At 44.0% G+C, this 72,089-nt stretch overlaps 2 protein-coding genes across 4 annotated transcripts; both read right to left on the bottom strand.

Annotated features, from left to right (window-relative positions):
- Positions 1-8,738: 8,738 nt before the first annotated feature.
- Positions 8,739-12,200, bottom strand: LOC115528573 (protein SREK1IP1). The gene has a single exon (XM_030336782.2). It carries the CDS (start codon positions 12,119-12,121, stop codon positions 11,654-11,656), a length of 468 nt encoding a protein of 155 aa, XP_030192642.1. The 5' UTR covers positions 12,122-12,200; the 3' UTR covers positions 8,739-11,653.
- Positions 12,201-26,938: 14,738 nt separating this feature from the next.
- LOC115528296 (cytochrome b5) lies at positions 26,939-65,208 on the bottom strand. Of its 3 annotated transcripts, none has more exons than XM_030336301.1 (5): positions 64,971-65,208; positions 36,222-36,350; positions 33,855-33,884; positions 29,038-29,072; positions 26,939-27,312 (listed from the first exon to the last, which is right to left on the bottom strand). In XM_030336301.1, the coding sequence occupies exons 1-5, from the start codon at positions 65,097-65,099 to the stop codon at positions 27,231-27,233; spliced, it is 405 nt and encodes a 134-aa protein (XP_030192161.1). In that variant the 5' UTR covers positions 65,100-65,208; the 3' UTR covers positions 26,939-27,230. The 3 variants fall into 3 exon arrangements, with proteins under 3 accessions (XP_030192161.1, XP_030192160.1, XP_030192162.1); XM_030336300.1 differs by lacking the exon at positions 64,971-65,208 and adding an exon at positions 60,378-60,467; XM_030336302.1 differs by lacking the exons at positions 26,939-27,312; positions 29,038-29,072; positions 64,971-65,208 and adding exons at positions 32,651-32,888; positions 60,378-60,798.
- Positions 65,209-72,089: the final 6,881 nt, after the last annotated feature.

Here is a 72,089-nt window from a genome sequence, read left to right as displayed (position 1 = left end):
CCAAACTCAAGGTGTGAGACGTGCAGGGGTGGATCCCTCCTGCCTCTTCCAGCTTGTGGTGGCTGCTGGCAGTCCTTGCCGTCCTTGGCTTCTGGCTGGGTCACTTGTACCTCATCCCTCATCAGCACGAGGCATTCTCCACGTGTGTCCCCGTCTTCACACAGCCATCTGCTCATGACGACATGCTGAATTACGGGTCCACCCTTCTCCACTTGACCTCATCGTAACTCATTACATATGCAGCCGCCCTATTTCCAAATAATCCCATCCTCAGGTGCCAGGGGTTTGGATTCCTTCATGTCTCTTGGGGGGAGACGTAATTCAACCCTCGACATCGTCTTCCACGTATGAATTCAGTATAACTGAAGCATACATACGTAGCTCCAAATAAAGTACAGACTATCAACCTCCCCTCAACTTAAGGTAACACGTCTGCCTTGGGGAGCTTGGGTGGGTCAGTCGGTTAAGCATCCGACTCTTGATCATGGCTCAGGTAATCTCACATTTCGGTTCCTGAGTTCGAGACCCACGTCCAGCCCTGTGCTGACAGCGCAGAACCTGTTTAGGATTCTCTCTCTCTCTCTCTCTCTCTCTCCCCCCCTCTCTCTGCCCCTCCCCCACTCGCTCTAAATAAATAAATAAATAATAAATAAATAAATAATAAATAAATAAATAAATAAATAAAATGTCTGCTTTATCCAGACTGATCCAGGAAATTCTACAGGCCACCATTATCTTGAGGTCATATCTGATGCCACTAGTCTAGAAAGTAGCACATGGACCTTCAATTGTCTGTACAGGATAAACGTATGAGCTCCTCTCAGCTGGGCTGGATTGGCAGTTGTGAGGAAGCACAAGATGCTGGCACCAGATGGGAGAAACAGTTCAGAGATCAGGGCCAAGACCCCAGGGCACAGACTCATGGACTCAGAGACTCAGACTTGTGGACCCACTGCACGGGCCTGCACTGCTGAGCGGTCTTCTCGAGTGTGGCCGGGTTTCTGCCTCCGCTGTGGGTGACGGAGCTCAGCTGCCAGGGCGGTGGAGAGGGTAAGGTTTGATGATGGGGTGCTGCTCAGAGAGTGGTAGCTATTGACGCCCTCCCCCAAATTCTGTAGGTTTGTAAAAAGTTAGGGGTCACATCAGAAATATGAGAAAAGATGCAATCATTCTTTGGAAGAAAGTAACTCATATTCATATTATGAGACATGGCATTTACAGGTTCTTGACCTATCAGAGCCCCCACCAACCCACTTAAAACCAGTATTTTGTAATGCTATCCTTATCTGACGACTCCTAGGTGATACAACTTACACATATTTTCAGAAAGAATGATCATAATGACCTATGTCTAACATAAAGAAAAAAATAAAGTGAAAGCCATTCGTAATGAATAATATTTATTTCAACATGTAAATGCTTGGGTTCAGTTATGACAGAAGACAAAGGTCCCCATACATTTACACACTACCCCGAAAGTACCATCCCCACGGAGAAGCACTGGGGCCACGGACTGGACCACAGAGATCCCCAGACCCAAGGGGACGCATTCATGGGGTGCAGAAGGCTTTGGCAAAACTTAGCCGACTCAGAAAGCTAGCTCCTCCCAGCACGTGCACCACAAGATGCAGAGAACACTGGCCAGCTAGAAGAAAAGAAAAGGAAGGGGGAAAGAGCGAACTCACTGGGAAAGTACCGCTACAAGAAAGAGAACATGACAGAGAAACAGGGAGCCACTCGTCTCTGGAGGTGGCTCAGACCCTGCTGGTTTCCAGGTTCAGTCTCATCCCTGAGAACCTTATGCCGTCCTACCTTTTCTCTAAGATGTCCTAACTCAACTTCCGTGCCTGAAAATCAACACAGTCCTAATACTGCAGTGAAAAGGAAGTTTGGATGAGGTGTATTTTTGTTAAGCTAAAGAAGTCTACTCCTTTGCTGGCATGAGAAGTGATGTTAACGGGAAAGTGAGAACTAGGTGGTGAGGAGGTGTAATTTTTAGTGTTTCCTCACTCACGAACTCAATAGAGCTTTAGGCAGAAATAGAGAACACCGCATCATGGCAAATGCCCCTTCCTCCCCAGTTAAGGACTGAAAATCTTAGTCAACCACTAGTGACCTTAGGGGTGGAACCCCTTGACACCCCCCTACGCGTGCACCGGGGAGAAAGCACCCCGGTAAGCCCAGCTTGATTCTGCGCATTAGCCTCGCGTCAACTTTTGGCCAAACTCTGCTCCTGGCAAGGTGCTGAGTCATTGGCATGGGTACTGCCAGTCAGGTCATGTTTTCAACTTAGAAGGGACAGCAGAGCCTGGTAAAACCACCTGTTGCCCAAGCCGCCTGTGATGATCAGCTTTGTCAACACAGGCATGTGGAACTCTGTTCTGTGTTCCGCTCTGTCCAGTCCAGCAGCTCTCTGATTTGTAGGGCGCGCACGGCAGCTGTGTTCTTCACCACAGCAAGGTCTGTCTTACTTGCTTCTCCCTTCTGCCAGTCTTGCTCTCGCTCACCGAGGTTTGTGAGGACAGACAGAGCCCAAGGAGCTCCACAGATGATGTCCAGGCCAGCCAAGCTTCAGGCAGCACTCCCCGCATGGGCGGCCACCAGATTGTTGTCACGATGCCATTTTTTCATGTCATTCTGGATCCAGTGGTCGTTTCATTGTCGCATTCCTACCCTCCCCCCACCCCCAAGCGGTTAAGCGGCCGACTTCGGCTCAGGTCATGATCTCGCGGTCCATGGGTTCGAGCCCCGCGTCGGGCTCTGTGCTGACAGCTCAGAGCCTGGAGCCTGTTTCAGATTCTGTGTCTCCCTCTCTCTGACCCTCCCCCATTCATGCTCTGTCTCTCTCTCTCTCAAAAATAAATAAACATTAAAAAAAATTAAAAAAAAAAGATCACGAATTAAGGAGTGCCTGGGTGGCTCAGTCGGTTAAGCATCTGACTCCACCTCAGGTCATGATCTCGTGGTTCATGGGTTCCAGCCCTGCACTGGGCTCTGTGCTGACGGCTCGGAGCCTGGAGCCTGCGTCGGATTCTGTCTCTCTCTCTCTCTCTGCCCCTCCCCCCCACTCCTGCTCTGTCTCTGTCTCTCAAAACTGAATAAATGTTTCAAAAAAATTTAAGTTAATTAAAAAATGGGTCCTGGGCCACATTTGCCCTAAAATTCTGCTCCAGTATGAGGTTTCCTGACTATTGGGGGTTGAATTTTTCCTCCCAAATTCATATGTGGGAAGTCCTGAACCCCAGCGCCTCAGAGCAGAGCCTTATTTGGAAACAGGGTCATTGCAGATGTAATGCGTCAAGAGGAAGTCACACTGGAGTGGGGTGGACCCTAATCCAATATGACTGGGGTCCTTACAAAATGTGAAGACAGAGACACAGAAGGGGAACAAAGGCAAAGATTGGTGGCACAGAGCAGCAGCCAAGGGACACCACAGATGGCCAGCAAAGCACCAGAAGCCAGGAGACAGGCCTGAAGCACATTCTCCCTCCCAGCCTCAGGTGAAGCCAGTCCTGCTGACTCCTTGATCTTGGCCTTCCAGCTCCAGAACGGAGACAAATTCCTACCTAAGCTGCCCACCTGTGGTATTTTGTTAAGACAGCCCTAGCACACGAACACATTTATTGACATTGATTTTTGAATGTAAATACTGGCCATCTAACAAATTAGAACCAATTATTCGTATGTAATATGTAAAATCCATAAGGAGAGTCATTTCTCATCACCATAGTTAACTGTTTTTACTTTAAAGGAATAGAAATGCTTTGTCTCTCAGAAACTGCACCTATGGGCCCAGCTCATCCAAACCGGACTCTTTCTCAGGAATATCCCTGGCATTCCCAGTGGGCCCATCTGGTGTGTTTTGAGCAGAAATGATGAAGACATGGCCAGTAGAAGTCGTACTGGAAGTCACACGGACCTCCAACTCTGAACCGGTCAAACCAATGGAACAGAATATTTGCCAACTAACTGGTGTCCAAATCAAACAGGTACAATGTCAGGTGCTTCCCTCCCACTCCTCCTCAGTTCTTGGCCTCTTCCATAAAAGTTGACTATAAGGTGGGTCAGCCTTGAATCTGCCCCAGAATAACCTGCCTCTGAACTTCTGGTTTGTAGCAGAGGTTTTGTTATCTACTAGTTGTTGGATTATTGTATGTTTTATTGTACTTGTGACTCATGGTGATTAGGAAATTCGCTTCCACTTTGCCCTTCTTGCTTGCATGATCTTAGAAAAGGTTTCCAGAAAGACCTTCCTGGCATGTTTCCTCAAAGGAGAGCGCAATTATTTCCTGAAAAGTAAAAGCTGAAAGGTTTATGTCTCCTGAAATTATATAATTATAATTCAATGGTATCATATGCAAAACTGTAATATAAATCCTATTTATCAGTTAATTGTTTGGCTATACTTAAGACCCACTCTTAATGGCAGGCATACATACAAGATATGAAATATCATCTTCGTTCTTTTCTCCTGCCCACACAAGAGTTAAAGGCAGCTAGAACAGTGCAAGGCAGGGCACTGGTTCAGACTTTAGCCTCTAAGGGGAAGTGGTTACAATGAGAATACTTTCCTCATCCAAATATCGAACACTGCCACAATTCTGGGGACTCAAATCCCCATATCAGAAGGGCAAATGACAAGAGATGCTTGGAATCTGATTCTCACTATTCAAATCTCATGCATGGGGCACCTAGGTGGCTCAGTCAGTTGAGCATCCGACTTGATTCGGCTCAGGTCATGACCCCAGGGTCATGGGGTCAAGGCCCGCATCAGGCTCCATGCTGAGCCTGGAGTCTGCTTGAGATTCTCTCCCTTCCTCCCTCTCTCCCTCTGCCCTTCTCCCCTGCTCATGCTCTCTCTCTAAAATAAAATAAATAAACTAATTAATTAAAATAAATCTCATGAAATTCTTCATTTCAACCCCTTAGAAAGGTGTATGGATTGTAATAGCTGCTTGAACTTCAGCCCTGGCAGCGGACGTGATGACCTCACTGGGTGTACCATTGGTTGAGCTGTCCTGCATACACTTGGGCTCAATAAGGAGTGTGTCCTCCTCTCTCTGGGGACAGGGTTTGAAAATGACAAATCGGGCAGACCGTGTTTCACGAATAAACAAAGCTCAGTTAAATCTCCCTGCCTTAAGAGAAGAACTGGGCCTTTGATTTGACAGGTTTGGGCAATGTGTGTCTCCAGATCGCAGTGCTGAACTTCTCTGATGGCTGGGAAACCAGGACATGCCGGACGCATTTCCTTTGGTGAGCTTGGAAAAGCCAGCTCTGCCTTCTTTGGCTTATGAAGCAAGTATTGTCCCTCCTGGGGACCAGCTCCTATCCCAGTAGGGGCCACCAGGGTGGTGGTGAGATGGGGGAGGGGGGGCAAAGGGCCCCTCCCCAAGCACATCCCCAAATGCCCAGGAGCTCCTGGGGCTCTGTCCCCCATTCCGCACAATAAAGGAGCAGTTAGACACATTTTGTAGAGGACAAGCTCACATACCATCTGACTTAGGGTTTGTCTTCTCCCAAATAAGGAAATGCCCATTACCTGATGAAACATAATGACTATATGCTAATTAATTATGGCTTCTCATTAAGCCTGCAGTTCATCAGAGCAACATCAACATTAGCAGGAAACTCTCTGTTCTACAGAGGACACAGTCTAACCTAGAAACTCTTCCTTCAGCTGTCAAAGGGGCTTGGGTCTGACTTAACCCCACCTCACACAAATCCCTCCAGCTATTCCTGGACATTCACTCAAAGTTAAAAAACTCAAGCATCTTTGTGCACCTTGAGAACCCCTTGTTTTGGGCCATGCTAATGTTTGAGGGACCATCCACGACAGAGACAGCAGATGCCCCCCAAAGAAATGTGTCCACCCCCCACCTCCTGAATGTGGATGGTCCCCACATGAAGGGGGATCCCGAGTGCTAACCTGAGCTGTGATTTGCTCTGAATGGTAACTCTTCCAGGCTGGGACTGACAGATGTGAGGTTCAGTGAAGCCAAGAGTGCCCACACCTGTCTCCTGTGGGCTCGCCACCACAGGTGCAAACCTTTGCATCACTGGCACCACCCAGGCACCAGCAGCAGCAGCACAGAGAGGGTTTTGAGCAATCAGCTTAGTGGGGAGCCTCCCCTTCCTTAGGCCACAGTTCTAAGCTCCATACATGTCTTTTGAGTAGCAAGTGATAAAAAAAACTCAGCTAAAACTAACTTAGAAAATCAAGGGGATTTATGAATTTCAACTCTCAGGTTGACTCAAAAGAAACTGCCATTCTTGTAGGTCAACATTTGTCAAATTACCAGCAGTATTATATGCTTCCAAGCTTTATAAAAAGCCCCATGATCGATCATGGTAGCTTCAGAAAAGGCATGATCCAGCAGCTTAGCAAGAGCCTCCAAGGGCACAGATTTTCCATTCTTTCCAGTCTGCCTTCTACAGGGATAGGCTTGTCTGAGACCTCATGAGTCCTCACCCCAGCAGGACCCAAGGTACCTCACAGTGTCAAAAGGGCTGCCACACTCCAAACACACAACATCTTTACACCCTATCATCCAGGAGGGGAGAAATGGTCTCTTTGGAAGCACACACAGAAGGAAGGAGTCCACCTTCCCACAAACACCTTCCCACTTGATTCTCACAGAGTGAAATATTTTTTCACTATGGCCAGGAGATAGGAATTTTTTTTTAGCTCAAGCTAATCCGGGCTCATCCTGGGGTTAGGAATAAGGTCAATCCCACCCATATCACAGAGCTGAGAGTAAGGGAGGCTGGTCTCCTGCCAGTCAAATTTGGGTGCTGTGACCAGATGGGAATGGACACTTGGTGGCAGAGGACATGTCCAGGGCAGGTGGCTAGCACTTTGGTGAGCGTGACCAGAACAGGCCCTTATGCTGAGTAAGCACCCCAGGGCGTCAGCAGCCGCCTCAGGGGAGAAAGGCTGTGGGGTCAGACGAACTTCCTTCCTGCCAATGGAGGCATACGGGGCCTCAAGCAGATGTCTGAGCGGACCCTGGACAGTGGCGTTTGTTCCTCGCTGGGGACACCAAGCCCCCCACATGCATGGTCCAGCAGGCATCTTGCCACTGCCCAGGCACCTCTCCTCCCCTACCTTCCCCTCACACAAGACTCGTGGATTCCACTTTCCCTTTCTCCTCTTTCCGGCTCCTCGGGTACATTCTGGCTTCCTTGGTCCTTTCAGCCCAGGGACCTGTGGTCCCCAGTCAGCCCCTTCTGCCAAGCCCTCCAGCCCCTGCCCACCGCTAACCTAGGGGAAGTTTCCAGTCTCAACCCGAGCACATGAGTTCAGAGCACAGACTTCAGAGCCAGCCCGATGGGAGTCGAGCCCCAGCTGTCATTGTTGGTGACCTTGGATGGGTTCTCTGTGCCTCTCTCTGCGTCTGTTGTTTCATCTTTAACACGGAGATTATAGCACGTTCCCACCTCCTGTCTGTGAGGAGGATTAGATGAGGTCATAAATGTAACACCCATCAAAGCGTGCCTGGTGCCCACAAACCCCGCCAGTGCTCCTGAGGCAGCACCTGCTGCTATCCGTGACCGCCCCTCCCCCCCCCCCACCCAGGGACACTGCTCCCTGTGGCTCCGAGCCCTGCACGCCCCTGGCCTCACCCCTACCTCAATCCTCAGCCTCCCTCCCAGGTTTCCCCGTCCAGGGGGCTGATGCCTCCACGCCTGTGTCTCCAACCCGGATGGCAGGGCATCGCCACCTCCCAGATGCCCAAGCCAGCCTCCAGGAACTTCTCCCACTTGCTCCATGCCTTGACTGGCTTTTCTTCCAGGGCTTTCTACAAAAACTGACCTATGGAAGCTTCTCAGTAGGCTGAATGGATGGATGGAAGGTCTCTGGTTAGGGGAGTCAGACTGAGAATATGGAGTCACAAGGTGATGCTTGAGGTCGTAACAACTGGCTTCCTCCAAGTGGCGTCAGTAGGGGAGAGCAGATGGCACAGGACGGAGCCTGAGGGACAAGCGCGGGAGGGCTGCTCTTCCAAGGGCCCCTGAGGGACACTGCCGAGGCCAGGGCTTCAAAATCTTCGGGGTGGGGCCTGAGACCCTCCACCGTGTAATAAACTCTCGGACACTGTTGGTCTGAGGACACACGTTGAGTAGCCAGGGTGCAGGCCTCGCCAGTTTCCTTTGAAAGTGATTTCACGAATATTTTACTACAATAAAAACCGAAAGAGTTCCTAATGGATTACATTCAGCAGTGACGCAGCCGTGTGTTTTTTGATAGAGACAGATCTCTGCTATTTATTGTGACGTGAAACCCAATCTCTCCATGTGATTGCACTTTTCTAAAGGAATACGAGACTTTTGGGAGGATATATATTGAAATGCTAATTGTAGTTATTTTTAAGTGGCCACCACTGTAAATTTTCTTTTCATAGATTACTGATTTTATATGTCTCGTTTCCTTTTTTCTATAAATATGTGTAAAATAAGAACTCTATAGTAATTTAAAAATTGCCACTTTGAAAAGTCTTAATATAGAAAAACATATTTATAAATACATGTATTATTTCTAGGCCTAGGCACCTGCTCTTGGGCACCCATAGTCTATAATCTGAAAATAGATCCCTCAAAATGCAAATCAGATCACGGCTGCGACGCCAGGCTGGCCTCCTGGTTCTTCTTCAGATATGCCAGGCACACGGCTGCCGGAGGGCCTTTGCACTTGCTGTCCTGCTCAGAAAATGCTTTCTTTTTTTTTTTTTTTTTTGTTTTTGTTTTATTCCTCATTTATTGATGTTTTGGCCTCAGAGAACCAAAGATGTGAACAGATGTACATTAGGGGCAAGAACTAGGGATACCTCTGAGAGATTTTCGTCAAAAGAGGATATGGAGAAAAGAAACAGGGAATTTTGTGGGGAGTGGATCCATCAGCCCAAAAGCAATAGCCTGAGTATTTAGACAATCAGGTTACAGATACAAATCTAAACATAAAATCTATATGCATCTGATCAAAAAGACATACACTGGTTGCTAAGAATGTAAACCAAATATCAATTACCTGCTTAAAGAAGTTGAATGTGTTTAACAGGTATATTAATAAATTCAACCTTTACCAATACAGAATGCTACCTGCCTACCTACAGCAATTTCTAAAATGAATAATATTACTTGAATTATACTAACATATTGATAATCATCTACATTAAGGACTGGAAGGGTTCTCAGAGATAATTGGGTATAATATATTACAGATCAAATACACCAAGGCCCAGAGAAGCTAAATAATTTAGTTGAAAGTCACGAAGGTAGTTAGAAAGGCCAGGACTTTTTGGATTTTTACTATTAAGTTCAGTTTTCCTTCTGCTACGTACATACTGCCTCATAGAAAATCTCACTAATTTTCTCCTAAAATTTATTAGTGAGATTTATATCCAATCCCAACAAGATCACTTTACAAGAAAACCAGTAAAAAGAAATAAATTTTATTCAGATGACAGGTTTTATAAACTATTCTCATACTATGGGGAATTTACTCAAGAATAATTCCAAGAATGTATCTAGGGGAGAAAATTACTGAGCAATAAAATTTTTTAATTTGCACACTGTATTAGTTAATGGTGCTGAATTTTATGTAACTCTTTTGGACCATTATCAATTGTGTTCCCATTCAGAAAACAAATCTAATGAGCCAATTTATAATCTCTACGATTAAGAGAAATAAAACTCACAAATAACTTTAGATTACTTTTGTTTCACTATAATTATTAGCATTTTTAACCATGTTAAAATGGGATGAGGCCATCCTTGTGCATGCAGCATTTTCCTATCATTTTTAAGTTTTTTATTTTTTTTCATTATGATAATGAAAGAACCGTATTTTCAGAAAATACAGCTAAAAAAATAATGAAAATACAGCAAAGGCCAAACAAACAGTTAAAAATGTAATAACTTAATAACTCTATGTTTCTCTCTCAACACCTGACTAAACTATTTAAACAAAAGAGTTTCTTTCTGAAGAGGCCATATGATGAAATTAGGTGATGGAAAAGCTAGAAGAGTGAAAGCTTCCTCAGCTATAAAGCTAGAAGAGGGATGTGGGTGTAGCTTCCCTAGATCTCAGCATGGTAAGCAGATATTACCAAGAGCTGTGAGCTCCCCCAGTGTGAGTGAGGTCATGTGAGCAAGGGGAGCTGGATGAAGAAAGAATCAGTACATTTTTCCAGCTTGTGAGGTTACATGTACTTACCTGGTTTCACCATAATGAATTTGCCTGACGCCATGTCTGTAGGTTAGTAATCTGAAAATTTATAACTGCACCACAGTGAGTACATGCAATCTTTGGTGCTGTGTCATGATAAGTGATTGATGTTTGATGCTGCTAAGTGCTTAACTCACTGGGCATAAGGGATATCCAAATATCAAGCAAAGTAAGTAACACTGATCATTGTGAAATTAAGTGTAAGAAACATTTATATCTACTGATATATGCTTGAAAATGCTTACTCATATAAAATTTTCATTGTTATATAAAGGCTTTCATGATGCAACTCCCTGGCTCTTATATTTTAAAAAGTACAGAATAAAATTCTTAACCCTAAATTTTTGTTACTGCTCTTAAGGTCTAAGAATGAAGTAAAAGAGAGAAACACCCCAAACTGGTCATTTTTGAAACCATAAATTCAGTGTGAAACCTGCTTCAAAACTACAAATTATTTTAGACAAATAAATATATATGTTCACATTTATAAAAAATTTCCACATTACTCATAGAAACAAGCTTCATAAAATTTACATACAGAATACAATAAAAATCAGTTCTAATAATGATTTAGCTGTCATCCTCCTAATTAAAAAGTTCTGTGTTTGAGGTATCACTTTAAGAGATGCCAATATGGCACATTTGTAAAACAACCCAGGAGTCTATCCTAAATATTCTACCCAACACAGCATCATCTCTGCAAGACTCTGAGAGGCTGGACTACGCTTGTCTTTTTAAAAGAGGAAGAGAATTTTAATTGTTACAATAACAGAGGAGGCAGGTACTAGACACTCTGCATTTCATGTAACAGTAAAACTTCCTTATAAGTATTTTCATTATCTTCTTGCCAACACCATTCGCTTAAAATGTCCTAGTTAAGACCAGTGAAGCAGCTTCATTTCCTATGACATCCAAAAAAGTTTCAAGATTTAAAAATGACAGTGAAAAACTTCACTATTTTTATACATTACCATAGGAAATAAAGCTATTAAATTTTTCAGAGTCAAGAGCAAAACATTATCCCCTACCTCATTTTATCACTGGAAGGTGGACACTTGATTGAGCAATACTCATTAACTGCTAGGTAGATTACCTGTGTTGACTGGAGTAAAGCCATTTACAATCAACTTATAAAGTAACAACACTAGTCAGACACAGTCATGAATACCAAAAATGATGTGTTTTGTATGTATAAATATCTATATTTGGGGTGTGGCTATCAAGTAGTAAGACTGATTCAATACTTTAGAGTCAGCACATTAAAAATCTATTGCCAGAAGACAATGGTCCCATATACGAAAAAAATGTCTATATGGAAAAGGCTGTGATTTATTGCAAAGCATGATTATATAGCAAATTCCAAGGAAGGTCAAATAATTTCTAAAACCAAATTTTAAAATTTAATGGCTTAGGCTGAAGATTCAGTTACTTTTTGCAGATCTCAGAAGGATTAGGGGTGGAAGAATGCTTTTCCTTTTTTCTCTTCTTTTTTTCCTTTTTGTGGTGTTTCCCCCTTTTTGACTTATTCTTTTTTTCTTTTTTCTTTTCTTTCTTCTGATATTTTTGTTTCTTTTGTTTTGAAGTGTCCTCTTCAGTGGAACTGGATGAATAAGACCTTTTTCTTTTTTTTTTCAACTTGATTTTCTCTTTGCTTTTTGCTTTTTTCTTCTCCTCTTCTTCATTTACTCTTTTTTCTTGTAATGCCTGCAATTTATTCAGTTCTTCATTCTCTTCATCACTCTCTTCACTACTTGTGCTGCTCACATCCAAAACTATGTCCCTTTTGGGGTCTACTCGGAGAAAATTGCGGCATTCAAATGTCAGATGACCAGGATAGCCACATTTTTTACAGCCTGCCCGGACACTGTCCTTGTTGCAACCTGGGACTGCCATTGCGCTGGTAAGAGGGGTCGCAGGAGCCGTAGGCTTTCGACAGTACGCTCGCCTCCCTGCCGCGAGGACCACAAACGGCGAGGGCGGCCTCTTCCTCCCACCGGCGCCGCCGGACTTCCCTGCCAGTCGGGGAAGGCCTCTGGCGATAGCGGAACCAAGTAACGATGATCCGGAAAATGCTTTCTAACAGACACCTGCATGACTCATTCCCTCACTTCACGCACATCCGCACCCAGATGTCTCCAACTCACAGCAGATTTCCCGATCCCCTTAGAATCACACCCCTCTTCCCTCCACACTGCCTACCCCACTTGATCCTTTTCAGAACACTGTTCACTGACTGGTGCTCCACACAGGTCTCTTATTTTCCCGTGGGTGCAACTTCCTGAGCGTGGAGACTGTGGCTTCGTGTTCAGGGCTGTGTCTCCAGGCCAAGAGGGCTCCTGGCTCAAAGCAGGCACTCAATGCACAGTTGGAGGATAAATTCTAGGGACAGTTGTGACCTGAAAAGGGATGACTTTTCCTTCGTTCTTACACTTACAGCTACACTTGATCTTCAGGGAAGAACAGGCCCCCTAAGAATTTAAGGACAGTTACTAATACCTTTCTGAGAAAAATATGCATATGAGCCAAACATTTCATGTAATTTCTGGGCTTCTAATGACCTCCTGGAGCTACTTTCTAATCTGGGATCTGCTGCCCAAGCTATAGGTGTCACTCATTTAAGCCCAATTTGCTACTCAGCTGTAGAGAAAGTTACCAGAAAGATCTTTCTTTGGGGTTTCTCCTACTGGGAGAGAGGTCACGACTGCTGTCAGAGAGAGCCCAAACACCAGCACAAATTGTAGGTTTCCATTTACAATCTGAAAAGCTTGAGACGGGTGAGAACAAATCAGTCGAGTCAGCAGAATAAATTATAGCAGCTCTACGGTCCATCTCCACCTGGTCTAATCACCGGATTAGCTGTCTCTCTCCATGTCCCCTGAAATATATCACACCCAATGCCCACGACACACTGATATGCTCAATTAAGAGCCGGCCTTCCTGAGTGCCTACACGCCTCCCTCTAACTAGCAGGGTGTTTCTCGGCTGTATCTGTTTCTAGTCTATTTATATTAGTGTATCTGTATCTGCAATCACACTATTTAATTCAATACAAAGTAACTTGAAAAAAAATACAGTAAAAAAAGAAGAGATGTTCCTATAAAGACTGCAAAGACTAAGTTGAATGCATTGGAAAGCTTTTTTTTTTTTTTAATGTTTATTTATTTTTGAGGGCGGAGGGGCAGAGAGAGAGGGAGACACAGAATCCGAGGCAGGCTCCAGGTTCTGAACTGTCAGCACAGAGCCCTATGAGGGTCTCGAACTCACCAACTGCAAGGTCATGACCTGAGCCAAAGTCGGAGGCTTAACCCACTCAGCCACCCACGTGCCCCTTTGACTGAGGGATTGTTAAAAGGGCTGGTTAGGGGTGGACAAGACACTATAAAGATCAGGTAGAAAATTCTAAAACTAAGGAATGCTATGGTACCACAAGAGTGATGGAAGCTGCCTTGGCAAGGTAAGGGAAATTTAAATGATGCATTATTGATACAATTAGTAGACCCACACTCAAAGAAAAGCTCTTGACAAATAAATAAACCACTTGAATAAACTTAAAATAAGTTAAAATAAAATGATTTTCCACTTTACCTGACTTTGAGTAATCAACCACCCAAATGTAGTTAAAGGGGCTTCAACTATGTTCTAACAATAGGGAGGTGGCCAACCTGAAATCCTTCAGAAACCCTATAAGCATAATGGAATTAATTTCTATAAAGATGCAATGCATCGGAACAGTTTTGTTCTTCCCCTGGCCTGACTCCACAAACTGACAAAGAATAGGTCTTCAGGAACACTTGAGGAGAGCGAGTAGGACACTGAAGAGGGCCCTAGATGAGAGCCACAGGCTAAGCATTTGCTCTGGTGACAAGAGCTTCCAGAGGACACGGAGGAAAGGGCTGTGGAATACAGTTTGAACTTGAAAAATGCAGGAACCAGGCAAGAATGGGCATAGTGCTCAGCAGGGATGATTCTGAAAAATAATTAACAGTGACAAGCACTGGAGACAAGAGCAAAGATCTAGTCCATGATTTCCCTGAAAGGATTTTGTTTTCCCTAATTTATGAAGACTTCAACCAAAAACACAGAGTTGTTTTAAATCCTAGCCACTGAATTATTCAGTATGTCCTTCGAGTTATTCAGTGTCTGGGGATAAACCAGTGACCAGGCTCACACCCAGAGGAAAGAGAAACAGTAGTAAGTCTTGAATGCTGAAATAATCAGTTCTCCGAGGAGGAGAGCGTCACTCGAAGCCCTGCAAACCAACAGGTTTTAGTTAAAAGGAAGGCTTTTAGGTACTGGGTTTGCCATCAAGTAAACTTTACCAGCCTGGAAGAGTCCACAGACTCAGGTCTGGGGCAGGTTTGCTGAAGTCATGAGATACTGCAGCTGGCAGCGATAAGTGTACTTTAGCATAAGCTAATCAAATTCAGGTCCAGGAGCACTGAACTTCCCTGACCCTTGGGTACACAGGCAGCCTTGCCCTCGCTCCTGTTTGCGACTGATAACCTTCCGCCCTCCCTCGTCCTCCATCTTTTGGACAGGCTCCAAGATCTAGGCCCTCTGTTGGGTTTCACCAGCCAACAGGATCCGTCCAGCAAGTTAAGGATATCAGAGCTTTGTCGGCTGACATCTTTCTCTGCCCCGTGCCACGCTGAGAAACTACTGGAGTCTAAATGCACCTGTGCTCCAATAGACAACATTCAGCCTTCTGGCTGCAGTTCTGAAAAATCACTACCTTTAAAGGCTGAGGAGGAGTTGGTCAAGTGCCTTCTGCACTGCCTTGGACTTGGTGACATTGCCAAGGCTTTGGGGCAAGAGTGGTTATCAAAGTAGTGTCTTTGTAAGAATCATCTGATGGCGACGGGGACAAGAGATGAGAAAGAGAGAGGGGGATGGGGTAGCAGCCAAGGGACTTCACTCATTAACTCAGTCATTCAGTCAACACCTCCTTTGTTCCAGGAATTGGAAGAGGCTCTAAGGACACAGCATGGAACAAAATAATAGCATGTGATAGCAAGGCCAGACCCATGTGGGAGAAGCCAGAGAGCACTTACAGCAACAAATCGGAAGGGCTGAAGGCCGAAACTAAGGTGGTGACATGTGAGGTAGAGAAGGGAAATGCGTTATTCGAACATATCAATCACGCCAGCTATTTCTTACTATCAATTGCAAAAGTCAAGCATTTTTTCTTATTTATTTATTTTGGAAGACAGAGAGAGCACATGCACATCAGTGGAGGGGCAGAGAGGGAGAGAGAGAATCCTAAGCGGGCTCCATGCAGAGCCCAACGCAGGGCTTGAACTCAGAAACCGTGAGATCATGACCCGAGCCAAAACCAAGAGTCGGTCGCTTAACTGACTGAGCTACGCAGGTGCCCCCCAAAGTCAAACATTTTCATTCAAACTGTGTAACAGGACAAAATATAATGAGCCCCTCCTGTAGGTTCACATCCCATAGGTCACAGGAGGCCACTTTTAACAGATGGCTGGTTTTAGGAAGCAACACTGAGGGGGAGCAGGATGTGACTTCCCATTTAGGACATGACCTGGATAGATGCTTCTGAGATAACAAACGAGAGGACAACTACTTCTTAAGAGAATGAGTCTACTGGGATCATGGTGAATTTCTTACATAACAGCTTTACTGAAATGTAATTCCCATACCATATAGTTCACCCATTTAAACTGGATTACAACTCCACGGTTTTTTAGGGCATTCATGGATACATACCATCACCGCAATCAACTTTAGGACATTTTCATCGCCCCAAAGAGAAACGCTGCACAAAGTGGCTGCCTCTCCCCGTTTCCCCCTAACCCTCTTCCCCAGACCTAGGCAACCACGTTCTGTCTCTATGGATTTGTAACACTGCCTATAAATGGGATTGTACAATATGTGGTCTTTTGTGACTGGCTTCTTTCACTTACCATCCTGTTTTCAAGGGTCAGCCATGTTGTAATGTATGTCACACTTTTGGTGGTTAAACAATATTCCATTGCATGGATACAACACACCTTGTTTATCCATTCATTTGGTAATGGATGTCTGGGTTTTTTCCACTTTTTGGCTATTATAAATATTGCTATGAACATTCATGCACAAGTTTTTGAGCGCCTGTTTTCAATTTTCTTAAGCACATATCTATCCATGGAATTGTTGGGTCAAGTGTAATTCCATGTTTAACTTTTTAAGGACCCGCCATGCTGTTTTCCATAGTAGCTACACCATCTTGCATTCCCACCAGGAGTACAGCTTCTCTACGTCTTTGTAAACAATTATCATCTGACTTTTTGACCTCAGCCTTCCTAGTGGATGTGAACTGGTCTCTAATTGTGATTTTGATTTGCATTTCCCTGACCACCAGTGATACTGAACATCAACTCATGTGCTCGATGGACATTTGTATACCTTCTTTGGAGAATGTATATAATCACATCTTTTACCCATTTTTCAATTGAGTTATACTCTATTGAGCTGTAAGAGTTCTTTAAGGATCCCTTATTAAATTTATCATTTGCAAGTATTTTTTCCCATTCTGTGTCACTGTTCACTTACTCGATGGTGTCCTTTGAAGTACTAAAGTGGTTAATTTTGGTGAAGATCAATTTACCTATTCTTTTGTAGCTTGGGTTTTTGGAAACCACTGCCTAATCCAAAATGAAACATTTAGGTCTATGTTTTCTTCCATTACGGATCTCTGACTGTGTTCTTGAACCGGTGAACTAAGAAATGAATGGGAAGGTAATGCTACTTTCCTTTGAAACAATATTAATTTTTTCTGACAATTCTCACCTGAGATCTTCCTAAAGAGCTACTGACATGACAAGCACTATCATGAACCGAAATGCAGTTCAGAGAAGTATTAGGATGATGAAACAAGAGCCTTCAAAATTACTGAGTGTTCACCACAGGACAAACATCACTCAAAATTAGGTGAATGTCATATTCTTTCTCCTAGAACTTCTAACTGTTCAGTTATTTCCAGAATTCTCCATGGCTCCAAGAACATGAAAATAAACCAGATTTCCTCACCTAAAAGCAACAGTGTATGATTCGCATGGTTCCTTACGTTACTTGGTCTGGAAGGAAAACGTTTGCAATCACACACTTTGGTTTCTCTGGGGGGGGCCTCAGCTGTGGGCACAAGCACACTTGTTTCATTTGCTTCTTTAAGGAGAACAGTGCTGATGGGGTGCACAGCACCCTCACCCCAGGATGTACGAGTGCTTCTAGCAAACTTCAGCCTGGTCCTAGAGACTCCCAATACCACCAGATGCAGAGGCCACCCATGGAATTGGGAAGACCAACTGCCCTTGATTGTCAGTTCTACTTCTAAACCTCACGTAGACTTGGGTTCATTCCAAATTTCATGACTGAGCAGATTCTTTGGGCCATCAGCCTCAGCAGGAAAAAGGACGTGGCCAGGAAGACACCTGGCCAAGGCAAGAGTAGAGAGAAGCAGGCAAAGAAGCAGTGCCTGGTTCTCCATTTGTAGACTTTCCTGGACAGATGCATCATCCCCACCCACGAGCAGGGATCTGTTTTTGATCTCGATGGAAATACTCACATTTGACAAAACATAAGACTCACTTATGTTTCAGAATTTATGTAATGATTTCATCGCTCTCAAATTCTTAAACATTTGTCCATTACAGAATATGCCTCCTGGTAGAACCCTCTCCTCTTCATCCATCACGATGGAAATACCTAGTATCCCTACCTACAGTTCCGGGGACTGACATCCATGTTTCCTGTGTGAAACGCCATCCTCGCTTGTTGCCCCTCCCCCAGGGTGTCCCTGCTAAACACTGAGGGACTGAACACAGCTGATACAGAAGCCTAGCCTTGTCTGCCCCCATGTCTTCACTCCTCCCAGGAAGACCGCAGGGCTTGCTGAGGGCAAGGACCATCTCGCTGCCCCTTCAGCTTATAGGAAAGCTTGTGTTGCAAATGTTGACAGCACAGGAGTGGACCCTGATCACTCCAGGGGGGCCCTGTGCTATCCCAAGTCCCAGAGCTCCCCACGCTGACGTGGGGCCAGACCAAACTGTACCTCCAGATAAGGTAACAGTGAACACAGTGTCGTCACAGAGGAGCAGAAAGAGAAGTTTAGAGCCTGGGTCGGTTGGCCCAGCCTCACAGATTCTGTACATGGACACGATGTGGCTGTTGGCCGTGAACATCACAATTACGATTTGTTTCGCTCAGGTTGCATACAGTAAATGCCTCATCCTAATTTGAAGTGATCATTTCTCTAAGAGATCCAGACAGGGGAAGTGCAAACATTCACTGCGCGTGTGCACCAGGGAGAGGAGCGCAAACGTGGTCATTTCATCGCGATCCTCACAATATCAGAGGGTCTGCTCACATCCGTGGGGCAGGGGAAGTAGGTCTGAGTGTTTTCATGTTACAAATTCTAACATCTGCCAATGGCCTAAAAGGCTAGGTTTGAATTAGGATTTTCAGAGTCCTCAAAATTCTATGGCAGAAGGTGGCAGCCCCAGGAGAACCAGATCCAGCCCTGGTTATGCGCCTGCCACGTCCACATTCACAGGCCCAAGAAGAATGATGGTCACCCCAGAGATAAATCCAGCCGGGGCACAAGCCGTTACCACAAAGGTGGCACCGATAATGGATTCAGTCACAAAGATCGTCACATTTGCCCATTCAAACCAGGGGGCGTTTCAGCACAGCTGCAAAGCATATCTCCTAGCCTGAAATGAAGAGTCGTTCTAAATTCCTTGCAAAGATGGACACTGCTGGTGAGATCTTTTCCTGACTGGAGGCAGATCAGATGAGATAATCATAAGAACGTGGGATGCATGGGTATCTGGCGAGTAGAGTTACAACCGGAGAAAGGCAAAAACAAGGCACTGGATGTTCTGGCCATAAAAGTCAGAGTCTGTGACTTCTAAGGCAGCAGGGGTGGGGTGGGGGGTGGGGGGCAACTGTAGTTTATGGAGGCATTGGGAACAGAAGAGAGACTGGTCCAGGGAAGACCAGGGGTCTCCAGCATCACGACAGATCAGAGTTTTTGATGACAAATCCAGCGGTCTGAAAGGTCACCTTCCCCACTCCCACCCCCGCCGTGGCAACGGCCTGAGGGACACAGATGGTGGGTATTACCTTTCCAAGCCAATGCCAGAGTGAAGGAAAGAAAGGGGAGAGGCCTTCACGTTTAGGTGAAGTATGAAGTCTCGATCTGGCATCTGGTGTGGAAGCAGCCCACGTCAATGTCAACTATTTCTTCTGTCAATTTGACTTTGTGGTCTCTGGATTCACATAGGACCAGGGGTCTGGTGGAGCCTTCTTCAGCTGTGACATACTCACCCAAGTATCACACTCGGTCATTTGGCAGCAGTGACGGTGACCAAAGAGTCCTTAGGGGGTCCTCTCCATCCGTCTCATTTTTGTAAAAGCAACAGAACAAAACAGTAACTGTGCGTACATGACAAGACTGTAAGATCCCCATTGTTAAATCTGATGAGAGTTCACTTAAAAGGGAAATGTAGTTATTCTGTGATATACAACGTTTTAAGATAATAACTGAAATGATGACTGACAACATAGCAGGACATACCAGATTTCTAGGAATCTTACACAATTTTCTAGAATACGTACAACATACGCCTACAGAACACAAAGAACACCCAGTATTACTTTTTGACAGAACTACTTCCTATGTAACTAACATATCAAATAAGACTAATTCGTGTAACACCTCTCTAAGAATGTATGGAGAAAGAACAAATCTTCGGAGATGCTACAGGGACTCTAGAAAATCCCGAAGTTATCTCCAGGTCAAAAAGACATCAATTACAATTTGGCTTGGGGGAAGGTTGTTGAAAGTATCAAAAGGCCTTAAAACACTTGGTCAAAAAGGAAACGCTGCTTAGTTGCCCATTTAATCATAATGACAAAGACTGCAGGCCAATACGGAAAGTTAAACATTTGTGTACAAAAACCTTAGCTCTTTGAACAGACAAGATTCAGTTCTCTTTAGTAATCAAAGACCTGATAAACACATCAAGAAACACAGGAAATTATTTTGATAAAATATAATCTTTTGTTTTCTAGGCAGATTACTTAAAAAGATAAAAAAAACTCTTTTACACCTCTTACCAAGAGTAGACCAAAAGTCTAAGCAAACTTTGTCCTTTTAACAGAAAGAACACCAAACATTAATTTTGCAGATTAATTTTGATATTAAACCCATTTATTTAAAAACTTAAATCTATTCGAATCTTAGTCAGCTTGACCACACATAAAATTTTTCTGCAAAGATTCCTTTTCCACAAGCTTCTACAACTTTTTAAACACCCCTTCAGATGTTGTCCTGTTTTTCCTCTCCCATTCCGAAATAACCAGCCTCACTTTAGGAAAAAATCATGCTCTTTTGCCTCAAAAAAATAATTCATCTTTATTCCTTGTACCTTCTCTTACCAAAAACACACATCTTACTTTCCTTGCATACAGAAATGTGTCCCTTGTTACTTCTAGTACCTTACATATGTTAAAAATTTTAATGCTTAATATATTTTAATTTCTAAATGATTTTTTACAAGTTTATTATTGGAGACAGTATGTGTGTGAGCATGGGGGAGGGGCAGAAAGAGAGAGAGAGAGAGAGAGAGAGAGAGAGAGAGAGAGAGAGAATTCCAAGCAGGCTCCACCCTGTCAACGCAGAGCCAGATGAGGGGCTTGATCTCACGAACTGTTGAGATCATGACCTGAGCCAAGATCAAGAGTCAGACGCTTATGTGACTGAGCCACCCAGGCGTCCCTAAAATGCCTTAATTTCTGATGAAAATAATAAGTTGACAATTGTGAGCTGTTTTTTACTTTAGCATTCTACGGCTTGGCAAATGTATAAATACATTTTATATTTTCTAGAAACGCATGCTTTCTCCATGTGGCACAAAACACGTTCACTCATAGCCTCAAATAGCTTTAACTGCTCTGTAAAAATAAGTCAGAAAGTAGATAAACCTATCCATCTTCAGTAATTAACGTTTTGGTATTTTATTAGAGAAGATCTAGACAGTCAAGTACTAATTTAACTTAATAAAACTTTAAGTGTTCAGGTTACCAAAAAGATTTGGGGTAACTATTTAAAAAGCTCACCGAGGGGCGACAGGGTGGCTCAGTCGGTTAAGCATCCAACTTCGGCTCAGGTCATGATATCGCAGTTTGTGGGTTTAAGCCCCGTTGGGCTCTGTGCTGACAGCTCAGAGCCTGGAGCCTGCTTCAGATTTTGTGTCTCCCCCTCTCTCTGCCCCTCCCCTGTTCATGCTCTATCTCTCACTGTCTCTCAATAATAAATAAACATTTAAAAAAAATTTTTTTAAAGTTCACCAAAAAATTTCTGTCCCCACTTACATGTATTCAGTTCACTTGTTCCCAACATGTGGGATGAAAATTTCAAACCAAGTTATTTTCTGTGCTGACAAATTTTGTAACAGTGATAACATGAATTTATTTGATTAATAAATCCAGGTAGAATAAAAGACGTATGTGTGCATTATATTTAATGTTGATAATTCTATAGACATGTCTGTCTTGACTAAACCAACGAACTTTCATCAGCTTTAATATGAATATTTTCCCAGATCACGTGAACCTGAAAAGCATTTAGGTCTCTATTACATTTTTGAGAATTTTATGAACACTTTATTCATATAAGTGCTTTTCCTTAAGCCAACTGAATAGAGCTCTTTAAAAAAATTAATTTTGGCAATACAATCTGGAGGTGGAAAATCCCACACATGTACAATACACATATATAAACATACATATAGACAGAAGTAAACAGAGACCTTACAGTTTTGTTTCAAAATTTTAGCGATGAGACGGTAGGATAATGCAAAACTCACTGGTTTAAGAAAGATGCTGGATCCAAATCATATGTCTGCAAGGTGAAATAAGTAAAGGTCACCTGCTCAGGTGACTAAAGCTTTTTACTAATATTTGTTTATTTGCCTAAGTTTCAAATAACCTTTTCCCCTTTTGTTTTCCTTCTGATAAGAATTACCTCCCTGAAGTTTTTATTTCAAAGACATGGCCTAGCTAAGTCTTGGGAGACCAGGTAGAACATTTACATGCCAAAGGCACAGGGGAAAAAATGCAAGTTCCTCCCGGAAGAAACTTCATGTTCTAAGGTCAGAAGTTTTACAATACTGGGGCATCTGGGTGGCTCAGTTGGTTAAGCATCCAACTTCGGCTCAGGTCATGATCTTGTGGTCCATGAGTTTGAGCCCCGCATCCAGCTCTGTGCTGACAGCTCAGAGCCTGGAGCCTGCTTTGGATTCTGTGTCTCCCTCTCCCTCTTTGCCCCTTTCCGCTCACACTCTGTCTCTCTCTCTCAAAAATAAACATTTAAAAAAGAATAATTTTTACAATACTTACACATCTTTTGAGATAAATAGAGGTGGTTTTAGGATTGCTAACTATAGGTGAACTGTGACTTGTGACTTGTTCCTAGAGCCACATTTCTAGTTTTGCTAAGATGTGTAAGATAAAAACAGTTGTTTTTAATTCCTCAAAGAATTAGATTACAGCCTAATGATACCAAGGGGCTGATCTGTCCATCTAACCAAATTACCTTCAACTTACATCAGGGAGTGTTTTTCCAACTAAGATGAAAATCCAAGATTTCTATGTTCTGGATTTAGACCTGTTTGTCTTTGGGATGTTTTACAAAATCCTTTCACAGACATCAGAAGGTTGTTCTTTCCTTCTGGATGTGTGGTTTTATTTTAGCTTAGGGAAAAATGTCTATGTCAGGCACTGAATATCAGCTTCCAGTTTCACCAACTTTTGACCGCTGAGCTACTTTACAAAAATCCTTTAAATATTTTGTCCGTTTTCAGCTGAGATGAACAATAAATTATTTTTGGTGGTATTGAACAACGCTTGTTGGGTTTAAGAGGAGGCAAAGACTACTACTTTCTCAAGATTCAGAGTCACTCTGAAATATGGCCAAAAGGAAGAACTGACAACTTTTGTGTTCAAGGCAGGCAGAAAGCCAAGCCAAGTTCTTAGGACACAAAACAAGACAAGCAAGAAGGCAAGAACTCTCCCTGAAGGAGACAGAAAGAGTCGAGAATCAGTGGGTTGGGTTTGGAAAGGAAGAGACAACTCAAGAAATTTTATTTTCTCCTCTTGACTGGGCATGCAGACAGAGATCCAGGAGAGCGGACTCTGGTAGGAACCCTCACCTTTCACCGACTTCTGTCAGTCTTACCCAAACCCCATCTGTAGGTTCCAAGAGGGCTTAAAGAGTGTAGCTTCAGTATCTACCAGATTCTGGCAAAGTGTTTCATTCATTTGTAGTTTCCCTTGTTTGTTTAAGGGAGTGACAGCCGTTTACCAGAAAATTCCTCAGAGTCCCAACAACTCTGGGAGGGGCCCATATGGGAGCTCTCCTTTAAGGATAGATATGGAGGCATCTATAAGGCCACTCAGTTGGCAAATTTTGTTTTCAGTCTTATTCCAAAGTCCTTTCAAAGTACTTGGCTGCAGTCATGAGTTCCATCAGACCGATGGGGGCTCAGTTCCAACCTGTCTTTGTTATTGTTTTTGTTGTTGTTGTTGTTGAATTTTTAATCAGTCTACTAATCTCAGGGACTGATCCATTTACAAACAACGCAGCTAGAGCAGGTTGGGTGACCTCATTTTTTGCATGGAACCTGAATGCCACAGGAAGAGTGCTTCCACACAGGCTTTAATGTCTGCCACAGATTCATCTTTTTTGTTTGCATGTTTCAGTAATAAACCAAATGGTGCGTGCAGGGAAAACTCCTCCAAAGGATGGCTTTTAAGAGATCAATCACTATTTTATGAACTTTTTCTGGTCCACGAGGGAAGTGTGTTTCAGATCGAGGATCCTGAGCATCTCTGGGTTTACACTGATCTGTTTCCTGACTCCATGTTTGGGCTTCCTCAGGGCCAACCTGCATGTGCATAAGCTCATAGAGATCTGGAAGCCTGCGGTCCTTGGGCCTGGTAATGATGAAATTCTTCAGGAAACTTCTGGGGATCCTCCCTAGGTTTAGGAAATTCTGTTACTATGGTAGTTCACTCTTTGACCAAGGAGTTTTAAGTTATCTTTTAAAAAAATTTTTTAATGTTTATTTTTGAGAGAGAGAGAGAGCGAGCACAAGCAGGGGAGGGGCAGAGAGAGAGAGAGGGGGACACCGATTCCGAAGCAGGCTCCAGGCTCTGAGCTGTCAGCACAGAACCCGACGTGGGGCTCAAACTCACGAACCATGCGATCATGACGTGAGCCAAAGTTGGACACTTAACTGACCTACCCCGGCGGCTCAGGAGTTTAAGGCATCTGACGAGGATCTCCTGCAACCTGGGGTGACCCATTCTGTTTGTTTGGTTTGGGAGCCCTTGCTTTCAAAATCTTGTCTAACAGGAATGTTTCTCATAATGGCCATTGTAATTCTCGGTTGTTTTTAGTAAGACTTTGTCATTGTAAATATCTACAGCTTCTGGGACCACAGTTCTTAGACACCAGATAAGTAGTTGTGCTGAAAGGTGGTATGTTCAACTCTCTGAGCTAAGGCTTTGGGTCTTTTGAGGCCGAACTAACACCTAAGGGGATGTGTGGCTGGGCTGGGGATCGTGTGATGTTTGGACCTCACCACACGGAGACTTTCTTGAGGTTGGCAGGTGATCTAGCATAAGTGTAACCTGTTCTGTGACCAGCTTACGGATAAAGTTAGGTGGCAAGCATTCTAACAGTTTTTAAGTGCTCAACGCATGCAAGTCAATTATGCAGCTTTTGGCTTCCAAGATCTCCACTGCCTTTACCTACACGAAACACACTGGATCCAGGCCAACTTAAGCCACACCTAGTTTGACTCCAGTTGGCAACTGCCAGCAATGAGACTGGGGACAGGACTAACCCAGCAAACCCCAAACAAATGGAGAACTCTGGAGTGAACCACCACCAACATGGAATCTGAGATTCAAGCAAGGGTAAGGATTCTGACCAGACGGGGAACTGCAGTCCCGACTGCCAGCACTTCTCAACATGGAATCAGGGACCGGAAGCAAACGACAGCTTAGAGAGCCAACAAGGTCAGGAGCCTGACACAGAGAGAGCAGAGCTCAGAACCAAGAGGAACTTACCCACGGCCCTCTGAAAGGGCTAGAAAGACAGAGGGTTTGTGGGTACCCTGCCTGTGTTTCTCGCCCCCAAAGCCGTGAGAGGCTTCCTTCAGATCCCATCCTTGCCACCAAATCTGTTAAAAGCCAAAATTCATCTGAATAAAATTTAAAGATCTTATTAGTTTTATTCAACAATTCACGAATGGGGTGGTACCCCACCTGGCACATAGAAAGAAATGCCCAGGAGCTGCAGAAAACGTCACAGTTACGGGCAGAAAGAGGTGGGTCAAGGAAGTTATTTTAGCAGAGCCATCTTCCTTTGAGGGGAAGAGGGATCCATCTCGGATTATCTCACTAGTGCTGGCCAGGTAATTCCAGACTGCCCAGCTTAAGATTCTACTCCTGGGAGAGGCTGAAACTGCAATCCATCTAGATATTAAGCCTTTGTTTGGTGATGTGGGCTTAGCACAATTTGGGGCCTGTTGCCTCTTTTTAAATAATACTCTGTAATTTACAAAGTCCTTTCCAATGTGTTTTAGTTATTTCTGAAGAACTCCATTGCTTTTCAGTTGGCCAGCATGCCAATGGAAACTTGCAGTCACACATAACTACAAAGCACTTAGAATCTAATTTGTCCTTCCAGTTTCCACATTCGGAAGAAAAATAGCATGGGGCCGAGGATAATAAACAAAGACGACAGAATTAGTCTCCTGGAACTCGAATGAGAAAATGAACACAGCCATACCAGAATTCCTCATGGCTCATCAGCACCAGCTAACTTTCTTCAAAACTCAGGTTCCAAATGTCCCATATCTCTTTCAAATTTTGTTTTTGCAAAGGAGGGAATGAACATTTTCTTACGTGAGCACATTAACATTTTTGGCCTCTGAATGAGTAGTTTTTTTAAACTTTAGAACCTATACGACTGTGAACTTCTTCAGAATATTTTCAGTCTGTGAGAAGGGAGGGCTAAAATGTCCTCTCATGGTTCACAGGTTTTATTCTTTATAGTTCACAGGTTTCTTTCTTTTAATCAAAGACGAGATGGTCTCTTTTTTATAGGTCCTATAAGCTACCTTCTCTTTATCATCTGTTTCAAGTAGAATCATTAGAAATCTTACATTTTGGGAGTGCCTGGGTGGTTCAGTCGCTCAGTCAGTTAGGGGTCTGGCTTCAGCTCAGGTCACGATCTCACAGTCCCTGAGTTCAAGCCCCGCATGGGGCTCTGTGCTGACAGCTCAGAGGCTAGAGCCTGCTTTGAATTCTATGTCTTCCTCTGTCTGCCCCTCCCCCGCTTGCCCTCTCTCCTCTCTCTCTCTCTCTCAAAAATAAACATTAAAAAACTTAAAAAAGAAACCTTTCATTTTTTAGACCTTCCTAATTCCCTCGAAAGGGAAACTCTGCTGGAAGAGGCAGAACTGGTTGTTCAGTGAGATAAGGAGGAGCACAAGGAGAGATCCAAGGACATTCCCTTCCTCACACCATAGGGACAACTTGGGTCTGAATGACCAGTGCATTAAATGACTCTGCTGAATAATCAGATTCTAAACGTTAAAGACAATTATGTACCAAATAGACAGACAAACGTGGTGGTATATTTTAAAAGCCAGATATATTTTTAAACGATCATGCCTACAATAAGTAAATTATGTAGTGATGGAACATCAAAAAAAAGTTGATGAACAAAAAGGCACATTCTAAGAGTTCCAGAGTAGAAAGAACAGAAGAGTTCCTTTTGGTTTGGTTCTAGGGTAAGAGAAAAGAGAAACAGGTGTACTAAAATTATATCTCAGGTGAAGGTTTCTGTCAGCTGAAGCAGTTAACATTGGCGTCTTTCTCCCTGGTCCAAAGCAGTCTTTTCTTTCATTGACTTCTGAGAGTGTGTTTAATCTTCCTTTGTGTAGAGATGATACATCAGGGCTACCACCAGTGCTGAGATGGCGGGGATCACCCAGTTGGTCCACCAGCTGGAAAGAAATGGCAATGATGCTTGTATGGTGCTCGATACACAGGACTCAAAACCTCTGCTCTTCTGATTACCATGAAAACCACTGTGGCATGTTTTTATTACCTCTCTAACGTACCTGGATGAAAAGCCAACTAACTCCTTAAAAGTGACATGAGCACATCACATGCCCTAATATACCAGCACCTGCTCGGCTTTATAAGAAAATGAACGGCCCCACCCCTGTTCTACTTAAATCTATTTCTATAAACTTATACAAAGAGCTATGAACCACTCACTCCCCCAATAGATGCTACTGATAACCAGTGACTTATCTAAGGACACGAACTCTGAGTTACGGATCACAAGTTCATAAAAGCAAATATTCCTTACAGGTTTTATTCTACTCACATACACTAAGAATTTAAAATAGTACTAAACCGAGAACCAGAAAATCAAGTTTCTCATTTTGGCAGAGGCATCAACAGGTCTATAACCAGGAGGACAGCACATCTCCTCGACTGTGAAGTTAAGGACTTTGAACCACAGGATGATTAAGTTTGCTATGTCCACCACAACTTTACATTCTCCGACTCTGTTCTGAAAATCTAATCTGTACAAATGCACAATAGATTTAACGCAGGAAGAAACAGCATCTGCGACTTTATCTGTGGTCCACAGGCGTAAACCCAGAAAACTCCCTAACTTACACACTGTTTCAGTCCTGGTGCAAAGAACTTCTGATCTACTATGAATGGCAGATGACAGATCAAATCAGGGACAAAGCTAGGATGATCTTCAATTTAGATATGAACCTTTAATTACTTAGAAAACAAAATATACAGCTTGTAGAATGTGAATTAAGCCAGACAATCACCTATGAAGACATATATTTTCTGGCATAAACTTTCTACCCTGTAAAACTTCACACATCAACCCATACAAAGATGGAGTTCATTAACAAGATTTAACCTGCACAAGGGTTACAAATGCAATTTTCATCTTGGTGGGCTTTTCAGTTTTCATTTAGAAGGAAACTGACCTGCCCATGAAACATAGGATGAAGTGAGTACTAACCACTGCCTGAAGGCAGGTAATGTACTAAACACCGACAGAGACTGGGGCAGTTACATTTGACAGGGTGAAAGAATAAATACGCATAAATGTGTGGCTTTGAGCTTGGGGCCAAATATCTCTAGCTACCAGATACACAGATACATATAGTCCCAATTACACAAGTCAATATGCTAGAACTGCCAAAAATGTCAATACAACGTTGGACTATACCACAGAAATCCAGTCCCTAGAATAAGGGACTCATGTTACACTTGGAAGAACACTGAACCATGCCTAGAGAGACCTATTATGCTAAAACCGGATCATATACTGAATGAGAAAGGAAAGAGATGTTTGCCTGGAGAGAAAAAGATTGTGCTGGCCACAGGACTACAGTGGAGAAAAGGAGACCCATTTGTTCAGTCTGTCCTATAGGGTAGATATGGCCAGAGGGTGAGATTCGGGGTTGTTCTGAAGAGGGTCCCGAGTCTGAGCTGACAGCTGAGGAGAGAGTGTCCTGAGTCATGTGGGTGCCAAGTGGGGACAATCCTGGGATGTCCACTGACGGGGGGGGGGGGGGCCACAGTGGACGCCTGCACCTCAAATGGGGGAGGGTCCCATAATCCCACTCTGACTCTATGAGCCTTCTGATCACAATTACTTTAAAAGAAAACTACCACGTATCACGTACCTGGAATTAGAATCAACAGTAGTAATGAGAGTCTCCTGAAACACGAGAGAAAAAGTAAACGTAAAGGGAACATCTAAACATTTATTCAATTGACTAAGAACTTCTTTTATAAGTAGGTCACAGTATTTTTTTTACTCAGTACATTCTTCCAAACACATTGAAAGGGAAAATTAACATCATAAACTTTTCACTAAAATGCCCAATTTCACCATTTTTTCAGAAGGAAAAAAATTTTAAGAATCATCTGTATGTAAATTACTTACAAACATAACCTAGATAATTTGAAAGAAAATGTTAAAAACAGCCTATATAGAAAATACCCTGTACACAGTACACATCTGAATACTTTAATGGAGAAACTGAAAACAGATTATCATGTACACATACACATAACCCTGCCACTACCTTCAGGAAGAGCAGTTTAATTTGTTAAAAGCACTGATGAAACATTCAGTAAAAAACATTAGTTATTTCATTCAAACTTTATATGAAGTAAAGTCACCCAAACTGTATTAAAAGACATGTCAAGCAAAAAGAGAGAAGTAACAACAGTCATTTAAATTACAACACTCTGGGGGCACCTGGCTGGCGCAGTTAAGTGTCTGGCTTGATTCCAGCTCAAGTCAAGATCTCAGGGTCATGAGATCAAGCCCCCAGTCAGGCTCTGCGCTGACAGTACAGAGCCTGCTTGGGATTTTCTGTCTCTCCCTCTCTCTCTGCCCCTCCCCAACTTGGGTGTGCACACTCTCTCTCAAAATAAATAAGTAAACTTCAGAAAATAATTAAATTAATTAATTGTAACACTGTGGACCACTCCAACTCTGACAAGACGGCTCTAAAAAGATACCGGAGGCCTTAGGGACTGGTCTCTCACACCGTCACTAGCCAAAAGCCCTCTGAAAATAAGGACGCCCTGTGCGTGTGCTGGGGTCTTTCACAGTTGCAGCCTAATTTACCTTCCAGAACTTTCTGAGAGAAGTTCTTCTTGTCGGTACCATGAAAGTGAACTAATTTTGGCTCTGGAACAATACATACTTCCCCAAACAGCTGAATAACTAAGGCCTAAGAAAAAATAAACTGTTCTGGGCTTGAAAACTTAAGAAGCATTCTTTTGAAATTTCACACCAGCAGAAGTATTAGTGCCTCAAAGGAAGGTAAGTAAGGCAGCTTCCTCAGAGAGTTCATCTCCGCAGTTTCCCAAAGCACAAGACAAGCCAGTAGCAAAACAATCAGCAGTCTGCAGTGAGGCAAAGCGACACACAGCAGGGCGCATTAGAGAAACCCCATGAAAAGGCAGAAAACTTTTAGGGAAGGGCAAGCAAAACAGTTAGGAGACCCACAAACCTGGAAACATGGCCTTTAAGATTCCTGACACAATAGGAGGGAAAAAAATAAGTCATTTAAAAAGGAAACGTCACACATCTATTATCTCTTTAAGCAATGTTAAATCTTAGCGACTACACAAAGTATTCATAACGACGGCAAGGCTTTTCAAATTTTGTATATATGAATAAAATTAACAAGCATTACCAGAAGTCAGTGGACTATGCGAAATTATTATTCAGTGATTAGAAGACACAATGAGTTGTGAAAACCAGAGTGCAACGGTTCATTAAAGGTAAAATATTATTGTCACAATAGAAAGTTAAGCCCGGAAGAGTAAAACAACGCGAACACAGATCTGTTATTTGCTTATACCAAGTACACGCATTTTACCAAACATGCTGACAACCCTATGGAAACTAGGCTGGCCTGTCCTCACTCTCCAAACACTACCCTGAGTGCTCATGCTAAAACAAAAACTCTTAGGGTGTTTGATCCTCTAAAGAGCTGTACTTTGGGGCACCTGGGTGGCTCAGTCGGTTGAGCGTCCGACTTCGGCTCAGGTCATGATCTCACGGTCCGTGAGTTCGAGCCCTGTGTCGGGCTCTGTGCTGACGGCTCAGAGCCTGGAGCCTGTTTCAGATTCTGTGTCTCCCTCTTTCTCTGACCCTCCCCTGTTCATGCTCTCTCTCTCTCTGTCTCAAAAATAAATAAATGTTAAAAAAAAAAAAATTAAAAAAAAAAAAGAGCTGTACTTTAAGAGATTATATATATTTCCAAGTGTTTATTTTCTGTTAGGCTCTTAACCCAGAGGTGCCTGGGAGTTACAGCAAAAGTCTGAATTATCACTTACCACAGTGCTGAAAAAGGAAACTGAAACAGTCTTTCAACGTTTATTTATTTTTTTTTTGAGACAGAGAGAGACAGAGCATGAACGGGGGAGGGGCAGAGAGAGAGGGAGACACAGAATCGGAAACAGGCTCCAGGCTCTGAGCCATCAGCCCAGAGCCTGACGCGGGGCTCGAACTCACGGACCGCGAGATCGTGACCTGGCTGAAGTCGGACGCTCAACCGACTGCGCCACCCAGGCGCCCCGGAAACTGAAACAGTCTTGTCGATCCAGTGGTCTGAGGGGCCTAAGCTGGGTTTCTATGTGTAACTAACAAATACATCAAGACCAACAGGCAGAAAAGACTATGGCTTTTATTATAGGCTCTGCCACCTGCTCACTCCATGACCTTGAGGAGTTCAACTTCACATAGAAAGGTCAATAATTCAACCAGTGCAAGAGAAGCTCTATATAAAATAATGCAAAGCGCCTCAGGTCTTTGCAAATCAAAATCCTCTCATTTATACATTCATCTTTCTTAGCCTAGTCCCTAACTGGAAGGCTTTCCTAACCCATGCCTTTCCCGTGCAGAGCCCACACAAGAAGCTTCAAGAAACCGCACCTGCCAAGCTGGAGATGGGTGCTAGCCATGGTTCTGCAGCGTGTGACCTTAGACAAGGCCAACGCTCGGAACAAGGTCTGAGCTTCACTGTTCTCACCCTCCCTGGTAGGTCTCTGGATCCCACAGGGACATCGCAAGAACCAAATAAGGTCATTTAAACAGCAATGATTTGAAAACCACAACCAAGAAAAGGTATTGACACTCCTGACATCCTCCGTGTAAGCAAATGTGATAGGTATAAATTTGTTCAGAAACATGTCATTTCTGTCTACCAATATCTTACTTTGGCAACTAAACACCACGTTTTCCTCTGGGCAGGTTCAAACTAGTCATCTTTGTTGCATCTTATTTTACAATTCAACTAGATATTTTAAACAGGCAACGCTGAAAAAATTCAGAGCACAGCTTACATTGATCAGCCTGCAGAGACAGACAGATGGTTACACAGAGACACAACAACAGAAATATCTAAGGACTCTCGCCTGGCAAACTAGAAGCCCCAGAAAGAAAAATCCAGAAATGTGGTCACAAATTTTCCTTCACTGCATCTGCCTGTGGCCTCTAAGGAAGATGGCAAGTTCTCGGCCGCTTTCTCCACTTCTGCTGATAGAAGCAATGTCATGTGTGTTCTCAGAGAGGAAAGAGTCTGTCTTCCAGAAATGCGGCAGCACGGTAGGGGACCCACTGACCACCTCAGCCCTAATTTCTGTCTCTGGGCATCATGGTTTGGGATACGGCTGGATCTACATTAAATCTAACTTGATATAATAAGCCTCATCAAACCTTTGTTTTATTGTAGCTGAATGATTTGCCCCGAAATTATTAACATACTGAACACCTAACAGGAAAAAAAAATGTATTTGTTCCCTGAGAGACTGTGGAGAAAAAGCAAAAACCACATGCATCACAGGATTTCACCTGCCCCAAACAAAAGTAGCCCCCCAAAAGCTGCTAATGTCGTATGAATGAACAACAGGGACTGTTACAGAGGCAGCAACTGTTACAGAGGCAATTCAAATTCTGAAGTCCATTTCTTATCTTCCCAAGGTATTCGGATCACCAACATTGAACTTAAGCCTTTGGAATAGGTAAAGAAGAGAATATAAATGAAGGTGCTGTGCAGGAAACAGCACGATGCAAGACTTTTATTGTACTACCGGGGGTATAAAGGTAAGCATGGCCTTCATGCTCTATTGGATTCACTGCTTGGATTTTGCTATAGATTAAAGACAACGTCTTGTCAACAGCAGCTGGTTCTTCATACAAGCCCCATGGAGTCCCACTGTTGTCCTCTAGTAAAAGCAAGAGCAGAAACCAAAATGGAAAAACTATCCTTTGTTTCTGTGGCTTAAGCAAAACTTTCCTCCAGATCCTTTAATTACAGGCCAGCAACCATCCTGTCTGCTCGTACTTGTCAGGGATTCTGGTTGTTGGCATCAGTTCTTACTATGGGTTTACCTTCAGAGGTGTGAGATCATCAGCTCAGAGAGAAGGGCTAGTGAACCAGGACATAAAACTAGTGTCCCTAGAACTGTTTTCCTTTCCTAAGGAAAAATGCCCCCAAAAGTTATTATTTAATTTGACTAACATTAAATCCATGCAACCAATGTTTATTTTACACCTACTATGTGCCCCAGGGACACAGAGATGACGACGACACGGGTAGTGTTCTGCAAGGTTCAAGTACTAAGATCTGTCCTCAATCAGACTTTATGCTCTCTGAAAATCAGGCTTGTGTCAAATCTTTCAGATTAGAAGCACAGTGCTACTTATAAAAAGCTCTTGCAGAGGTAGCTACTGACATTCATGAGGAAGAAATTACGTATTGAGGGTCTTACGAAGAGAACACAAGCTGTTCTAATGAAACACAATGGCTGATCCACACATGAAGTATTTTCCTGAGCCAACAGGTCACATATTCATCTAACCTAGAGAGACCTATGCTGGCCTCCAATATGTAAAAGCCCTCTGTCCTCCAGTTTGACAGACATTAAATACAGTGGAGACACATACGGTCCTGAGACGCTGAGATGATGCACTTACCGAAGGTTTGATTATCTTTGATCTGTCATCCTGCAAAGGAAAAAAAAGCACATCATGGAATGAAAGAAAGTTTACGAAAGCACCATGTCCAAAGCACTCGCTTTTGCTGAGAAGTTTTAAAAAACCTTACTCTTCAGTAATTATTAGCAATTTACATTCATCTACCTAGGTTGTTATTCACATAGTTTGATCCATCTGAGTTGACTGCTAAAATTAACAACTGATTAAGTGATTAATTTTCAATCTAGAGTTCCAAGGTTTAGAACATCATCCATGATAATCCTATTTCTATGTTGATGCGCATATATATTAGACTTGGATTTTGATCTTCGATTCAGAGAGCAGCTGGGATCTAATTAGATTCTTCTCTTCTATCCTCGGAAATGAGTCTGTGTGTGTGTGTGTGTGTGTGTGTGTGTGTGTGTGTGTAATTCTGTGTGATATCCTTAGTGAATTCCTGCAATCTCCCAGTTGCAGGGCCGTAATTTTCTTAAACCTCTGGTTGAGGGAGTCCAAATTAAGGGGCATCTAAAGGTGACCACAGAGGAGCCCAGTAGGCAGGTGAGGCAGAAATGCTGTAGTCACAGCCTGAAAACCCACCTGCTCTAAACCCACAAGTTTTGGAAGGAAAGAATCAAACATTTTAAGGGAAGTCCTCTCCAGTTACCAGGAAAGTACCGCACTTTGATGAAGTGTGAAGATGAAGATGATAAAAACAGGTGGATGAATAAACTCCCCGGATAAGTGAGGGACACTTTCAGAGCACCACCTCCTGCCACCAAACAGCAAACAAAAAACCCCACCTCTCCCTTCAACTGAAATTGCTCTACAGCACATTTCTGATCTTCAGGCTTTCCATAAAAAGCCTACTTTAAGCTTTCCTTCATCCCTGATCGTCGTAAGAAACGTCAATCAACAAAACTTTTCCTATGGGTTTTCATCTGTCAGGGGTCTCTCAGAGTGCCTGCTTGGGCTAGGGCCACACGCCCATGCTGCCTCTTGTTAGCCTGCTTCTCACAGCGCCTCAGCCCCCTCTGGTTGGCTCCTGGTGAGGCAGCACGAGCCGAGAAGCAGACTGGGGACCGTGCTGAGAGACCCCAGTGCTCTCCAGAGGTGAGAACAGCTGAACGCAGCATGTAGGATCCGCTGCCTGCTTGGAGAACGACACTGCTTCTTCCCAAGTGTTCAGCTGCATTCAGATTAGCCGAGTTTCACATGCATTTGAAACTGCCACAGAAGGGCCTAAACTCATATTACCCGTCTAGGTTTATATAAAAGCTGAAGTAGGCCAACATTTTGCCAAAGTCAGTCCATGGACTGACACCAAAGGTAACATTCTCAAAGTTCTGGGGTAAAGTGAGAAAAAAAGAGGAGAACGTGTTGGTTTTATACAAGGTAGAGTGCACTCATTTAACAGAGGTGGGTTAAAATTTTTTTTTAATTTTTTTAGAATTAAAATATCCTCAGACTAATGAAAGTAGAAGGGAGTTTGTTAAGTAAAATATTTTACTCAAAAAAACAAAAACTCGGGGCGCCTGGGTGGCGCAGTTGGTTAAGCGTCCGACTTCAGCCAGGTCACGATCTCGCGGTCCGGGAGTTCGAGCCCCGCGTCAGGCTCTGGGCTGATGGCTCAGAGCCTGGAGCCTGTTTCCGATTCTGTGTCTCCCTCTCTCTCTGCCCCTCCCCCGTTCATGCTCTGTCTCTCTCTGTCCCAAAAATAAATAAATGTTAAAAAAAAAAAAAAAAAAACTAAAACAAAAAAACCCATGGTGGATCAATGACCCCCACTTTCTAAAATCTGCTGCTCCAAAGGGCGCCTGGGTGGCTCAGTCGGTTGGGCATCCGACTACGGCTCAGGTCATGATCTCACAGTTCGTGAGTTCGAGCCCTGCGTCAGGCTCTGTGCTGACAGCTCGGAGGCTGGAGCCTGCTTCAGATTCTGTGTCTCCCTTACTCTCTGCCCCTGCCCTACTAACGCTCTGTCTCTGTCTCTCAAAAACGAATAGACGTTAAATAAATAAATAGATAGATAGTAGATAGGTAGGTGGGTGGGTAGGTAGGTAGACAGGTAGGTAAATCAATCAATCAATCAATCAATCAATCAATCTGCTGCTCTGAGAGACACTTCATAGTCTGAGAGGCGCCATGGCCTTGGGGTAGAGAGTCCTGACTCCAAGTGCCAGTGAGAACTAAGCCAGGGAAATACAAAGAAATTTCCAGCTGATTTACGACAAGAATGGTGTTCTAAAATCAGGAGGAACTGTTTTTGCTTTACTCCTTTGATTTCGTAGTATGCGAGTCTACCGTTTTGAGCAAGGTCAACTCACAACTTTAAAGAAAAGGAAAGGCCCCCAAGAAGGTACTTACCGGATGAAGCTCTCCAATGATGTACGTTTTGGACAATTCTCTAGCATCTGTAGAGTGCCCGACATCCTCAAAGTTTTCAGTAGCATCCCCTCCAGCTTGTTCCCTTAGCACTTCTTCTCCACCAGGATGCTGTTTGAAGGAGATAAAAAAAAAATACATTTTTTCAAAGCAAATGAGTTAAAAGGAAGTGGTCAGTTTATTTAACCAAATAGGCTACTTTAGAAGTCATAGATGACAATGTGTGAGTACAACTCATCCATAATGTGGGTGAAAACAGTATACTCTTTTGTATTCAATTTCCTTCTTGGAAATACAGAAAAATCTTTCTCCAATAGTCAAGATGTCCATTTCCCCAGGTATTCATATGGCAATACACACATTAGACACATATTTTTAATCCTTTGGGAATGTCTTCTTTGCTTTTCCAGAAAGCTCGCAAAATTGTTCTTCTTAATCTTTACCCAACCTAATTTTAATTCAGTCCTATATCCTGACCTTTGATTTCTTCAGTCTAAGTGTAGACTTATGCTACTACTCCTTAGATGATTAACTGTGTGATAATTCATCTTCAAAAAGCACCCCGTCTGCCCACCAGGCACAGGCAGAGGATAGCCTGTTGGACAGGCAAGCACATCCCCTGCCTCTCGCAGAACTTTCTAGGAGAAAGTTAAAGGAAAGCAAGCAGGTGCACCAGTGACTTGCTCAAGCTGCTGCCAGAGGGACAGATTACTTTTGGGGACTGCGGAGACAAGGAAGAAAGAGTAGCACTCTACGTGGGGGTCAGGAAGAAGACCTTTGTGGAACGGAAGCATTTCAGTGCTCTTAGTTAGGTGCTTCAAATGGTAAAACAAAGAAAGGATGGTCACAAAGCAGCAAGGGGACTGACAAGAGCGGCCAAGGCACAAACACAGATGAAGTCCAGAGATCTTCGGGCAAGGAAAGGAGTTCTCATTCAAGTCAAAAGAAAGAGCTTGGTTATTAGCATCCTAAATACTTTCATCGGGAAAAAAGTCTTCTTAAATTGAGCCTCAGTATTACCTTAGTTCAAATTTACCCCACCCTTAAGCAAATCATCTATAAGTACGTGTCCAATAACTAAACAACTCTCCTTTGCATAACTGACTGCACTCTGTTCTTAATTTCTCCCAGTGATGGAAAACATAGAGGTACATGGCAAAGAAGGGTAGATAATTACTCTGTTTTCAAATCCATTTCTCCTCCTTTGTTTAAATATATCTACTGCTATAGAAATCTACCAGTTTTCTTTTCCTCTCCTATTGTAAAAGTTATCCATCTACATTATAGAAAAAATCACCCAATCACGTATGGTCTTGCCATCTCAATAGGGCTGGATATACATATAAGTATATGTGTGAATAATTTTTACAAGAAAACTGTGATCATTACCTTATGCATACTGTTTTGTTAGGTAAAAAGCAGATTACAATACGTGGTACTGAGAGCATTGCCTAGTGGTTACTTACTACTACTATGTAAACTTAGGAAAATAATGGTATTTATCTCATAGTTTTTGAAGATTAAACATGTTGATATATGTGCCTAGCACATAACATACAACCAATGAGCATTACCCAGCATTTTTATGAAATATTTTCCCAATGTCATCAAGCATCTTTCCTCAACATGACTTTTCCAACAGCTACGTAATACTACATACGGCAGGAATTTCCAAACTTATTTAAATGTCTTCTACTGGGGGCACAGATCAGAAGTCCACTTTAAACAAACATGAGGGGTGCCTGGGTGGCTCAGTCAGTTAAGCGTCCAACTTGGGCTCAGGTCATGATCTCGCGGTCCGTGTGTTCGAACCCCGCGTCGGGCTCTGTGCTGACCGCTCAGAGCCTGGAGCCTGTTTCGGATTCTGTGTCTCCCTCTCTCTCTGACCCTCCCCCATTCATGCTCTGTCTCTCTCTGTCTCAAAAATAAATAAATGTTAAAAATAAATAATAATAAAAAAAAATAAACAAACATGAGAAGCCACACCAGGGTACAGGCAGCTGACTGGCTCACTCTGAGAGCCAATCCGAAGCTTCCTGATGTACCTCCAAGGCTGTGGCAATGGAAACCATGGTCTGTTGATTCTGTAACAATCTGTTTAATACTGGACATGGACTGAGGAGTACAGAAGCAAAACACGAGAGATATAAAATGACTAATTTAACTCAGCACCCACAAATTGTGTAAGTTCACATAATATTCTTTCCATGCGGGCAGCCGAACTCATGAGTTCCTTAACTTTTGGTTCCTGTTAAGGATATGTGAATATAGACAAATCTCCCAGAGTGAACCACTACTTTCCAGTTATAACCTATTATCTTCAAAGGAAATTTGCAAATGAGATTAAAAACACAGACTGGCCTTTAATAAAGCATCATAAAACTAAACAAGTTTTTAAAATAGAGAATTCTGGGGCATCTGGGTGGCTCAGCTGGTTGAGCGTCTGACTCTTGATTTCAGCTCAGGTCATGATCCCGAGGTCGTGGGATCGAGCCCCACGTCAGATTCCACGCTGAGCACTGGAGCCTGCTTAAGATATTCTCTCTCTCTCTCACTCACCCAAAAAAAAGGGCAAGTTCTCAACTTAATTTCTGACCAAGCAAGGAAACAGGAGAGTATGTCTCTACATGTACATAAGCGTGCATTTGGCTATGATTTAAGCTCTGCCTAAACCATCTCTGTGAGGTAGTTTTTTCAGGGGGAAAAAAAAAGTAAAACATCTTGGGTTCCACTGGTTCCACTGACCACTATTTAAGAAAAATTATAGCATCAACAAACTGACACTAAAATACCTTTCACCTTACTCTTAAGGATTTTTTTAAACAGTAAACAAAAACAAAACAAAAAACTGACTGGGTGACTCAGTCAGTTAAGCATCCACCTCTTGGTTTCAGCTCAGGTCGTAAGCTCAGGGTTCATGGGTTCGAGCCCCACATCAGGCTCTGCACTGAAAGCATGAAGTCTGCTTGGGATTCTGTCTTCCTCTCTCTGTCCCTCCCCTACTTGCTCTCTCTCTCTCTCTCTCTCTCTCTCAAAATAAATAAACCTTAAAAAAAGTTTAAAAGTTGATTTTTTTTTAATGTTTATTTTTGAGAGAGAAACAGAGCACAAGCAGGGGAGGGAGAGAGAGAGAAGAGGGAGACAAACAATCTGAAACAGGCTCCAGACTCCCAGCTGTCAGCACAGAGCCCGACCTGGGGCTCAAACCCACAAACCCATGGGATCATGACCTGAGCCGAAGTCAGAGGCTTAACCGACTGAGCCACCCAGATGCCCCAAAAGTCGATTTTTTTTAAACAAAATAACTCAAGTCTTGATAAGACAGCAAAAGATACAGGACTGGCTCATTATAATATCAAATATTTTCCTTGAAACATGTTTATGATGTGGGGAAGAGACACAGAGACACACACTTTGTAAAGTAAATCAAGTCTAATCACGACGGTTTGAAACTTGGTGATTCACCGTGTCACTCTCTTCACTCGTGAGCAGATTCACGCTGCAGTCTTTTTTTTTTAATTTTTTTAATGTTTATTTATTTCTGAGACAGAGAGAAATGGAACATGAGTGGGGGAGGGCCAGAGAGAGAGGGAGACACAGAATCCGAAGCAGTCTCCAGGCTCTGAGCTGTCAGCACAGAGCCCGACGCGGGGCTCGAACTCACACACTGTGAGATCATGACCTGAGTCGAAGTCGGACGCTCAACCGACTGAGCCACCCAGGTGCCCCCACGCTGCAGTCTTAATACACACACATCTCACTGCACACATCTCATTTTAAGACTGTCAGCATTCTTAAGAGACAGACCTGGGGACACTGGCATTGGTGCCATCTTGGTTACTCCCAGGGATGGTGTACAACTATAGTTTCTGCCCAGAAACCCTGAGAAAACTTATGCTATCTGTTAGGCAGCTTCTAGAACTGGAGAGTGACTCAAAGAAAAGGCAAGGCTTCAAAAGAGGTAAACAGTAGCATTAACAGGTGATGAAAATCACCTGAAGATTTTCTGAAAGATTTACGGAAAAGACCGAAGTACCTAGTCACACACACAGGCAAGATTAGAGGTAACAAAAGAGGTGAGACTCCTGAAGACTGAGCCAAGCACTGGTGAATTCTGTAACAAAAGTCTGTCCTCAGAAAGCAGCACTCACTGGGGCTCCCACTCATCCCACCATGTGGTGGCAGTCAGCAGCCCAAAGAGAGAGCGATGGGAGGGAACACCAGGGGTGACAGTAAGGAGGACACAGGAAGGACAGAACTGGGTGCAGCTATGGAAAAGTCAGCCATTTCCACTGGAGCTGTGTCCTTCTGACATAAAGTCTCCCATTTTTCCAGACGAAGATTTCTTTTTCCACTTGCAATATTACGTGCCAAAGTCAATTCACTCAACAAACACACAACAAATGTCTCTATGCGACAGACACCAGACATAGGGAGCAGAGAAGGTCCCAGCTCCTGCCTGGGGAATTTATAAACTAATAGGGACCTCACAGGAATAATCCGCAACTGTACCACTGCAGGTGAAAATCAATGTTCTGAAACAAAAGAGCACACCGCCATGAAGAATACAGCAGGGACTCAGGAGTGGCTCCGCTGAGCTAAGATACAAAGCAGGAGTCAGGGTCAAGGAGGGGCAGAGACAGAGGGGTGAAGTGTCCCATGGGGGAGGGAACACAGTGAGCTCTGCGGCAGGGAGAGGCTGGCTCCGGGGAGGGCAGGCCACACAGGGCTCTAGATCTTTCTCCTGCAAGTGATGAGAAGCCATTGAGAAGATCTAAGAAGGGAAGGTGACAAAAGCAGAATTTTTTTTTTTAAATATAACCATAGTTTTAAAAATATAACCTAGTCTTCAGAGTGAACAACAGGTAGAAGGGCAGGAGAGGATTCAGGAAGGCAATTCGCCAAGGTCAATACAGTAATCTAGCGAGAGACAGCCTACGGAAGGCTGGTAGCAGCCAGGGACACGAACAGGTGTAGAAGACACAGAACGCGAGAGAGGAAGGACGTCTCGGTGGAATGACGACGGTGGATGAGAGACAAGATGCAATGCGAGGACACAGATTTGGGGCTTGCAAAATCGAACGAATGGACGTTGATGCCAACCACCAGGAACGGGAATCCTGGAGGCAGACCAGCTTCGGTGGGCAGGCTGGTTCCATCAGTGCCTCTGCGCACTCACCGTGTCCACATGCCTGGTGAGCCAGTCATCCCCTTGTCCGCTTCTGCAAAATCTCCACCACACAAGTTATCCAAATACACATTGCTCTCACGGCATATGAAACCCCAGGTACAAACCAGGGAATACCCATAAAATAACTGGAACTAGCTTTTGCTCTTGGCATCCATAGTTGAAGGGTTATTTATAGGAAAATAGATTTGAAAAGATAAAAGACTGGCACAGCCATAATTCAGAAGACATTAACGGCCAGAGTCCCACCCCACTCCCAAGGACACTTTCCAGGAAGTCAAGGTGAACTTCCGTGGCGTCTACAGTAACACTGGCAACCAGGGCCTGAAATTACAGGACTCTCTACGGCTCACGGCATAAAAGGCCTCAGCAAACGTGGCACGGTGGATCTCTTCATGAAATGCTGGCTTCTCGTGGCTGCTGGGACAGCAGGACCCCTGGCTTCACCCTCACTGGCCACTACTTTCTAATCTCTTCATCTCCAAGTCTCAACACGGGAGCACTCCAGGGCTCAAGGCCGTGGTCCCCACCCACTCTCTACCTGTACCAGCCCTCCCAGTGATTTCATCTGGTCTCCAACCCAGAAAATCACCGTTCCCTAGTGAGTGCAGTGGAATAACACCCGACTTCCCGAGCTCCGGAGTCCTCCCCCCTGCAGTCGCCCCCACCTCACACGTGCACTCAGCATCTGATGCACGTCCCAAACACAACGTAAAAACCAATGCGCTGCTTTACAGAATTTCCATTCTCAGGAAACAGTGGCACCATGCACCCAATTGCTACAGTCAAACTTTATTCCTCTTTCGTTCCCACTCCAATCCACCAGCAAATCCAGGTGACTCTCTTCAAAGCAGACTCAGGATCCAACCACACCAACACCAAGTGTGGATATCTACAACGGTCTCCTAACTGGTCTGCTTCCTTTTGCACCTTCTACAATCAGCTCCCTCACACTGTCACACCATGAGGGCTTTCAGAAGAAGATTAAGATAGTCCAGGGCGGTTAGTCATGGCAGAAGTGAGGAGAGTTAAGAGGGAAGTAGAAAACAGACACGCTTCAGTGACACACTGAAGGCAGTGGATTCTGCCCACACTTGCAAATATCCCAAGTCCTTCCATCTTCCTACAGAGAGGGTGAGGGTGAAGTGAGTCCTCCCTCACTCAGTTCCAGCCAGTCTTGGGGCAGGTCCTCAGACTTGCCAAACTCGTTCTCCATGTCAGATCCCTCCCAACTGCCTCTGCTTGGAATGTTCCTCTCCCAACTTCTATGTGATTCCATCTACCCTCATTCATACTCAAGTCGGCTCTTCAGATCCTTCCAGGATTTCCCTATCTAAAGAGCCCCCCCACACACCCTGTTCTCTACCCACCTCCTGTTTTGCCTTCACACCATTTATTACTATCTATATTTCTATCAATTTCCTCGTAAGATTCAACGAGTACAGAGACTTTAATTGATCTTGCTCACCCCTACTGCCCCAAACCCTTGTCCAGTGCCTGGCACGTGGCAGACACAAAGAAATATTTATAAGTAATTGTTGGATAACTAGAGGAGATGAACACAGGTCATTACACACGGACACACTAGTTTTGGAACCGTTAATATAACCAGTTATGTGGTTGATGACAACTTTTCAACTATTCTCTCTCCTTTTCCTGAACTATACTAGCTCTTCCCATTCAGAAACCATATAAGTTCATATTTAATTGCTGTCTAATTTCCTTGATCAAAATATTTACTGTCTACTCTGAGCAAGACATTGTGTGGGACACCAAAAGTACAAGAAAAATCAATGTGACTTGATCCTGAAGAATCATGCACTTAAGTTGAGGATAAAGAAATAAAATAACAGAGAAAAAACCCTTGGCCTCCATTGATACAGCCTCATGGTTCTGACTAATCATGAATGATCCACCAGGTCCTAAACATGCAGTAATATGCAACACTGCTAACCATGGACTTGAGTCACTCTCCTTGAGGGTCAGGAGCAAATGAGGCACTTAGCTACTGCCCAGCATCCATAGCACAGTGATTCTGCAGCTCAGTGATTCTCAACTTCTTTTCAAGGCTGTGATTTGTGTCACGTGATAAAAGCCTTCTTCATAACAAGTAGCTCTGAAAAAAAGTCACCGGTTAATAATGGCGATGGAAGTGAAGAGAACATCAAGAGGAGTATAATAAAGCAATGGTTTTGTTGCCAGATTTCACAAACAGCTACTGAACACTTGAAATGGGGGTGAGAAACTGAAGGGAAATTTCATTTATTTAAGTGTAAATAGCCACATATGCCCAGTAACTACCACACTGGACGCTGTAGCTACAGACAACACGAACCTTTTCCAAGACATAAAGACAACCTGGGTGAAAACTACAAAGGCGTTTCATTTGCAGCGAAGGATATGTTTTTATTATATATGTGCGTGGTAGTACACCTCCTCTCAAGGTGAGAAGGCTCACAGGCAAGAGCCTCTGGACAAGAACAAGGGCTCAGCACAAACCAAACAGCTTTGGAAGAAAAAGCTTTTGTCAACTGATTCATCCAAGAAGGAGAGGCCAAGATAAAAGCTGATAATGACCAAGGACCCAACAACTCTTCTCTGTGGTTTTGGCAGGTTGTAGGATCAAGCCTGACTTGTTTTACCAACCCCAGGGCACCACAGGGTAAGGATACTGAAGTTCTTGTCTGTATAATGACAATGCGATAAAGACTAGGCTCACACAGACTACTTTACTGATTTATGTTAATTTCACACAAATTACTAGTTTATTGGCTTTAGTCCTTTTACAATCACTAAGGGTCTCAGTCCTTTCAGTCACATTCTATTTAACATGAGAAATACAGTTGTAATTATACTTGTGAATTTGAGGATTTATAAGGGACTCACAAATATATACAAAAATGAGAGGAATAAGGCAGAAAACAGTGTTAAATAAGTATCAAAATGCAAGGAAAGGGTAGGTCATTCCAGAGGGAGGACAGGCAACAACAGAACCTTCCACATGCCGAATGGGGATGGTGAGGTCACCCCTCCCTCATTAATGGCATTTGCTGAGCCTGTATGGTACTCAGTGATCTAATAGGTATATTACCTGTTTTCTTAAAAATTTAAGAGCTCAAAAAGGGAGAAAATATTACAAACTTGATCAATATTTCTTCCCTGGGCACCAAGTATCAATAATAAGTTAATGAGTATTTACAGTCCTTTGGACAATACTAATAAATAGAAATAAACTCAGATTTTCATTTCATCTTAAATGAATAGTACCATGCTAGTATTATTATCAGGTAAACACTGCTGAGTCACGTGCTGTGAAAAATCCACACACTTTGGGGCACCTGGCTGGCTCAGTCCACAGAGCATGTAACTCTTGATATTGGGATTCTTGTGTTCGAGACCCATGTTGGGGGTAGAGTTTATTTTAAAAAAGAGGGGGCGGGGGCACCTGGGTGATTCAGTCCAATGAGCATCCGACTCTTGATTTTGGCTCAGGTAATGATCTTATGGTAGTACTATCAGATAAACACTGTTGAGTGATGTGCTGTGAAAAATCCACATACTTTGGGGCACCTGGCTGGCTCAGTCCATACAGCATGTGACTCTTGATCTCGGGATTTTTGTGTTGGAGCCTCATGTTGTGACTAGAGTTTATTTAAAAACAGAGGGGGTGGGGGTGCCTGGGTGGTTCAGTCTGACGAGCATCTGACTCTTGATTTTGGCCCAGATCATGATCTCATGGTTCTTGAGATCAAGCCTTGCATCAGGTTCCACACCTGCTTGGGATTCTTTCTCTCTCAAAATAAATAAACAGAAAGAAGAAAAAAAAGAAAGAAAGAAAGGGTAGACCCACATACTTAAAACCAATGACCAACTTGTCACTCTTCATCTACAGAGCCAACCTAGCCATGACCCCACCCACCCACTCCTTTTTCCAAATATCTCCTACTGGTAAGAATTTGCTCTAATCTGAAAAACACTCAGGGCAGGCGGAGCTCAAGTACTCTTTCGACTGCTTTGCTCAGGAGGGACACCAAGGTTATCAGGGCTAACCCCACACTCACAGCCTCCCTTCAGAAAATGTGATAAGCTTCATTCATAACCAAAGTCTAAATAATCTCACTGAGAAGACATGTGGTCTATTTAACACTAAGCAGCTCAATGGTCTCCACCCCAGGTCATTACAAAAAAGAACGTGACCCAAACCCGATGGCAAGACTCCCATGGTCCACTGATGTCACAGCAGGACTGTTCAAGGGGTGAAGGCCGGTCCTAGGACAGCTTCTTTCTTGCACCTCATCCCCTAACCCCTGGATCTTCTACACTTCAGTAACAACTTCAGTCACTTCAGTCACTAGAGATACCACATACAACGTGCAACTTTGTTCAAATGAGAATAAGTCTAATTTCCCCACACACAGGGGGAAAAAAAAAGTATCAGAGCAAACTACAAGGTGCTTCCCCAGAGCCCAACAGGACACACATATCCGTGGTCAGGTACAGAATAAGTGCAGTCAATGAAGGCCAAGTCTCAGATTATTTGTGTTAAGAGGCCAAGAATTCTAGTATTGACATAATGAGAGTGAGGCCTCAAATCCTTTTTAGAATGAGGCCAAAGAGAAATGCTAAGCAAAGGAATACATGCATAATTACAGGATTTTTTAAATTGCAGTAAAATTCTTTTCCTATTTAGTAATACACTAAATAATAATAATAGTAATACTATGCTAAGAAAAGGACCTATAAAAAATGGCAAGATAAAAAAGATAAACTTAGGTGCCTCTCCTGATGCAGATGTTTTCAATAAGTAATAAATTCTTATTGGGAAGGCAATAATCTTATTTTTAAGGAATTCTTTTTCTACTTTTTTTCTCAAGAGTACTTTTTTAAAATTTGAATTTCCACTTTTATCACATGCAATAGCAACACTTTTAGAAATAGCTTAATATTCTTCAAATGATCATTGTCATTAGTTTTTCTTTTGTTGTTATTTAAACTCCATTAAGGTGGAAAGATCTGTTATATCCTTACTATGCCAGAGTGTGATTTGCAAATTTTTTTTAGTTTTTATTTAAATTTTACTTAGTTAACATACAGTGTGATATTAGTTTCAGGAGCACAGTACAGTGATTCAACATTTTCATACAACATCACAAGTGCGCTCATCACAAGTGCCCTCCTTAATCCCCACCACCTATTTAACTCATGCCCCCCCCCCCCACCATCCATCTCCCCTGGGAAGGCAATAATCTGAATGAGAAAGAAAACATAAAGTCGAAATCATTCTAGATTCAAATATGCAGTCTGCCACTACTATTAATTCTTAAACTAATTACTGGTGAAAATACTCTCCAGGTCCATTTTGCGTGCCTACTATTTGTTTCTGCAGCTGTTTTTACAGTTCCTTGGATTCTCCTCCCAGAAAATTAAGATGGGTACAAATTATATTTTTGCGATTATTTTTGCTCGTGCTATCCCCCCTTAATAAAAACAATTTCATAAATGAGACAGTCTTAGGCTTGATACAAAATAACATTTTTGCTTAGTCTTTGACCTTAACTCCTAGAATTCCTACATGTTAGTCAGTCTGGAAAAAGAAACTGTAAAATTTTGTAGTCAAAAGTTAGGTCTTGTTCACAGGACAGGAAAACCTTGCATTCTTGTAAATAAAACCAGGGATGGCTTCTCATCAAGTTCATGTCCAGCCACCACCAAACTGGTCCTCCTCTCCCCAACCCCTCCCCATTCTTACCCATCTTCTGTACCACTGCTAGAATGTTCATCCTCAAATACCAACCATTTCATGTATCCCGCTCCAAAGTCTACAGTGGTGAATTCCTGCAGGCAAATCAAATGCCTTTTGAATATCTCAACAAAGAAAGCCTCAACACCTGCCCAGCACAGGGGTGTCCTCAGCTACACGAGCACACATGGGGCCAAAGCGGCTCACTGTGTCTCTCTCTTCCCCCCACTACATTTAAACTTTTCACTGGGAGACAGCCACCCAGAATAGAGATTTCGCCCAGCCTCCCCTGCAGCTGTGTTATGCCATGTGATTAAATTCTGGCCGATGGAGTAGAAGTGGAAGTGTCAGAACCACCTTCTAGAGGTCTTCTCTTTAGAATAGTGTGTCCCTTTGCCCTTTCTCTTCATCCTGCTGTCTGGAATGGGAATGCTACCTTTGAACTGGCAGATGAGAACCAGACCCCTACGGACGGCCCAGAAATACACTAGAGGTATAGTGCTGAGGGCTTGATGGAACACAGCCAGCCCACTAGGCCTGGACTGCAAAGCTTGCTTCTTTATGACAGACAAATAAATTTCTTATTTAAGCACAGTCATTTGGAGTTCTTTTTTTTTTAACTTTTTTAATGTTTATTATTTTGAGAGAGAGAGAGAGAGAGACAGATGTGAGTGGGGGAGGGACAGAGAGACAGGGAGACACAGAATCTGAAGCAGGCTCCAGCCACTGAGCCATCAGCACAGAGCCCGATGCAGGGCTCGAACTCATGGACTGCGAGATCATGACCTGAACAGAAGTCCGATGCTTAACTGACTGAGTCACCCAGGGGCCCCTGGAGTTCATCTGAGATTAATTCTAACCACTACATCCATCATTTTGTCAATACCACGTGCCAGGCACTAAAGTCCTAAAGCATATAAAAGATGTGAATAAACATTATTCCCAGTGTCTAGAAACGTAAAACCAAGTTAGGACAATGATCTTCACATACGGTAAACAATTAGAGCAATATTAAGAGATTAACAATATTAACTGTTGACTGAACAAAGAAGTCTGGGAAAGCAGGGGTTGTTAAAAAATAATCTAGGCAAGAGTTAGAATTTGGATAAACGGTGGATAAAGATGAGTAAGTTTAACAAGAGTATGAATCCCAATGAACGCTTACTGGCTGAAATGTGCATGGCAGGCTTGGGTTTGTGAAGAGATCATTCTGAATAAAGCAAAACGTGTAAGGCTGTGTGATGGCTCATTTTGTGTGTCAGCCTGACTCGTCCAGGGATGCCCAGAGTAAACGGTATTTCTGGGTGTGTCTGAGAGGGTGTTTCTGGAGGAGATGAGCATTCATATCAGCAGACTAGAGTAGGCTGCCCTCCTAATATGGGGGTGGGTCATCCATCCACGGAGGGCTTGAACAAAACAAAAAACAGGGGAAGGAGGAATCTGCCCCTTTCTTCCACCTCACGGATTCGGCTGAGCCAGGTCATCTCATCTTGGGCCGTCAGACGTGGGCCTTTCCAGCCTCCCACAGCCCTCAATCCGTTACAGCTCCGGCGTTCATAATAAAGCTCTCTCAGCTCCCTGAAAGTCCTGCCATCCTCCACCCTATCGGTGAGCCTGGCATCAAAAGCATAAAACTGAGCTGAAGATCTGGACTCAAAAAAGTAGACTGAAGGTTAAAATCTCAGAAGTGCAAGTCGGAAAGAACCTTCAGAGACTCCACATCTTGAGATTCACAGATGAGGACGCCAGAACCCAGAGAAAGGAAGCCCAGCATTACACTGACAGATCGTGGAGGAGGCGGGACCAGGACGCTGGTGTCTGACTTGTAGTTCAGTCTTCCCCCGCTCTTTTTTGAACATGCCAATTAAATGACCGTCTTTATGTTTCTGATCAGAGTGACCTTAGGTAAGATACCCTTAAAAATAAAGTTTCTCCATAAATTTCTGTTTGGGGAAGTTGGGGGAAAATCTCTCTCACTTTTTCTAGACCCCAAGAGATTCTGTTACCTGCTCCGACTTCTTGGGTTACCAACTAAGAAAGATTCACCAGACACAAACACACTTCTATCAGGGGGTTCTACCCGGTGTGAGGTTATCCCCTATAAAAAAAACTCAGGAGGGTACACAGATCTGCACTACCGAACCACAACGTGTCAGGTCAAAGTCATTCCCTCTGAGAGCTTGCTTAAACAAGCAAAACAAAGGCCATCAACAAAAAAACCCTTTCCACTTAAATGTAATGTTATGTGGCCCCAAAGTCCACCAGTTCTAAAGTTTCAAATAGGATCTTCCAATGCAAACACTTAACACTGCCAAAAAAAAAAAAAAAAAAAGGTCAAATAAACATATTGTCCATAAACAATGACTAGGCAAAAATATTTATTTAAAGAGATTATCTTTAATAATCTTAAAGCTCTTAATAGTTAAGTCAAAAATGAAAACAATTCAAAGGAGTTTGGAACATAAACAATTTATACAAGATTTAGAAAAAAGAGCCCAACCGTATGTTTTCTATAACTTCTGGACAGTTTTTCTGCACCGCCTAGGGGCTCTCACTGAATCCTCAAAGCCCAGGGACCAGAGGCTTACAGCATCATCTGAATTATTTCTCCTTGTTTCCCTCGAAGATCATGGGATGGAACTTAAAACCAGGCCTATCCCTGTGTTCTCCTGCTAGCCTAAGACCCATCCTACTCACTCAAACATCTGCCAAGTGTCATGCCAAGTTCTGTCGCTTCCAAGAGGGGTAAACGATGGCCCCCATCCTCAGGGAGCTACAGTCTAAGTGAGCAAACAGACATGTCGACAAATAGTAGCTAAGCACAGTAAGCACCTGCTACCGTTGCTAACAGCACAGCAGGTGGTGGGATCCCCTCCCAGGAGCTGGAGGCCAACAAGGGTGCTAGGTAAGGAGGGATGAGGGAAGTAGGCCTGCGAAGAAGGTTCAGGAGCTGTTCTGCAGGGGCCCCACGGAGGGACGCTCTATGCAAAGGAAACACAAGGGTATCCTGGAGGGACTGCAGGCACTAAAATAACCTGATTTCACCTGTACAAAGATGCCCCGTTTGATAGTTTTTTCACTTGTTTTTGTTATTGGATTGGGGGAGGCAATTAGAAGAATTAAGCACATATCACCTCCCATCGACTTTATAAATAATCCCTTCCCGTATCACTTATCAAAATGCAAAATGAGACCCCTGTTCAGTCCCTGCAAGCCCCTTAACCTTCGTGACACCTCCCTGACCACCTCCGTGGGCTCCAACATCCACCTTCTTACACTCCTCAGGTCCCCATGTCATGGTCAGTATTCTAGAAGTTGTGATTTGTACCCCAGCTTTCACAGTTTCTGTGTCTGGGCAGTATTGTCACCCGCACAAGGTCCAGCTTTGCCACATCTTAGTGACGTGACCCAGGAAGGTGCCAGATCCTTCTGAGCCTCCATTTCCACATCACACATACCTTCCCAGGAGAGCAAACAATACAAGGAGAAGAATGCCCGGCACGTAACAGGTGGACACAGAGAAGCTTGTGCAGAACGTAGCATGGTACCCGGCCCCCGTAAACTGCTGAAGACCAGTTTACAAACCCAGAAGACCCCCAGCTCTTTCTACCCAGCCCTTCACCTTCAAGAGATTTCTGCAGATTAAATCACAGATGTGCTAAGCCTCACTGTCCGAAGCCATACAACCAAATGACAAGAGTTAACAGAAGCCACATGTTGCAAGGACAATGAACATTGCCTACATGAAAGCATTCTAAAGGTCATGAAGATGAGGACAGATAGGTGGTGCACCTGTGAGCCTGCGATTATCCCACAGAATGCTGGGAAAACTTTCTCTCCTTGAAGAAAGAGAATGCCCTGTGGCCAATACTTTTCATTCTACCGTTACTAAACTCTCAGCAGTAGAATAAAGCAAGTATGTTAACTACAGACAGAGCTAATCCTTGGATCTCCGAAAGGATCCTAAGTCCCTGATTCTGAGGTGAGGACCTCGGGGTAGAGGGAAGGGACAGGACATGGAGCAAGGGAAAAGAGCAGGGGACACTGAGGCCAGGAGAGGCGTTGGAACAGCTCCCATATGGCCCTCATGAGAATAAGCACAGTATGAACCTCGCACCCCATATGGCCCTCATGAGACTAAGCACAGTCACCAAACTTGAGGGCCCAGGGGCAGGCGGGCTGTGATCTAAGAGGCCGTTACTCAGTCTACAGTCTGTGATCCACCTCGGGTTAGAAGAGCCCAATGATGAGATGACAGGACAGCCTGCATCGAGAATGGGGGGAAGGAAAGGAGAGCTGACGGAGGCACCAGTTAGTTCTGTGTTTTCTCATTTCTCTCCTCAAATCCTTGGCCTAGTTTTCCTTTCATAGCTAGTGTTAAGAATGAATTTGGCTCAAAGCGGTATCTGAGGGCAAGACAGAAATAAAGCAAGCTGCCAGGACAGTATCCAAGCCAGCCCCATAGCCACTCTGCTGTATTTTCTAATACTTTACACTTACAAACTTTTAATTATTCATCCAATAAATACTTGTTGAGTCCTTTCTATTGTTGTCAGCATTGTTCTGATTGCTGGGAAACATCAGAGAATAAGGCAGAAAAATACGTGCTCCTCTGTATGCTGGAAAAACGTGTGCTACTGGACTCACGGAGCCCACATCCTAGCAGAGGGAGGCAGGTAAGCGAGACGTACAGTGAGGAAATTATACAGCTTGTCAGAAGGTGATGCAGCACGATGGGGTTAGGGGGGCAGGGGGTGGAGGCGGACTTCCACTTTTAAATGGGGGGCAGGTCAAGACAAGCCTCATTGAGAAGGCAAACGGGTGAGCCGCGCAGGTTATTTGCGGGAGTAAATTCCAGCACAAGGTACTTAAGGTGAGAGGGGTCGGGGCATGTCCACGGAAGAACAGGGGCATCAGTACACCTGGCGTGGGACAGGACGGGAAGAAGACAGCAGCACGAAAGAGCAGAGACAGAACTTGGCACCAAGTGACGTGGGACCTTGTAGCCATCAAGCAGACTCTGGCTTCACCCATGAAAGAGACTGCGAGCCACCGAAGGTATTTTCTAACTGTATCGAAATACTTGTCCACAAGCAGCTGTGAAAACAGCACAGAGAGGTGCCACGAACCCATCCCCCGGACTTCCCCAGCGATGACACCTTACAGGCCTACAGAGCACTGTCAAAACCTAGGCTTCCTGGCAGAACGTGGTCCACCAGACCGACTCCCAGGGGGCTGCTGCGGGCACTCGTGTGGTCTGGTGTGCCGGCATCCGGCCTGAACGCTGGGCCACGTGTCCATTCACGTAAGGCAGAATGGCTCTATCATCACAAAGGGTCCCCCCTGCCCGTCTGGTCACCCCCATAACTTATCGGTTCCTCGCTCTGTAATCAGGTCATTTTGAGAAGGTCCCGTAAATGGAACTGCCCCGTAGGCAATCTTCTGAGACGGTCTTTTTCCACTTAGCGCACTGCCCTTGAGACCTGCTCAGGTTGCTCTGTTCCCTCTCCAGTGCGGAGTCATGTTCTACTCCACGCGTGGAGCCTAGCTCATCAAAGAACACTGCAGTTGCTTCCAGTTGGGCGCTATTTCACATAAAGCTACTAGTCAATAGCCATTTCGTATCAATTTTCCAATAGTTGACCGTTGTGAACTACGAATTATTCACCTCATGAACGCCGAGTCCTCCTACACACCAGCATTGTTCTAGTTGGTGAGACTTGTACACAGGCTTTCATGCGGACACAGTTTTCATCTCTCTAGGACAAATGCCTAGGAGTGTGATCTCTGGGTCACATGATGAGTGTACGTTTAACTTTTCGTTTTTTATTATTTTATTATTTTATTATTGAGAGACAGAGAGAGTGAGCGGGGGAAGGGCAGAGAGAGAGGGAGAGAGAGAATCCCAAGCAGGCTCTGCACCGTCAGCACAAAGCCCCACGTGGGGCTCAAACTCACAAACCGTGAGATCGCGACCTGAGCCGAAACCAAGAATCGGACACTTAACCGACTGAGCCACCCAGGCGCCCCTACGTTCAACTTCTTGAAAACAAGTTGAGCTCCAGAGTGTGCCAGTGTGCATTCTCAGAAGCAATTCCCACTGGAGTCAATACTGCCCCATCCTCGCCGGCATTTGGGTCACCGGTATTCTTTTTATCGCAGCCCTTCTAACAGGTTTCTGGTGGTATCTCACCGTGGTTTTAACTCGCATTTTCCTAGGGGCTAATGACGTTGGACGACTTTTCGTGTGTTTATTTGCTATCCATCTATCTGTCTTTTTGGAAGAAACGTCTATTCAAGTCTTTTGCCTTGGATTGCTTCCTTATTGTTGAATTTAGAGAATTCTTTATACATTCTGGATCTAAGTCCCTTGTCAGATATGAAATTAGAAAAAATTTTCTGCCAGTCAGTGGCTTGTCATTTCATTCACTTAACAAGGTCTTTTAAAGAACAAATATTCTTCATTTTCATCAAGGCCCATTTATCCATTTGTTCCTGTTTGGACCACACTTGCACCGTCATGTCTAAGAACCATGCCTAAGTCTCTTCAAAATCTTTTACACTTTACATTTAGATCTATGATCTATATTTGGGTTATTTTTTTTTTAATCAACTGTGAGATTTAAGTCAGGATTTATTTTTCAACTACTGACGTCCAATTGTTCCAAAACCATTTCTTGAAAAGGCTGTCCTTCCCCCATCAAATTGCTTTTGAATCTTTGTCAAACCTCAGTTGAAAGTATGTCCATGGGTCCCTCTCTGGGTTCTCTACTCTGTTCCACTGATCTACTTATGTATATCTCTTTGCCAGGACCGCACTTTGATGGCTGTAGCCATAACTTCAGTCTTAAATAGGGTGGTGTTATTAGCCATGGAAGGGTTTACACAGGAAAGTGACGTGCTCTGACTTAACATTTTAAAAGGTCACTCTAGCGGCACCTGGGTGGCTCAGTCAGTTGAGCACCCGACTTGGGCTCAGGTCATGATCTCTCGGTTCACGAGTTTGAGCCCCGTGTCGGGCTCTGCGCTGACAGCTCGGAGCCTGGAGCCTGCTTCGGATTCTGTGTCTCCCTCTCTCTCTGCCCCTCCCCCACTCACATACTGTTTTTCTCTCTCTCTCTCTCAAAATAATAAAAACATAACCAAATTAATTAATAAACGGTCACTCTACTATCGTGAGAGTAAGTTGTCCCAGCAAGGGACACCAGGCAAGGGGCAGTGGAGACAGACCAGGGAGATAGCAGAAGAGGTGGGAAAAATCGGTCAAAACCTGACTACATCATAAAAGTGGAGCCCCCAGAATGTCCTGCTGGACTCACGCAGGGTGTGACATGAGAGAAGGGTCAGACGTGACCTCCAGGCTCTTGACCTGAGCCAATGGACAGAATGGTCATGGAACGAAGTGGCTAAGAGTGACAACGGAGCCAGTTTTAGGAGGGAAGGTCAGCTCAGTTTTCTTTACGTCAGGTGTCAGGAGCCTAGTGGGCCTCTAAGTGGAGATGTGAAGCAGGCCGGGAGTAGGAGAATCCCCACGTCTAGGTGAGAGGTCTTTTTGCCCTGGAGGTAAAAATGCACAAGCTGCCAGCACGTTTCAAGTCAGGACACTGAATGAGGAGGCTCAGTTCAACACTGGGCGTGCGGGCACTCCCACCCTGAGGTCAGAGGGGACACAGAGAGCGGGGCGAGGCAGGTGGGAGGAAAACCAGGAGACAAGGGGCACCGGAGCCACGTGCAAAAAGCGTCTCCAAGAGAGGGGGACATCTGGTCACGGGGTGCAGGTGAATCGAGCAGAGGAGAGTTGCAAACGGACATCACTGGAGACCTTAGCAAGAACAGTTCTGGAAAACTGTTTAAAAGAGAAGAGCGAAGACGAACTGGGGACAGCAGGCCTAACAACCCTTTCAGACTAAGCAACCCTTCTACTAAGCAAGGGAGCGAAAACAAGGAGGGCCAGGAGAGGAGCAGAGTCAAGACAGGCTGCGGGAATGTGTTTTAGGACAGCAGCAGTATCAGCATGCGTGACGGCCCAGGAGAACCACCCAGTGGGCCGGGGGGTGAGGAGAGGGCTTGTTAAGGCAGAAGAAAGACCAGCAGGCAGCTGAAGAGGGAAGTGGGGTCATTAGCTCTGGGCAGGACCACGCCGCGAACCCCCGGCTTTGACTCTCTGCTTTTGTCTCCTTACTTCCCAGGCGTGGTGCTCAGGGCCATTCTCACACTCCACGCTCTGAGGCTATGTCATGATCTAAACTGTCTTAATAAAAACTCACCAGTTCCTAAATGTTAAGCTTCCGGGACAGAATTCCAGGCAAACATCTGTGGACCAAGAAAGGTCCACAGCATAATAAAACTAGTATGTACCATTTGTATGGAAAGAGAAAAAAGAAAAAAGATAGTAGAGAGAATGGGTCTGTGTTCCTCCATCAGGCTCTCTTCCTCCACCCACTTAAGGAATATTTACTGAGCACTTACTATGTGCCAGGATGAGATGGACAGGGGCCCTGCTGTCTGCTGGGAAGGGCTGCAAACAAGCAAACAAGAAAAACAGCAGATACCGACTGAAGTATTCACAGAGAAGCACAGCCAGGTGAGAGGACAGAAGATTCCCCATCCTGGGAAAAGATACTGAGCTGCGATCTCAAGAGGGTAGTGATCAAGGGAATACACAGCACGCAGAGGGGAAGCCGTACACAAGTTTATAGCAGAAACAAGCCTGACTTTTCTGAGACACAGAGAGAGCCTGAGCGAGGGGTGAAGGGCAGGGGGATAGTGTTACCAGCTGAGGTGGGGGCCAGATCATGCAGACCTTATTAAACCAGGACACAGAGATGCAATTTTATTGTAAAGGCCACAGAAAGCCATTGAAAAGAATTCAACACAGAAACGGCAATCTATTTACACAACACGAAGCTTTTGATTTTCTTGTAGAAATGACATCCTCTAATATAACAACAACATACGTTCCTCAAACGGAAAACTCAAAGCAACCACCAATTTGGTGAAAGCAGTAAAATCCCGGGGGCTACATGAGGATGTGCTCTGAGACTCCGGCCAATTCTGCAGCCGCGTGGCAGCTGCAACCGTAAAGGCCTAAGACCGAAGGGAAGCGGCAAGAAAGAGGGAGACCTTCCCAGGGCGGGGGGCCTCCTGTGGCTGAGACACTAAGTGGAAGGTGACGCAGGCAGACAAGGCAAGGCAGGGTGTCACCTACAGCTCCAAGGACAAGGACCCACGATCAGCCAGGGGGTCGGAAGGGGCAAGGGGGGATTAGCTGAACCCATGCAGGGATTTTATCAGAGTAGTAACCTCATCAGATTTCCATTCAGAACAACCCCTCCCAGGGCACTTACTTAAGAGGCCTTTCCAAAACGACCTTTAACCTCTTCACATACCTAACATAATGTAAACAGCAGTCTCTTCCTTAAACAAAAGTACACGGCGGGGGGGACATGGATTTGTAAGACCATCCAGGTGTCATCTGTGTTAGGAACAGAGTCACCTCCTGCGAGAAACCGGAACGGCTGCCTGTTTCCTTCACCTTCTGGAAGGCAACATAGTAAAATGCCAAAAGACAGAAAGAAAGGCACATTTTTGCTCTTTGACCTTCCAAGAGTTTTCCTTTTTTGTTCAATATTTCCATTCCCAACTACTCTCTGCTTTCCCCCTGGCTCCCGCAGTGATCTCCAGATACCGGGTGGAAATCTCAAAGCAAATACAGCAACTGGATCCCAAATGGATGCCTCTAGTCTTCTAAAGCTCTCCCAGTTACCTTAGGCCCCACGCCCTGGTCAGGGAGTTAGCTGAAGAACGTGGGCTGGGAAGTCCTGCAACCTGGACTTAAATCCTGGCTTTGTCCTCAGTGGCCTTGTGACTGGACCAAGACAGTGACTCCGCCAGCCACATTTCTCTAATCTTTAAAAAGGAGAGGGGAGGGGCGCCTGGGTGGCGCAGTCGGTTAAGCATCCGACTTCAGCCAGGTCACGATCTCGCGGTCCGTGAGTTTGAGCCCCGCGTCAGGCTCTGGGCTGATGGCTCGGAGCCTGGAGCCTGTTTCGGATTCTGTGTCTCCCTCTGTCTCTGCCCCTCCCCCGTTCATGCTCTGTCTCTCTCTGTCCCAAAAATAAATAAAAAACGTTGAAAAAAAAAAATTAAAAAAAAAAATAAATAAATAAAAAATAAAAATAAAAAGGAGAGGGGTGCCTGAGTGGCTCAGTGGGTCGAGCGTCTGACCTCGGCTCAGGTCATGATCTCGCAGTTCATCAGTTCGAGCCCCGCGTCAGGCTCTGTGCTGACAACTCAGAGCCTGGAGCCTGCTTCGGATTCTGTAGCTCCGTCTCTTTCTGCCACTCCCTCGCTTGCACTCTATCTCTTTCTCAAAAATAAATAAACATTAAAAAAATTAAGCAGGAGAATACCACCACCAACCCGGGAGGATCATCTTGAGCATTATAAGTGCAAATGCGAAGGAGGGCTCTGTGCACAAAAAGCATTCAGGAGACTCTCTAGCACATGCTCCATGCTAATCAACGTTCAGTAAGTGTCCACGGCTGTCCCTTTTACCTTAGCCCACTGGGATTTCTACCAGGGGAGGGAGTAGGAAAGACATTTAGGAAACACTTTCTGAAGAAGAGAGGAAAGCGCGCTGGGTATATTTTGTGTCCAATTTTCGGCAGAGCTGTGCAAGACTCAGCGAACAGCCTGTTCATGATAAGCAACAGCAGGCACCGCGAAAAGAACACTCCCTCGGCCTTTACTGCCAAAGTGCAACAGGTGGCCACCCCTAGAAAGTCAGTACAGAAGACCCCGGACGGAGCCCAAAGCCATTAATGCCGCCCTCCTCCTCCTCCTCCCCCGGCACGCACTGGGCATCTCGCCCCTGCCCATCAGCAGGGCCAGCCCAGCGCCATCCTGGACACAGCTCTGGGCATGCAAGAAAGTGACTTCTTGCTGTCACCTGTGAGATGTCAGCTGCCACTAACCAGAGGTCGCTTACCAACAGGCTGAGACCAAATTCTACTCACCCTGAGGGAGCAGAGTCCCACATGTAGAACTCACTCTCCTGGTCCCCACACAGGGCTTAGTAAAAAACACAAGCAGCCAGTTAAGAAATACACATGCCAAATTCAAAGGTAACAGGGAATGGGGCGCCTGGGTGGCTCAGTCGCTTGAGCGTCCGACTCTGGCTCAGGTCATGATCTCGCGGTTTGTGAGTTCGAGCCCCACGTCGGGCTCTGTGACAACAGCTCGGAGCCTGGAGCCTGCTTCGGATTCTGTGTCTCTCTCTCTCTACCCCTCTTCCGCTTGTGCTCTGTCTCTGTCCCTCAAAGATGAATGAATGTAAAAAAAAAAAAATTTTAAATCAAAGGTCACGGAAAAACAGCGCACTTCATAAAGACACAGAGAAGGGCGGTGAGCCACGGCTACTGAAATCCTCCTTTAGCCCGCTGCTACCTCCGGCCACTTTCCTCAGGGCTTCAACATGCACTAGTGCTGGCAACACCAGGAGAAACAAGGTGCTACTCGGAACAGCTGCATTTCTAAGAAAATGTATACGCGAAAGGGGAAAAACACGTTTCCAGACCTGACCCCTTCTGAGAAAAATACACACCCAAATCATACAGGAAAGGAGGAGGGGGATCTTCGCGGGGAAGGAGCAAAGTCTCCCCCGTGTGTAAGCCCTGGTTGTGGCCACTAGGGTGATCACCACAGGCACCTCGGGAAGATGCAACCAGACGTGAAAAGCGTGCAACTCTTCACCCGGCAATCCCACTTATAAATACTTACGTGGACAACAAGATGCACGAGAAGAGAGGATTGCTTACATGTGTTCTAGGACACGTTTCGGTAAGACGGAAACAACCAGAAAGTAGGACTTGCTGAAGTTGAATGGTGCCCTCCACACACAGGGGGACGGGGACAGATTACAAAACAGCCTACAGAGTTTTCTATCATTTGTGTGAAACAAATCCACGTACAAGGTGTGCACACAGCTCGCGGGGACAACGTTCACCAAGACGTTCACAGGGGTCACCTCGGGGACTGGGACTCTGGGCAGTTTTGATTTTTCCCTTGCTCTTTTCCGCACTGTCCAATTCCTTTAGTAATCATGTGTTCTTTTCCCCCAAAAGCAATAAAGTCATACTTTTAACAGCTCCAGAAAAGAGATGATATCCCATCAGGCCTAGCACATATTTCTAAAAAAATTATAGTTCAAGTGAATTATTTGTACTTGGGCCCATTTTTGCTTTTCACATTATACTTTGATATATGTGCCTACTCCAGAAATATTGGACCATCCACACAACAAAAAATAATTATAATGCTTAACTTATAAGAAAACTTTATCCTAGTCAAAATACTTACTTTTCCAAGTGTTTTCACACATACTCTAATGTTCACAAACCTGATGCAGAAGACAGAATGTTCCCCACTTAAGAATAAAGAAATGATGTAGGGAATTTACCTGACTCATCCCAAATCAGGTCTAGTTTTCTTAACCCCCATCCAACACTTCCTATGGATGTCTAGTGGGACCTGGGTTGTTCAGACCCCATTATATTAAAAGGTCTTCACTGGTGGTCTTCTATGGTTTGGGAGGACTTTTGGAATACCAGACAGCTGCACTAAGTAGAAAGGAGCGTGAATTACCCCTTGATTTAGCCAAACTGGCCTGCATAATCTAGTCTCCCTTCCTTTGGAATTTCCATCCACCTTAAAGATAAATAAAAAACAAGAATTAACAAGTGTTGTTCTGTTGTTGTTCGGACTGTTCCAAAATAAAGTAACTCACGGGCACTCTTGAAACCTCTTCTCCAAAGTAGCAAAAAGTTATCACAAAAAAATAAAAAACAACAAATGTAGAAATATAAGAGGCTCTGCGCCCAGACTCACATTCCCCAAGTAGCCTTGTGAGATGTGGCTCTCCACCTGTTTCCCCAAGACGCCCGAGCCACCTTCACCCCTAAGGATCCCCTTACGTTTTCCTCCTAAAGACTTCATATTTTCTAAGTTTTATTTACCAAACTATGTATATGAAATAATAACATTCCCATTTTATATTCATCCAAGACATATTTGCAACCACAGTACCAGATTTAGAATATTATCCAAGTCCCTTGAAAAAAGGAAAGGTACTTAGGATTTTAGCCCTCAATGTATATCACCCCATATCAAGGGTATATCTTCTGTGTTTCTCAGAATTTCAAGCACTTACACTCTCTTCCTGGGTCCAGGAGAACTGAGGTCCCCCAGGCTCAGAACCACTGATTTCTGCAAAGCAGGTAGCCATGTTCAAAGAAAATAACAAAAAGTAAATCCCTACAACAAAACACAAGTCTCTGAGCAAAAATGAGCCGACAGCTCTGTGAAGCAGAATGCTGTTAAGGAACATCCGTAGCACAGACACAGAGCATCTCCAGGATGACCAGAAAATGGTCTGTAGAAACAAGTCTCCATTTTGATCCCGTCAAAAAGGGGGCAACGTGACACAAAGACGTTATCCTCTACCACGTTTTTCAGGAAGAGATGGATTTCACAAATTAAACATCTACTGACTGGAACCAAAAGCAAGTTGACAGAACTTCATCGATTATCAGATACTTTCTTCTTGCCTCCCACAGCTCCTTCAAAAAAGGAACGCATACTGCCGCCCAAATCACAGAAAGGGAAAAACAAACCATTTTCTTTGCCTGGCACCAAATGCCTACGTTTTCATTGCAAATCACTGCCCCTCAAAGTTCTATAATCGTTAGTCCTGCGACTGATGTAATCAGATGACAAAACCCAACTTCACAAATATAAATTCAAAAACTAGTACTCAGGGCTGAGAAACAAACAAAAAAAAAAAAAACCTAGTTCAAATGGAGGCAACAAAGCTCATAATTCTGTAGGTCAGCATCAGACAGTAAACAAACACCTCTGCTGTTTAACTTGCCGTTAATAATGAGCCCGTCTTCCCTCTCAGGTGTCTACCCTCCTCTTGAACAACAAACCAGTTTTTTAAGGCCATTATTTCAAGAGATAAAGCTTGTTACACAACTTAGAAACTTCACCTGTGCCCTCGAGACTGGAAGGCTAGAATTTGGATAATCCTCTCTCATTTCAACATCACCTGCCAGATTTACACCTTTACCTAAAATCTCCTATTGACACTCAGCGACACAGGATACTACAGAAGAAAAGCCACCAGCCTACCCTGCCCCAAACTAGTACAGGAGTCTGCGTTTACCCGGGCATGGCCCATACATCAGCTACTGTGTTTTGTGTTTAACCAGAATTACTGTTTAATTCCTACAATAACCCTGTGAAGTAGACACTATCATCATCCTCCCATTTCACCTTAAAATCTGAGGCAGGGGGTGGATAGTAGAGCAGTACCCCCCTCCACCCATCACACTACACATTTTCTCAACATGAATGGAGCTATGCATATAAACGTAGGATATTCTGAAAGGAGAAAATACTCATGAAAAGTCTTGCTGTCCATATGGATGTGTAAATTCATAGTACAGGGAGATCTCACCCATAATGATGGAAAGTTCCCTTTAGAAGTAGGAAGCCCCCGCCCCTTCCAAAATAGTGAAATACCTTTCATACTTAATACGTAAATTAGGGAAAGCGGAACATTCTTTAATTAGCAAACAAAGGCTTCCTGAAATCCTGGAACTTTTTAAATGATGGAAGAAAGGGGGCAGGGCAAGAAAGGAAGAGACAGATATCCTGGTCTCCTTTCTATGTCAAAAGAAGGTAGGAGAGGGGCACCTGGGTGGCTCAGTCAGTTGGGTGTCCAACTTTGGCTCAGGTCATGATCCCACAGCTCGTGGGTTCGAGCCCCACGTCGGGCTCTGTGCTGACAGCTCAGAGCCTGGAGCCTGCTTCAGATTCTGTGACTCTCCCTCTCTCCGCCCCTCCCATGCTCATGCTCTGTTTCTCTGTCTCTTAGTAGTAAATAAACTTTAAAAAAAATTAAAAAAAAAAAAAGAAGCTAGGAGATCAACAGGACTGGCCTAATAAAATGATGGAAACAGGAGGGATCTAGGAAGAATTACACCTGGCAAAGCGTCCTGCGGAAGCTCTCTGAATGAGAGGAATTGTGTTCAAGATGCAGGAAGCTGGGGCGCCTGGGTGGCTCAGTCGGTTGAGCTTCCGACTTCGGCTCAGGTCATGATCTCATGGTTTGTGAGTTCGAGCCCCGCGTCGGGCTCTGTGCTGGCAGTTCAGCGCCTGGAGCCTGCTTCTGATTCTGTGTCTCCCTCTCTCTCTGCCCCTCCCTCACTCATGCTCTGTCTCTCTCTGTCTCAGAAATAAATAAACATTAAAAAAAAAAAATTTAAAAAAAAAAAAGATGCAGGAAGCAACAGGCAGGGATCCCAGAACGGGGTATCACCCCAGAGAGGCCCGCCATCCTGCCACTGTGTCCAACTTCAAAATGTGAGCCACCTTCCTTGGCTACCTTGATCCAGACCCCGCTCTGTGGGCCTATCTCGTCCTTTCCAGCCTGCCACTGTGGACTTCAGGCCCTGTTACAGAGCCCAAGGCCCCCCCGGGGTCCACTCCTTGCTGAACTAGACTCAAGTGACCCCAGCTTTTTCCTGTGCTATTCCTGTTTCTGCCAACGGAAGCTTCTGGAAACAAAATGATGTCTCTTCTTCTCAGGTTGTAGTCTTCTGAGAGAGATGTACCTCTAAGAGTCCAGAAGATACTGAACTTACTGGTCAAAAGCAAGAGCATAACTACCAGAGAGCAGCGGGGCTCCAAACTCAGGTCACAGGCTACAATGGGGAGCATTTTACCAGGTGTCAATTGAGAAAAGAAACCGGAACCACCATATACTCGTTTTCATTTACTGCACTGTAAGTAACTTTTACTTATCTCACTGTGTTAGTTATCCAGTAATAGCGATAAACAGACATTCTCAGGCTACTTCGAGAGAGAGTACTGAAAGCAGAGAAATCATGGAATTGGCCGCCGGCTAACTTACCCACCCAACAGCTTGTGCACGTCTCTTACAAGTTAGAAAATTTTGTGCAATGTCCTCTTTCCTGCCTCACCAGAATGAAATGTAAGTGGTTTAAAGTTTAATACTCTTCACCTTCTTATGATCTCCTAAGAAATTTACCCTTAAAGTTATCCAGAATACATTTTATGACAGTGATTCTCCACTGGGACGGATTTGGGGGCATTTAGCAACAATACCGGAGACATTTTGGTGGTCACAACTGGGGCAGGGAGTGCTGACGAGGGGGGGTGGGGAGGAGTGGGCAGGCCATGGAAGCCACCTGTACAACACAATGTACAGGACCGAACCGCCCAAAATAGGAAAAAGAAAAAATCCTTCAAAAAATATCCCATTACTCTTTCCGAAATGTTCTTTTTTTTACAGACAGAAACAAAGAAAGCACACGCTGAATCGTAAAACTCTTGAATTACACACATACCATGGGAGAGGAACAGTTGCAAGCAGACCTTTGGCACCAATTAAGCCCTGACTTTATGCTGCAGCAAACATGCCCGGGCTCAGTGGAAGGGGCAGATCAGATCTGCCTCCCCACTCTAAACCACTCCTAAATCGGGGCGCTATTTTATCTTCTGGCACGGCACCAAATGGCGATTTAGGAGTAAAATGTCTTATTAATAAATATCAGCTTCAACTCTTTTCAAAAGTTTAAAATATCTTTTCTGCAAAAGTCCTCTGATGTAAATTGTGATCCAGCTAAGACCAGGCCTCTATTTTCATTTTCCCCTCCAACTATATAAAAATGCCCGGCACTAAACATTCTCTGGGCAGGGGGAGATAAAGGAGGGGGAGTGTTGCGTTCAGATTTATGATTCAAACTCCCGCACAGTGACAAAAACAAATCCAGAGGTAGCAAAGAAAAGTGTCTTAGAATTTGCTGCAAAACTTGTAACCTAATGCAAAGAATCTTATCAAAGGAATGTTTTCTTTTACGTTAGGCAAACTTATTTTATAACTTCCAAAGCTAAGGATCAAGTCCCACTGGCAGTTTTCACTACCCTATCCTTCTTCCTTCCTTCTTCACCAAAGCCTCCCACAGGCCGCGGGTTGACTTCCTAGTTCCCGGAGTCCAGCACTACCTCGCTGTAAAGTCCTCTCTGGATGCGGTTAACAATCACCGCGCTCCCTCCTGGGGAACAGGGTGGGCATGGAACGTGGCGGAGGGGGGGCCCGGAGACAGCGGTGCGGACCACACCCCGCCCTCTGAATTCAGGGTCCTCTCTTGTGGGATCCCACTGTTCTCAGGATGGGTGCTATCCAACCGGCCTCTCTCTACTGGAAATCCACTCCCGGAATAACAGAAATAGGACGATCCCTGTCTGCGATGGAGACCCCGTTTATGCAAACTCATAAAAGGGTCCCTTCAAAATCCTTCGGCAGCTGCGCCCTCTCCTAGGGAAACAGCTCCAGACCGATTTCGCTTCCCGTTAAGTGCTAAGTAGTGCTCTCCTCCGCACCGCGAAGGGAGGCAGTTTCTGCCCGAAGTGGGCACGCCGCGGGCTGCTACAATGGCTCGCCGGCGGCGACGCTGGCCGAAGCGCCGCGGAACGCTCCCAAGTGTGCGCGCACAGGTGCGCAGACTCCGGGGGCGCGCTCCCAGGTGTGGACGCACAGGTATGCACACGCAGATGTGCAGAAGCGAGGAACGCTCAGGTGTGCAGAGCCGGGTGCACACACGGGCGAGCACACTCCACACTGCCGCCCGCGTCAACCCCGCCGCGCCGCGAACGACAGACCGGTCGCCGCACGGAAACCCCAAACCCCAGGCGGCGTCACGCCTCACCAACTCACCTCCTCCAAAAACTTGGTCAAATCGTACACCTTGTGGTGCAGGATCAACCAGGTGCTCTTGCTGTGGTTGTGCTTCTGGATCTCTTCCAGGGTGTAGTACTTGACGGTCTGGTCCGACTGCTCGGCCATTTCGGAACGCGGTGGGCCTCAGGCCGTGCAGACACCAGCCGAGCCGGGCGAAGCGGGGCGCGCGTCTCAGCTAGCTGGGCCCGGGACATTCCCGGAGCCCCGGCCCAGCGCCCAGAGCGGGGTGGCCCGCGCCACGGAGGGGGCGGTGGCGCACGGCCTCCGATGACTGGACAGAATTCCTGTCACTCACTGGGCCCGCCCTCGGCCGACAACCTCCGCCAACCCGAGAGCGCCCCCGCCCAGCGCGCGGGTGTTGACTGGCTGCAGAATGTTCCCTTCCCAAACCCTGTAGCTGGAGCGCGCTGAGGGCGTGGCCAGTGAGGCGGACCGCGCGGCGGGGTGGGGCGGAGCTTCCCGTGCGTTTGCGCAGAAGGCAGCGGGACGAGGGGCGGACAGCGCGGGAGAGAGAGAGTAGGAGGCGCCCGGCGGGAGCGGGGACGGGGGCAGCAGTGCGCGGGAAGAACCGGCCCCGCTGGGTGGCCGTCGGAGGAGGGTCAGCCAGGACCAGCGCACTGCGCATCACTGCGACTTCGCACTCGGATCAGATCAGCCAGTCCTGGCTGTCACTGTGTAACAAAGGCTCTCCGCAGCGAGTCTGTTAACTATTAAACTGTTAACTAGCCTCAGGGACTTAAAAACACACAGTGCCATCACTCCGCCTCAGAAAAAAGTGTGCTGGGCAGAACCGTCGCTCTGTAATTTTGCTTGACACTCTCCGCTCCCCAGGCTTGCCCATTTCTCACAGGGGAAAAAAAAAGGGAAATTATTTGTTCTATACAAAGCAAAAAGTCCTAATTATTCCTAAAGCTCTGAAGCACTTCTCCGCTTCAGGTAGGCGAGTACCTGCATGAATGCCCTGTCTTGTCTCAACAGTATATTGGTTACATAAATCCTAAAGGATCCATAGCACTTGGAATGGACTCTGGAATACCAACTCCCTAGCTGAGCACTCCTAGTAAGATTTACAAACGTTTGATTAAAAAAAGGGGGGGGGGGGGCCTTGAAATCCCAGCCTGTGATAAAGTAATCCGACATTTATTAAGGCCCTTTTCAGCATTAATAGTTCATTCCAAAAAGACCTACACAAGTTACACATCCAGGTCATGGTTCTAGGGACTCAACACAGCTCTTCCACATTAGAGCCTCATAAATGTGAGTTCCCTTCCCCCCTGCTTACCTCCTCCATAGGAATGCATGGCCATGGAGAAGGAAACACTTTTCCAAACATTCCAAACATTTTTTAGCCTTTACATATGACAGAATACATTGGATTTCATATATTGAACCATCCTTGCATCTCTGGAATAAACCCCACTTGTTTATTGCTAAATTATACTTTGTTAAAGAGGTTTTGAATCTGTGTTTATGAGAGATATTGGTGTGTAGTTTTCTTTCATGCATTGTATTTGTCTGGTTTGGGTATCAGAGTAATAGTGGCTTCATAGAATGACTTATTCCTTTTTTTCCATTTTTCTGGAAGAGATTGTGTAGAATTGGTCTTATTGTTCTTTAAAAGTTTGGTAGAATTCTCCAGCGAAACCATATGGGCTTGCAAATTTCTTTTTCAGAAGGTTTTAATTCATGAATTTAATTTCCATAACAGTTCCAGGACTATTCAAATGATCTATTTCAGACTGGGTGACTTGTGGTAGTTTATACTTTTTGAGGAATTGATCCATTTCACCTAAATTGTCAAATCTATGTGTGTTGTTGTTCATAATAGTCCCTTACTATCCTTTTAATGTCTGCAGGGTTTATATTGATATCCTGTTTACTTCCTGATACTAGTAATTTGTGACTTCTCTCATTTTTTTGTTGTCAGCCTTACTAGAGGTTTGTCAGTCTTGCTGATCTTTTCAAAGAGCCAGCTTTTTGTCTCTGATTTTCTCTATTTTTCTTTGTTCAATTTCATTAATTTCTGTTCTTTATTATTCCTTCTGCTTGCTTTGTGTTTGTTTTCCCTTTTTTTTTTTTCTAGTTGCTCCAGGGCAAGAGTTTAAATTATTGATCGGAGATGTTTTCTCTTTTCAAATGTATACATTTAGTGTTATACCTTTCCTATACACTTTAAAAATAGTAAACCAGATTATACTAACAGATTCCCTAACAGTTCTCAAAACTGCTGATTCTCCCCATGACTTCTAGCAGAGCAATGAGCCTCTTGAGGTCATGGCTACATCTGTAATACAACGTCAATACTGTTCCAGATTTCAGTCCCAGTTCCAACTCCAGAAGTGGTTAAAAACAAAACTTCAGCTATAGTGATCTGGATCCTGCCCCTGGTTGAGTGACTTATCAGATACATAACTGTTCAGTTGATCCATGAGCTAGTCAGTTAACTGTTCTAAGCCACGGCTTGTAAAATGCTTAGCACAACGTTTGGCATATAGAAATCAATCAATAGATTTTAGCTAGTGCTATGATTATTACTCAACAAGACTTCTTTGTTCTAAAACACAGGTATGAGGAAACATTTTATCTGGCAGGTACTCCAAAGTGAAGTAAATCTAGGCAAATTTGCAAACAAACCTGAGAAACTGAAGGAACACAAACATTCACAAACTCCTCCTGACTTCCCCTGGCAAAGACATTTTTGTAAACATTTACAAAAGCCAAATCCACTCCTAAATTTCCTCAGGTAAAAATACACCATAAAAAGCAGTCAGTCTTCTTCCACTGTAGGGAAAAAATAAGCAATCCTGATTATATTTTTAATTTTCTAATTCTTTCTGTCACTCATGCATAAAATGTGCTTGAACAGCCTTTTCCTACCCATTGATAATTATATTTGTCATTATATAGGTATAACCATAGAGAGCTGGTTCCCTCAAACAAATGGACACTTCAGCAAAGATGGAATCCCAATACAAATACAATATCTACACAGATAATTTGCATTATTTCCAGGTCTTTTTTTTTCTTCAAATTTTTATTTAAATTCTAGTTAGTTAACATATAGTGTAATATTGTTTTCAGAAGTAGGATTTAGTGATTCACCACTTACCTAAAACACCCAGTGCTCATCACAACCAGTAGCCTCCTTAATGCCCATCACCCATTTCGCGCTCCCCCTCCCCCCACCTGCTTCCCTTCATCAACCCTCAGGTTGTTCTCTATCGTAAAGAGACTCTTACAGTGTGTTTCCCTCTTTTTCTCCCCCTTCCCATATGTTCATCTGTTTTGTTTCTTAAATTCCACATATGAGTGAAATCATACTATATTTGTATTTCTCTAACTTATTTCGCTCAGCATAATACATTCTAGCTCCATCCACTTTGTTGCAAATGACAAGATTTCATTCCTTTTGATGGCCGAGCAATACTCCATTGTGTATACACATCTTCTTTATCCATTCATCAGTCCATGGACATTTGGGCTCTTTCCATAGTTTGACTATTGTTGATAATGCTGCTATAAACATTGGGGTACATGTTACCCCTCCAAATATGTATTTTTGTATCTTTTGGGTAAATACCTAGTAGTGCAATTGCTGGGTCACAGGGTAGTTCTACTTTTAACTTTTTGAGGAACCTCCATACTGTTTTCCAGAGTGGCTGCACCAGTTTGCATTCCCACCAACAGTGCAAAGAGGGTTCCTCTTTCTCTGCATCCTTGCCAACACTTATTTGTGTTGTTAATTTTAGCCATTCTGACAGGTGTGAGGTGGTATCTCATCTTGACTTTGATTTGTATTTCCCTGATGAGTGATGTTGACATTGTTTTCATATGTCTGGTTAGCCATCTAGATGTCTTCTTTGGAAAAATGTCTACTCGCGTTCTTCCCATTGCTTAACTGGATTATTTGTTTTTAGGGTGTTGAGTTTGATAAATTCTTTCTAGGTTTTGGATAGTAATCCTTTATCAGATGTGCCATTTACAAATATCTTCTCCCATTCAATACACTGCCTTTCAGTCTTGTTGGTGGTTTCTTTCACTGTGCAGAAGCTTTTTCTCTTGAAGTCCCAATAGGTCATTTTTGCTTTTGTTGCCCTTGCCTCCAGTGACATGTCTAGTAAGAAGTTGCTGCAACCAAGGTCAAAGAGCCCACCTCTGTTCTCCTCTAGAATTTTGATAGTTTTCTGTCTCACAGTTAGGTCTTTCACCCATTTTGAATTTATTTTTGTGTATGGTATAAAGAAGTAGTCCAGTTTCCTAGCACCACTTGCTGAAGAGACAGTCTTTTTTCCATTGGGTATTCTTTTCTGCTTTGTTGAAGATTAGTTGACCATACAGTTATGGGTCCATTTCTGGGTTTTCTATTCTGTTCTATTGATCTATGTTTCTGTTTTTTGTGCTAATACTATACTGTCTTGACGATAACAGCTTTGTAATGTAGCTTGAAGTACAGAATTCTGATGCCTCCTGCTTTGCTTTTCTTTTTCAGGATTGCTTTGGCTAGTCAGGGTCTTTCATGGTTCCATACAAATTTTAGGATTGTTTGTTCTAGCTCTGAAAAAAATGCTGGTGTTATTTTGATCGGGACTTCATTAATGTGCAGATTGCTTTGGATAGTATAGACATTTTAACAATGTTTGTTCTTCCAATCCATGTGCATGGAATGTCTTTCCATTTCCTTGTGTCATCTTCAGTTTCTTTCATAAGTGTTCTATAGTTTTCAGCATACAGATCTTTTACCTCTTTGTTAGGTTTCTTGCTAGGTATCTTATGGGTTTTGGTGCAATTGTAAATGGGATTGATTCCTTGATTTATTTTTCTGCTACTTCATTATTGGTATATAGAAATGCAACAGATTTCCATACATTTATTTTATATCCTGTGACTTTGCTGAATATGTGTATTACTTGTAGCAATATTTTGGTGGCATCTTTCAGGTTTTCTATGTAGTATCATGTTGTCTGCAAGTAGTGAAAGTTTGACTTCTTTCTTGCCCACTTGGATGCCTTTTATTTCTTTTTGTTGTCTGATTGCTGAGGCTAAGACTTCCAGTACTATGTTAAATAATAATGGTGAGAGTTTATTTCCCTATCTTCTTCCTGACTGTAGATAAATCTTAGTTTTTCCCCAAGGAGGATATTAGCTGTGAGTCTTTCGTGTATGGCTTTTATGATGTTGAGGTGTGTTCCATCTATCCCTCCTTTGTTGAGGATTTTAATCAAGAATTGATGCTGTATTTTGTCAAATGTTTTTCCTGTATCTATTGAGAGGATCATATAGTTCTTATCCTTCATTAATGTAGTGTATCACACTGGTTGATTTGCAAATATTGAACCACCCCTGCAGCCCAAGAATAAATCCCACTGATCATGGTGAGTAATTCTTTTCATGTATATTGCATTCCATTTGCTAATACCTTGTTGAAATTTTTTGCATCCATGTTCATCAGGGATATTGGCCTATAATTCTCCCTTTTAGTTGGGTCTTTGTCTGGTTTGGGAATCAAGGTAATGCTGGACTCATAGAATGAGTTTGTAAGTTTTCCTTCCATTTCTATTTTTTTGGAACAGTTTGAGAAGAATTGATATTAACTCTTCTGTAAATGTCTGGTAGAATTACCCTGGGAAGCCATCTGGCTCTGTACTTCTGTTTGATGGGAGATTTTTGATTACCAAACCAATTTCTTTGCTGTTTATGGGTTTGTTCAAATTATCTATTTCTTCCTGTTTCAGTTTTGGTGGTTTGTACATTTCTAGGAATTTGTCCATTTCTTCCAGATTGCCCAGTTTGTTGGCATATAATTTTTCATAATATCCTTACAATTGTTTGTATTTCTATGGTGTTGGTTGTAATCTCTTCCATTCATGACTTTATTCATTTGGGTTCTTTCCCTTTTCTTTTTGATAAGTCTGGCTGGGGGTTATCAATTTTATTAATTCTTTCAAAGAACCAGCTCTTAGTTTCATTGATCTGTTCTACCATTATCTTTGTTTCTACTGTCATTTAATTTCTGTTCTAATCTTTATTATTTTCCTTCTTCTGCTGGCTTTAGGCTTTATTTGCCGTTCCTTTGCTAGCTCCTTTAGGTGTTAGGTTAGGTTGTGTATTTGAGACTTTTCTTCCTTCTTGAGGTAAGCCTGTATTGCATTATACTTCCCTTTTAGGACTGTTTTTGCCTCATTCCTAAGGTTTTGGACAGTTGTGTTTTCATTTTCATTTGCTTTCGTGTACTTTTTAATTCCTTATTTAACTTCCTGGTTAACCCATTCATTCGTTGGTAGGATGTTCTTTAACCTCCATACATTGATGGTCTTTACAAATTTTTTCTTGTGGTTGACTTTAAGTTTCATAGCATTGCGGTCTGAAAGTATGCAAGGTATGATCTCAATCTTTTTGTACTTGTTGAGGGATGATTTATGAACCAATATGTGATATAATCTGGAGAATATTCCATGTGCACTTGAAAAGAATGTGATTCTGCTGCTTGAAGATGAAATACTCTGAATATACCTCCTAAGTGCATCTGGTCCAGTGTGTCATTCAAAGCCATTGTTTCCTTGTTGAATTTCTGTCCATTGCTGTAAGGGTGTTAAAGTACCCTACTATTATTGATTTATTATCAATGAGTTTATGTTTGTGATTAATTGATTTATATATTTGGTTTCTATCAAGTTAGGGGCATAAATATTTACAATTGTTAGATCTTCTTGATAGACAGACCCCTTAATTATGATGTAATGCCCTTCATCTCTTGTTAGTCTTTGGTTTAAAATCTAGTTTGTCTGATATAAGTATTGCTACTCTGGCTTTCTTTTGACATCCATTAGCATGATAGATGGTTCTCCATCCCTTCACTTTCAATCTGTGGGTGTCTCTAGGTCTAAAATGAGTATCTTCTGGGTAGCATATAGATGGGTCTTGTTGTTGTTATCCATTCTGATACCCTATGTCTTTTGATTGGAGCATTTATTCCATTTACATTCAGAGTGATTATTGATAGATATTAATATAGTGCCTTGTGTAAAGTTGGTGTTTCTGGTGATGTTCTCTGTTACTTTCTAGTTTTTGTTGTTTTTGGTCCTTTTTTCCCCAAAG

This window comes from Lynx canadensis, chromosome D3 (genome assembly GCF_007474595.2).
Source record: "Lynx canadensis isolate LIC74 chromosome D3, mLynCan4.pri.v2, whole genome shotgun sequence".
Taxonomy (NCBI): domain Eukaryota; kingdom Metazoa; phylum Chordata; class Mammalia; order Carnivora; family Felidae; genus Lynx; species Lynx canadensis.
The sequence above is the reverse complement of the archived record's forward strand: the minus strand, read 5'-3'. Positions and strand labels throughout refer to the sequence as shown.

Excerpts from the sequence above, each read along its gene's own strand:
- LOC115528296 (XM_030336301.1), bottom strand. The coding sequence starts at position 65,099 with ATGGCCGAGCAGTCGGACCAGACCGTCAAGTACTACACCCTGGAAGAG. Across the intron at positions 36,351-64,970 it reads TGACCAAGTTTTTGGAGGAG|CATCCTGGTGGAGAAGAAGT; the intron begins GTGAGTTGGTGA and ends TCCTTCAAACAG. Across the intron at positions 33,885-36,221 it reads TCATTGGAGAGCTTCATCCG|GATGACAGATCAAAGATAAT; the intron begins GTAAGTACCTTC and ends TTTCCTTTGCAG.
- LOC115528573 (XM_030336782.2), bottom strand. The coding sequence starts at position 12,121 with ATGGCAGTCCCAGGTTGCAACAAGGACAGTGTCCGGGCAGGCTGTAAA.